Genomic DNA, 62092 nt, shown 5'->3' on the forward strand with positions numbered 1-62092 from the left:
CAGTAAGCTACAACACAAGCAATCAGTGAAGCTATCAAGCTCACGGGAAGTTGCTACGAAGTCAGCCATCCAAAGAGAAACTCTCCCCATTCCTTCTCGTCCCGTCTTCTAGTTTCGCCGGCCCAAATGATGTAAAAAAAAAAAAAAAGGGGGGGGGAGAGCGCCACCAAATATATCTAGTAAACTGCAATTTGAGTGGAAACTACATTAAGAAGAAGGTATACGATCACCGCGACCAACACGTGGACATAAATTAGCCCCGGGTTCTCCTATTAAAAAGACTTTTGAAAAGAAATAGTGAAAAGTTGTCACTGCGACGCCGCGGCTGAATTACTGTGCTCTCTGAGCAGCCGGAAAATAAATCGCGCGGGCACTTTGCCATCGACGCCTCAGCCGAGCAGTTTGACAGAGAGCCGATATAAATACAATCTGAACCCTTCGTTCAGGAAAAGACACCCACAGAATCTGCTCCTACTCTCTCCATTGCCACGTCGGACCCACAATAATAAGAAAGAGCAGCAACAACAACAAACACGCAGATAAACAAACGAACAAATGAACAGATGGACGGACAAACATGACCTTTCATTTCCACCGATTTGCCCCGTGAGAAGCTAATGAACATTTCTGCAAACATTTGCAAATAGTGGGAGTCTTTTTAATTACTCTCCACAAAAACAAAAAAAAGAAGCCATGCATGGCAGGGAGCTGAAACAAACATTTAATCAAGCTTGACCTTGTGTTCAATTAGGTGACTTCTCCGAGCACCGACGTCCGGACGTTCAGGTTTTTGGAGGAAATGTATCAGAACGGGCAACGAAGGGTCCAACGCCTGGTGATTTGACCAAGGTCGCCAGATATATCTAACACGAGTCCATGAGCCACAGAAGAAGGCGTTAATCCGGATCGTGTTTTAATGAGGTCAGGAGACTCCAAGAGGAACGCGCCAGCTTTTTTGCACTAAGAGTTTCAAGCCAAAGTCTGAGGCCTGCAGTACAACATGCCGCACAAAATCGAATTTGTTTTGTTTGTGAAGGCTGAGCTGATGTTGAATACGGGGCTATTAATAAATGCAGGCATGCTCGGTACAACTTGAGGTCTGCCGATCTAATAACACAAACACTGACTGGAGGAGGTTTCCCACAGTGTTTGGTCGTGGAGGCTCCCCGCCTCTGAGAAAATCAGAAACCTGGATGTTCGTGGCATTGAACATCATGAAATACCATGACGAACTGGAATGTCACAGATAGTCAAGAATGGCCCTGTCACTGGGAAAAATCTCCATGTTATCCTTTCATATTCTCAATTAAAACATTTTAACAGAACAGAACCACTGAAAAAGAGTCATTCAAAGAACGGAAGAATGACTGATTGTAGTCAAGAGGGTGCATTGTTGTATAAAATACAGCAGGATCCAAGATAACACAGCGGCATCCAGCGCGTTAACACAAACCATGTTTTAGTCAGAGATAAGGGCTGAATGATTGCGCCACACTGCTTCCAATTGTGCTCGTCATTATAGCACCTATCGCATAATGGCTCCGACAGTCCCTCAGCTTTATCCGATCTCGCCTTTGATTTCATTTGTTGTGCTTTTTGATGATGTTTCCCTGCCTGTTACACCCTGTGACCCACTGCCCCGGTGAGTCCGCTAAGTGTCCCCCCCCCCCCCCCCAAATGCTCCGTCCTGAGCGGTGGCACACTGCATGGAGGGGACCACGCTGTGCTTGCTGCTGCTGGCGTCGGCGTGAGGCAGAGAGGATTATTCCTGACGACAGGGGCATTAAATGTGTAGCGGGCCGGTTGGAGGTCTTAGCTGATGCTCTCTTGTCTGCTTTGGTTCAGCACCAGTTCAGAAGCAGCGCCCCTCTAAGCTGAGTGGGAGCTCACGGTACTCAGAGCGTTGTGCCGTTCATTAAAAGGCGGAGGGTGTCACACCAGCTTAGGCCCAGTGTCCTCCCTCAACCACGGCTTCACGCCGTCCTCCTCTCTGCCTCTGAGTTTTAAGACTAGGTGACCCAAAAAAATTGGCGAATATATCTCTGTTTGTCGATGCTTTATAATGTCACAGATTTCAGCCACTTATTAAGTATGTCTGCAAGGAGGCTAACACCGAGGGATCTAATCCAACGTGAAGCGGCAGAGAAAATATTGCTCACTCGTGTCCTCAAGACTCCAGCAGCAAGTCATAAACGCTGTCATTCATATTCTATGCCCATGCGAGCTGCTACAGAAGTGCGTAGTTAAGGGGCAAACTCAAACTAAAAAGGTCCAATAAAATGTCTTCCCTTTCTTTGACTGGTAGTTTCCCAATGTATGATAAACGTCCATTGAATTCTATAATAACACAACAGCCTGAATCAGAGCTGTGAAGTGAACCAAAGAGCAAGAAGTGCATTTTGAACACGGCGCTGGTAGAAATTGCAACCATCTAAAGTCCGGCAGCCTTCATGCCAGCGCAACCAAACATCAGGCTGACACCGTTTGATCTTGAAAGGGATATAAGCCCAAAGCCGTTTCCTGTTTGAGATGTCCTTCTTTAAAAAGATTCTAATCTCCAGCGAAATGTCTCGCAAAATAGAGGTCATCGTGCCAGAGCACGGAGCAGACAACAGCGGACCTGAGAGGATTTCTGTGAGGATTTGTTCCAGGCGTCTCACCTGAGAGACGTGGGGACATCAATGGCCGAAAGAGCAGCGGCACAAACAAGGTGGATATAGACTTCCTGGAAGTTTTATTATTTTGCAACTGACCAACTATAAAGTGGCGCTTGTCTCTTTTAATCATCAGATGAGAACTCACTGAAATGTCAGATCATTTGCAATTTGTTTTCATTACAATCATGACCTCCTTTTGTCTTTCTTTCAATAAAAACCTTGTTTTTTTCCTGTAGATTCTCAAGCACTGCCAGGTACTTCTTCCCCCACTGATAATTTGGAGGCTGGTAGCATATCCGTAGCTTGCACGCTGCTCATGATTCAATGACGAGAGTACCGTTCAACCCTCTAAACTCCCGCCCCCTCCCTTGAATTTTGATTCGATTGGTTTATCTAATTTTCCAGTAAATGCTTGAAATGTATTCCTGCACACCTTCTTCTCATGAAACCACACAGGGGAATCATGCGAATGAGATAGAAAATGAATAGCTCTACATTAGCTTCACTTCACCTCACCAGTAACACCACAGCCCCCCCCCCCACACACACACACACACACACTCTCCATCCAGATTAAAGTTTCCAAGCAGAAAGTTGTGTCCGCAATCATTTCCACCAAAAGTAAAAATGAAATGAAGCGTGCGTGCCTCTTCTTGAATGAAACTGAAACACAATTATCCCAGATTTGAACAAGGTGCAACTAATGTAAAATGCACAAAAAACAAGGTGGGCGGCAGGGGAAAGGAACAATAGACACTTCAACATTATTCCTTCATGCCGTACGTGCAAATTGAAAAAGTGGTTTTGCAGTCATGTCAGGAATACAAATAATCTCTTCTTGGAGTTCCAGTGGTTATTTAAATGTGCAAAAATAATGGATGGACACAATACCGAGAGGTAGTTGTGAGAGTTCAGGGAATAGTTTGGATTGTTTGGAGTGAGGTTGTAAGAGGTACTTATCCAGTCAGCGTATTACCGACAGTAGATGGCGGTCATCACGCCCGCGTGTGGAGACGCATGCAGGAGCATGGAGACGGTAATGTACTGCTGTGGACGAGGGCAGCACAGAAAAACACATTTTGGCGTCCTAGAAAAAAGGCCCACCGAGAAAGTCACACAAGCAGCGGTAGACCAGCAACTCTAAAATGACTGTTTTTGTCAAAGGAGTATGGTGGCTTTTAAGAGAGCGTAGATAAATGCTTCCTCTCCAAAACAGTGCAAGTTTTAGTCGTAGAGAAGTTGCCCCAGTTAACATAATCGATGTGGGTTTTTTTTCGGTTTGTTACAAAGCTACAGAGAACAGTTACCACAGAAAAATACAGATGAAGAGGACCTGATCCCTACGTAGATATAAACGCACAATGATTCTCATGTTCAAAACTAAAGAGAACATACTTATTAAATTGATATTACATTGCTGCCAATAGATCCCCCTAAATGCCAAACACTGTTCATTTAAATGCAGACAATTACTGGATAATAACCACCTCAACTATTATGCAAATAAAAATGGATGTCTGCTGGAGAGTCCATGTTTTATGACCTGAAAGCCCACTGCACCCACAACAATAGAGTTCAAATACAAAGCAGCCAAACTGAGCATTAGCATTAGCGGCTCTAACCTACCAGACTACTGAGGTTCCTTGGACGTATAAAGTGGAAAATTAGTGCATTAAGCATGCAGAGCTAGTGCCAGGAATATGCACAGAATTGATGAGGTGTCACTTTCACTAAGAGTCACACAATTGCACTGACAAGGAGCCTCTCTGATCCCTCCCTTCCTGCCTGACTGTCAGCTACCAGTGAGGCACAAACACTCTGATTTGCACCAAAAAAAAGAAAGAGAAAAGAAATGCCCTTGATTTTAGGAAAGGTTACCTTGCTCTCTTCAACCCTGGAAAACCCTACTGGCATGCATACCAACACACACACACACACACACACACACACACACACACACACACACACACACACTGGAACCGTCTTTTTTTTTCAGCCCACCGAGCATCAACAGCCGAGTCTGCAGCCCAGTAACACAACAACACGGTGTGATTCCTGAAATGCGTCTGTTCTGATTAAATCCGGTAATAAATGGCAAGGCATGCTAACAACCGTAGCCGACAGCATTTATCCCCCCCAGCAAATGCTTAGACTTACATTTTGAGATCAATTTCAAAAGCTGCGTTAATTAATTTAGACTGCTAGCAGCACAATGCAGGTCAGACGAGGGCAAACAAGTTACAACATCAGCCAATTAGAAACACACGAGCGTTATACATTTTTTAGGGCTTGTGAGCGAAGATATGACAGATGGAGACTTGGACGGAGACTGCAAGTGATATGTGTATTTGTTGCCGCAGTAATCACCACTGTAATTGTGTGTAGTTCTACACATCCACATCTTTACCACAGACAAATGGATTCCTTCATCCATTTTTTTTAAATATACTGACTACACAAAGTCCGTGTAAGATGATATTTAACTGTACGTCAATGACAGATTGTCCTTTTTAATATCCTGTTCCTTCAGAAACGAGCCTCCCTGGGGCCTTATCATCTGGTGGTTTTTCAGTCAATTAACTTTCATCACCGCAGATGACTATATTTATTTGGTCACAATGTGTTCATCAAAAGCATGGTTGGTTGATTTTTGCATATTGGTTTTAAGATTCGTCAAAGTGTGTATTTAGGGCTAATTACAACCAGTTATTCATAAAAAAGGACAACCAGGTTGCATGTCTATCAATAGAAGCAACAACAGGGACAAACTCATCAACCTGTCCCCGGAGAAGAAGGTTGGCCAATGAGTTGTGAGGCAAATGAAGCAACATACAGTCAGTCCCTGTGAGGGAAATACAGTACGACTTCAATATATGTTGGTCCACGCACGCAGTAGAATAATGTTACTGTGTGTGTGTGTGTGTGTGTGTGTGTGTGTGCGTGTGTGTGTGTGTGTGTGTGTGTGTGTGTGTGTGAGTGTGTGTGGATCATGAAGATTGTTTTGGGCTGTATCCCAATTTTTTTGTGTTTAGAAACTTACGACACAAAAAACCCGATGACATGATGTATGTTTACCACACACCACAAGAGTAGCTATTCCCGCTCCACGCTCCGATATATTTGACATATTTCTGAACATGTTTAACACCACAAAAGTCAAACAAGGCTAAATTTGTTTAAAGTAAAAAAATAATTCAAAACGTCCTTCGGACCTTTGGGAAGAGAGAAAGGAAAACCATAGCAAAGAGCATCTTTAACATCTTCTCACAAAAGCATTTTCAGATTTGATTTGTAAAGCGATGCGTTATCACCCTCACTGTTTATGTTCACGTCGATAGTCCTTCATAATACTCGCTAAATACGGCAGCAGTGACGTTCTTTGAATAAAACTCAACATGCAATTGACTTTAACCTTCGATTTATGCCAAACAGGGTCTCGAGCGCTGGCAAATCCATAGTAAACACAAACTGACAGATCAGATAGACATTTCGCAAGATAGAGGGAGAGAATGTTTTGTGTTTCATTTTGTGGATAATTCTTATATTCGAGCAAAGAGCATGCTGTATCACCATTGAAAGGTCAGGCTATCCATGCAAAACCCAGTGGCAATGAATTCTCTATGTTGGGGTAAAAACTGTGATGCAGCTGAATTATGAAAATTTTAAAAAATCATTTCACTTAAATTATTGCAAAGGGGAAGTCAATCAAAAATAGATAGAAAATATGAGAATAATAGTGTAAAACCTTTCATACGGTTAAAAACAATCATGTTGAGTCGTCCAGTTGCTTTAATCTGAAGGTTGACTTTTATCATATTTAAATATGTAACCCATGAAAGCAGTTAAAAGAGAGATTTTTTTTTACCATGCTGTTTGGTGGATGGGGGCACTAACTGGAAAAGGTGCTGTGTTGTTCAGAAGAGAGTTTGCATGTGTGAGAAAGGCCTGAAAGAACACGGCGTCTTGTCGAGAGGCGCCGCTGTAAAGGGCTGGATGGAGCACAGCGCGTACGATAAGGAGCAGCGGCCTTACCTCATTTGTGTTCCACCGGTGTCTCTCCTTTGGCAGCGAGGTGCATTTCGGTAGACATTCAAGCAGCTTCTTGGGCAGGTATATTTTCAAATGTCCATGTTCATCTGGACCAAGAGGGAGACAAAACAGAATGTTTAACACGGGCCTCAAACCTGAGTGACTCGCTCATCCCCCCCTCCTCATCAGCGCAGCAAAACGCTGACTGTAAAACAACTATATCCCCAAACAGGATTAGGAAATGAATTCAAGAGGAGAGCATTGCATACATTTTCATTCCGTGCTCGGCTAAATTATTTTACTGTGAAATGCATTCTATCAGGGGAGGTCACCAGAAATCTTTCACTGTCAACTTGTAAAGGCGGTGTCTATTCATTATTTAGACACAATAAACACCCTTGAGTGATTTTAAAGTGTATGGGGATTTACTATGGGAAGCCGTGTGCTGCACGCCACAACGTGGCGTATTATTCAGGGGAATTATTACAATTACCGGGCCCAACGCTAACATCATAATGTATGTCGTTCAAACTATAATTTACATTCCACTGCCGGTTCACAACCATTATAAAACAGTAAGGTTTACACACGCCCTCATGCATGGATGCATTCAAATGTTCATCTCATTCCGTTGTTTTTCTCCTGCTATAATATGCAGATGGCTTAAATGTAAACATATTATATTGTTTGGGTGGACAAAAACGTATTGGATTTATAATATCATGAAAAACCTTATTGTAGTCGTGGGGTGTTTTTTTTTTTTTATCAGAACATGAGATATAGGCTTATGTGGAAGTAATTTACATACAAAAGTAAGATATTCTAAGCAAGGATCTTATCATTGATAATGACTTTAAATGCAAAAAAAGAAAAAAGAAAGAACCTTTTGAAAGGTTAGGTGTACGGTTGATTTCAAAGGGTGGATATAGAGACTTTTACAAGAGGAAATATTTCACCACGTGCATCATCTAAAGCACAGCAAGTCAACAATATGAGCTTTTCTTGTCTCTAGTTGCCACTAAAGTTGATATCAAGTTATTCCTGCCTCCTATTCACATTCACACAGACTGTGAGCATCTACTCTTTGGTACACCACACTTCTAATGCGTTCACAATCTGTAACGCTGCAAATCTTTGATGTAGACTTAAATGCGAGTAATGTTCAAGCATGTGCAAATTAATATATTATTCAGTTTTTAATGCGTGTGGATCGAATGTAAATACATTCTTTCAAACGTAACGCAAAATACTGTTTGCATTGCAATTTGGCTTGAAAATGCACTACGGCTAGAAAACAACGTTCCCTCGTATTTATAGAAGTGTGGGTGAGGATACTAGCGAATGGGTGAAGTAAGGGGAGAGAGAAGCCTGGATGTGAGTGCTGACTGTGGATCCCTGAGGTAGCTGCTATCAGTCGATGACTGGGGGAAATAAAAAAGTTCGAACCGAAGCAAAACCCCACGTTGAAGCCCATAGAAATAATCCAGCAGTGCACTGTGATTAAGAGGATATAACGAGTGTACGTAGCTCACTGTACATCCCAGCAAGAACAGTGTGCTACTGCCCAGAAACCCCCATGTGGACCATTCAATGGGAGTGATCACAGTGGGGGCTCAGAGATGGCGCTGGCTTGGAGCCTCCGAGTGTAAAGCGCAAGGTTGGAACCTCATCGCTCCCAAAGGAACGCAGCGAGTAGATGTGTGGTGTTTGCAATTGTACCTATAATTCTGCATGTGCACTCTTGTTTTGTAAGAGCTGCGCAGGTATCTGTAATCACTTGCTTCGCCCAATTAAGAATCACATACAGCAGCTGCTCCTCGGGCACCACCAGAGCCGCTTCACCGTCAGAACTGGGAAACGCGCTGCAACTGAGTGATCAGAGACGCACCGAAGTAAATGTTCCGTGTAGACGTCTTATCGCACAGCATCGACTTCAAATAAGCGAGAAGATGTATAGTCTCGCCTTAATGCGGTGCTGCAAGCGCGTTATCTTTCACTAAAAGGCTCAAGATGTGCAAGGGCCCACTCACAAATAGACACTCTCACTGGATCCACACTCGGACACGGCGTGGGTCATTGCAACGTCTTGGCCGTCTCCCATCCGACCAAATGTGCTCTGAAGATTTAGCTTCTTTTTTTCGCAAGCGGCAGACAGCAGTAGCAGCAGATACATATGGCACTGGTCTGTCTGTCTCTGCTCAGATTATTCAGGATTCAACGCTGCTCTCTGGCACACCCTCCGGTGACACCATTGAGACAGCTGAATTGGAATATGTCTCAAGTAGCCTGTGAAGGGAGATAGAAATCTACCGTAGGACGTGTCTGCTTCATCTGCCAGCGAGGATCTTGACAAATGCAATAAAATCTCTCACTTGATTTGAACAAATTCCAGGATCCTATAATTACGCCGGTCATTGCGTGACAATGTTTTTGCTAAAGATGTTATTGGCTGTACAACACTTCCTGCCACGGACCCGTTAAGTAAGCAGAACACATCTCGGTTCAGTATGCTGTGCACACGGGGAGGTGACACAACTGCAACATGCATCTTACTTTGAAATGCCAGCCTCGTTTGTTTACATTTTGGCAAATATGCCGAATTGGCGATCGACAGTTCCTGTCTGCGAATGTGCTGATGGATGTACAAACTCCTCGCACTGGATTGCTTATATTTAAAAAAGAAATTCCAATCATTTCTAAGCAAATTTCTGGACGTTTAGACGATGGCTATTGACAACCTCGGGAAGTGTAATGCTGCATCTAAACCTACACGCCTGTGTATCGTATCAGTGTGTTAAGGTTTGACGCTAACCTCAAGAATCAGAGACTTGAAACAACGTTACGGTTATAACCTGCCCTCTTACTGCAGCTTCATGTGCTTCATGTTCCGTTGCTTCCAGAACACCGACGTGCACCTGACCACTACACCTACGCAGCCTCACGCACATCTGGCTCCGCCCCCTTTGTGGACCACATAGCTACAGTCTCAGGACGGTGATCCTCATCCCACAGAGAAGGAAACCAAGTTGTTTTGTTTGGCTTTTTTAAATGGCCAATCTGGGGAACGTTCTTGACAGTCACGTGACCTCAACACCAATCCAACTAAGCATATGTTTCACTCGCTGAAGACAGGACTGAAGGCAAACAAGTAAAAAAAAAAGGCCCCAAAACAAGCAAGACACGAGTATGGCTGCAGCACGGGGCCTGGCAGAGCATCACCAGGGGACACGCCAAGTGTCTGTTGATGTCTTCGGATCATGAATTTCAGGCTGTGACTCGAGCGCCGAAGGATTTGCAACCAAGCATTTCGCTTAATCGCAATATCTTGCGTTTTTTAACATTACACCGATATGCAATGTAATTTATAACATCGAAAAGGTAAGCAAACTACGCTGGGAGGCCTCCCTGGTGTTTTACAGCATCACCGATGAAATGGACAAAGCACTTAGTGTTGCATTTATTTGAGGTGTTTTTTTTCTGCTGTGACATAATCATCATTTATTCAAGACAGGCTGGTGTGGATGTTAATTTTCTCTGCTAAATTGAGACTAAAGTATGCAGAGAGGGGGGGAAAAAGCAAAGTTGGGGGGGGGGCTTTCAACAGCCTACAGGACATTAACATTAGATTACACCAATAATTGCACCACTGTGAGCCTTTTATCGATTGCAGGTATATGGATGACTGTATTTCTTTGAAGAACAGGCAAACTGCTGTCATTTCTCCAACCGTGCACTTTGCTTTGTGCTGTTATATAAACCATGTGTGTTTCTCACATGTTCAGTTGGCCTTCTCTAATCTGGGAGTCAATGTCTAACTTGAGAAGGGCCTTGTTTTTCCTCACGAGGCTTTCAAAGAAACAAAAAGGTGAACTCAACGCCTTTCTTTTTCGCCAGCGCTACACTCTCGTAACTCTAAACGCTTATGTTCTTTCAGCTGCTATTTATCCACACTAATAGTATTTCAGGTGCTGAACGTCTACTGTTCCCTCCACCGGGCATCTCCACAGATGTGAAGGGGAGGAACCGTGAGTGTTCCAACAACAGTACTGCTTACTAATTAAAGATCTGTCCACTGTGGCATGAAACGCCACATATACTGTGGTTTCGTGCATCGGCTGAAAACAACCGGCGAAGGGGGAATAGCTTGGATGCCAGATTTGGAATAGGTTTACAGCAGATAGTAGGCAAGCTCTTCCTAATCAAATTATCTGATTTGATCAGCGCATAAACAACAAATTACCCACAGGAATCTGGCTTTAAAAACCTAAATGCATCTCCTTCTTTTTTCTCAACCAGTAGGAGTTGATTGAAGCCTGAAAGGAACTCTTTCTGTGGACTCCGCTTTTAAGGTTTGATATTTATTCTGGAGTGGAAACAGCGACCGTAATGACTGCTTGTGCATTAGCCAAGATAGGGATACACATAAAACTACTATTTGGTTGTAAAACACTAAACTGTAAGACAGGCTGATACCAGAGATCGGTACGTGAGAGGATGTGCTGAGCGGAGCTGGCACACCGGAGCCAATTACATTCTGGATCTTGCCGAGCGAGCTCACATACAAAAAGGGGAACTGAACAGGGAGAGGAGGCTACAGGTCTGCAGCATCCATGTTGCCATTACTGGCCATTTGTGAACAGCCTGTGCCTCCTTCCTAATTCCTGTCGAATGGTTATAAATATATATATTTGGATTATCACTGATCCTGGGCCGCTAAGTAAACACTCGGGCCACATTTAAGGGTATCTGTCATGCTAGCTTGCTCCAGCCCCACCCCAGAGACGAGAGCGAGGGTCATGAGACTGGAAGGGCTGACAAAAACAAATCTTTAATCAATATCCGAGCCCCGGACGCAAAACCCCTCTCTCTTCCGTCTCTGTCTCCCAGCGCTCTGGGAGTGACAGTTTTTCTTTTTTAATCTGTGCCCACATTGTGGAGAAATTGCAAGCTAATGTTTTGGCTATCGATCATTCAACAAATCGCTGCTGGCGGCGCTGTATCCAAAGTAACAGTTTGAATGCAAACGTTGTCCACATCGGTTGGGTTTGCTGATGTGTTGTGTGGCTCTACACCTGTGACTCGAGGGCGGGGGAATCACAAGAAGAACGAGCGGTCCCGCGGATGAACATTTGGCTCTCATCTCTGTGCAGTAAGAAGTGCTGTGAAACTGAATTAGGCCCGTGGCAGTGTCTGTTATCATTAGGTTGGATGACAGCCATCCACTGGGCCCGACCAGAAATACCCCCAAAGAGTTTAGCTCCAAAAATGAGCCCAGTCAGCCAAAAAAAGCTTCGCTCAGACATATTTCATCAACTGAAATTTAAAGATATCAGAACCAAAAAAAAAGAAGCATACTGCACATAATTATACAAGTTATCATTGGGAGTGAATGATACTGTATTTAGATAGATTGCAGACCTTTCAATATATGAAAAGGAGGAAGTAATGCATCACAATCCACTTTAACATCTTGAAGCCTGTTTTGCACATTTCTCAAAATAATTTGAACTGAAGGGAACTCAGATCATTTGCCAACGCCGAGTCCTTTAGAAGATCAAATAAGCCACGTTGGTTCACCTGGTGATGCACCCTCGTCTGTTATCCCCCCCCCTCCCCCCCGTAACTAACAATGTTTGTTCCAAGAGCTTACTTTTGAAGACGCAACGGATATTTTGATGACTTAATCCGTACGTTACATTGACAGAATAACACTCACACAGTTATGCAGGCACGGCGAGAGGCACACCAACAGTATAACATCACTTATTATATAAATCATTGTACAGTACTTGCATCACCAGCAGAGGACTTTGACAGAAACAGTTCCTACAGCATGCAGGCACAGTGGAGTGCATGGACATGGCATGAAACATGAGCGTCTAAATTCATGCAATCCACATGTTAAGTGTGCGGGATGTGACGTGCATTGAGTATCAACCAGATCAATAGGAGGCAATTTGTCAAACCGGTCCGTGGACTTGAAGCTCAGACCGAAAGGCGAAAGGTGCAGTGACAGGTTGACGTGGTAACGGCAGTGACGCGACGATGGCAGAATGGAAGAAAGAAAAAAAGAAACGTCGACAATAAAAGAATGTGGTCAAATGTGAAGCAGAGATGAACTCAGGCAGCCGTGGTAGAGCGGTCAGCTGATGACAAGCTGTCAATTACAGGCGATCAATCGGGTTGTGAGGCGTGAAAGAAGGAGGAGGAGGAAAGGTAAGGGGGGGGGGTTACCTAGTGCAATGGCATTTACAGTAATGGGATGTTACCCCTGCAGCCTTCAGATGAAGACACTTTTCCCTGTGATTCAGCTAAGCCCCCAAAATGTGTCACTAATCGTCTGCAGCCAAACTTCATGACTCTCGGGCTCATTTAAAACATTAAAGCAAAACCGTGAATCATTAAGGAAATGATTAACCATTAATATGTAATTTACTTTTTAGTTTTAAACATATGGAAAACCACAAAAAGAGACGATTACCCTTTGTGCACCGTGGTGTATTGATGTACTGTCTTCCATTTTGTAAACGTTCTAGTTTACATTTCTAGTTTACACAAAATCCCTCTTTTTCGAGAGGTTTTGAAATGTCCGGAGACGTCTGCGAAAAACAATTTGCACAGACCTTGAATTTCTACATCATCCATTTTATACTGTATCCACCAGGAAGACCGGAGGTACTTAGAAACTAGTGAAGAGAGCACTTGATTAGACCAAAAGTCTGCAGTGGCAGATTCAGAGTTTTACTACGAGTCAGGAGAATTCAGGTTGGAGTCAGATTTCCCCGGCAGTAATAACAGTGATTGACCCCACAGTTGACAACCTGGTGGCTCTTGGTGGGAACATGGAGAGGACTTAAAAACAGCCACGTGTTGGTGTAGGACTGGGAAACCAATTATCTGCATCATTTGCCCTTCAGCCTTTTCGATAACGCTCTTACATACGGCGAGATCGCTAACCGCCCACGAGCAAAGTCTTCCTGAACTTAACTATGGCGTTGCTATGTTACAACAACAACAACACACACACAAGGTGTTTTTCTCAATGCCAGTAAGGGATTTGAATTACACTCGATCGAGCTAGACACCATTTCTTATGCATTTATACGACCACACAATATGCAACGATATGCAGGGCGGCAGAATTAATTGTTCGGAATTGCATCATTTAAATTCTCTAAGTGGCTAATACCCTGGGTGCACCGGGGCTCCGTGAGGTTATAACAGCACGGGGTAATAAAGCATAATAAGGGAAAGACTGTCAAAAAGTCAAACAGCTGAAGAAAAAAAAAAAAAGGAGCCGAGGCCTATTACTGGAAGTTCAACAAACATGCACACACGGTTAACTGCCTGCAACAAACTGAAAATGACTCTTTATGTGTTTCCAGCCCTCACCATGCTCACCCATCCATAAAAATCCCATCTCAAGGAGAGCAGAGGTGAGGTCTCCCTCCTCCCTCCCTCCCTCCCTCCCTCTATAGCTCCTGTTCTCCTTCCCTCCTGCTTACACATGCACACAAACAAAGCCCTTCTTTCTGTATCATAACTACTCGCGCAATTACTCAGACCATTACTCAGACCAATGGTCTACCTGGCGGGTTTCAGCTGCCGTGTACTCTTCTACTGAGTGTCCTGGCGAGGCGGGAAAAAGAAGAAGAAAAAAGCCCTGAGGCTGAACGCATTAAACAGGGTGTCTGACATGGGTACAGGATACTGCAATACCACGCAATAACATGAGGAGAAATAGCAAGACCTATTGTCAGTCACAGCTGACACACATGAGGGGGTATAACGCTAAAAGTCTCTCACCAATGCCCCCCTGTTACAGCCGGCATCCCTGTTTCATAGATCTGCGCGAGTAGTCCCCTGCTGTTAAATCTCTCAAAACATTCTTTTAAAAGAAAATAGCAAAAAAAAAGGATTTGGTGCAGAAGAGACAGATCTCGAGTGAGGAGTCTAACAAGGGGTTGGAGGGGGGGGGGGGGGGGGGGATTTCAGACTCTCTATTTAGAAAAGACAATACATGAGCCCACTTAATTACCCAGTCTGCAGTCTGGATCTAGTCTTCCAGCAGTGAGGAGACTGGTGTGTTCATTAACAATGACGGGGTTCCTTTCTGCTTTACAGAGGACAGCTCTTTATTCCAACGGGTGAATACAGAGTTTTCTCAAACAAAACAAGGATTGGAGGGGAAATAAACACGAGACTTTGGCCTATATTTGACCGATTTTGTCGGGGGGGTTTGGTTGTGACAGAAAACAGCACATGTACACACACACACTGTTAAGTGAAGCGATTCCCACAGAAGCTGCTTTTTAAGTCATAAATAACCTCGGCTGTGACGCCGGGTTGTCTTTGATCTACAGAGCACAAATAACGAGAGGGAGGCAAAGACCAACCCATTCGGTATCAACTATTTTTTGTAAATTTTGCAAAGATTTTGAAGTCATACTGTTAACGTGGGTGGAATCCCCCCCCCCCCCCCCCCCCCCATCAAATGCAGGTTCAAGTAAAAGCAGAGTAAAGGCGAGTACAGGGCCATAATTGATGGCTCAACGTGTAAGCTTTCTCTCTGAGGGTCCGCTCAGGTCCTGATCCCCCGGCCTCAACCTGAAACAATCACTCTTAGTTAACGACAACACTTCAGCTATTGACAGCGTGATCCCGTAAAGCAGACACTTCAATCAACAGAGCAGCCGGAGGAGGTGTTGTGTTGGGAGGGGAATAAAAGAAGGAAGGGGGGGTGGGGTGGGGGGTGTGCATGGGGGACGGATGAAATCAAGAAGTAAATAAATGAATCAATGAATGAATAATAGATTGGCCATGCCAGTGGCCTCTCGGAGCAGCGATGCAGTATTAATAACTGACTCTTACTGTTCGTCTCTGTGTCATCACTGATACTCTTAGGTGGACCGTGGCCAGCATAACACACTGCTGATCTGTACATTCGATCCGGATTACGAACTTTCTTCAGTCCTTCAGGAGGCAAAGAGAAAAGTAGAGGAAAAATGGAGGAAAAGAAGCATTCACCCAGCCTGGGATGAGTGAGCAAAACTCCCCCATGCAAGCAAAATATATCAACAGTATATTGAAACACATTTAAAACACACAAGAGCTGTCGGGCAAAATACGACACGAATACTATTAATAGTAATGATAATAATAAGGGTAATAAATCACAGTGAATTAGTCTATTGTCATGTAAAACATGCCTGAATACTTTTGTACTTTTATAAGAGGAATGGACAGTGAGGGCTACTGTAGCGCTGGTGTGATGCGGGTCAATAACACTCCCAATTGTATCGGTAGTAAAGCGGATGAATCAATACAATCCATCAGTGGAGGCAACCACAGGAGCGGACCCGGGTCCCATCCATCCTCACCTCACTGATTCAATTAAAAGGCTGGAGGAAAAGAAAAAAACCTAACGCCTGATTCAACACAAAACTGTGCGAGCACGTCGTCCGACATCGCGGGGAAGGTTGAATTCATCCTTTTTTTACACAAAAAAAAAACGCCGGAGAAATATTTATACCATCGCTTGCACAAGCACTTTTGTGAGTTAATGGCTGACTGCGTGCTTACTTGATGTTTTTCGTCCCTGAACTTTGAGTGAAATGATAACATCAGGAAAACTGCACCCGCTTGGAAATAAAAAGGGAAATATGACTTCAACACGGGCGTCATCCGCTGCTTTAGAAAGGAAACCGCCGGCGTTGTCCCAAAAGTTCCGACCGCAAGATTTACTCCGTTCATTTAACTCACCTGTGTGAGCTTTACGTGCCAGTAAATAAGCCCATCATTGGCTTTTTATGTGACTTTAAATGAATGGAAATAAGGCTACACTGTTGTGCTGGGTTTACAAAAAACTAAAACTGGCAGTACCAAGATAAAACTTTGGATGTTAAAAGCATCAAGACTGGACTTTAACACAGTGTTTCCTCTTCATGAGGAACACCACAACAGTGTTAGCTCTGTAGCTTGTGTTTGCAAAAGTGCTTGTTGATGATGATCTCCTCCGGTAGATCCCTAAAACCGTTGGCTGTAGTTTCATCCGGAGCAGTCTCAGCGCAAGACGTATCAAAGTTGACTTTTCGGTGCCCTCCAGGCCTCGTACTTAAAAGTTACGGACCCACAGTGCTTTTTTAAGAGTGTGAAGAGGGGGGGGGGGGGGGGGGGAGATACCCCCAAAGGCCCTGACAATCAGTTAGGCTGGAGAGAAACACCTCCAGGATGTAAACATTACATTACCGAGTGAGAGTGGGTCGTGGCCCCTGGGTTTAACGCGAGATGTAACCCTCAGTTGTTACGGGCCATCATAAGAGCCGGCAAACAACCGGCAGAGAGATCAGCGCCGGCCGCACACCGCAAGGACAGAAAGGTGAAGGAAGCACTGCTCAGCTCTCTGCTACCCAACACATGTCGTATAAAACACTGAGACAGTGACGCACATCTGGCGAGCTGGCGTTCTATGAGCAGCCCAAAAGAACTGGATGAAGGAGTTAAGATCCAGCATGACAGCTCTATGTGAGGAGCTTTAAAGGCCGCTTTTGACGTTGTATTTATGTGAAGGTATGAAGCACTCTCTCTCTCTCTCTCTCTCTCTCTCTCTCTCTCTCTATGCTCCTCCTCCTCCTTTTTTTCCCACTGACCGGCCTCACAGGAACACTGAAAATAACTTAACCTGCTCAGCAATGGGACTTTCAAGTCAGGGGTTTTGTTTTTTTCGTTTGTGTCGGAGAGAGAGGCCTCCACATTAACGACTTGAGCCCATTTGTTAAGTTCAGCTGTCTAGATGAATACATTAGGACTACACGCCACAGTGAAGTCATTACTATCATAACCAGATGTCTTTATTTTATTGTTTTGTCACAGCCACAGATGGATCCCTCGTCTAGTGAGGGTGCCTTTTGTAGCTCAATAGCACCCCCTGGTGGTGCTGTGCCTGCTGGTTGGCACACTGACATCCACACAGTCTTTTATCGCCTCCCCTCACATGGACAGCGGCAATTTGTTTACTCTCATTTGAAACATTAAAGTAATTCTACATCAAAAATAATTCATGTTTTTGAGTTTACTGACAGCGAACTCTGACTGGAGGTTTTTTTGAAGCCTGAAACAATGTTGTTGTGAACAGCTCAGAAACAGCTGCACCTATAATGCATTTTGTTTTTTTTCTTCTTCTCTTATTTAAATTATGCAGCCACTTTTACAGTCTTGGATGACTCTTTTGTTCCACCCAAACGGTGCAACACAAATCAGTAGATGTAAAAGAACAGCACACGTTTAGGCATTAAAGTAAGAACATACTGCGTTATTGATTATTATTATATTACATTCTGCAAATCAAAAGAACTTGAAAGTTAAAGAGTTCAAAGTTTGACATAACTGAGACCATTACAACAACAAAACAAAAACATAAACATTGAATTAGACATGCACATAAGCTCAAATATCTTTCATGAAATTCTATAAATGACATTTATAAGTTGCTTTATGTCTTCATCGTCTAACAATGCCTGCTCTTGGTGAGCACTCCAGGCTGGTCTCAGCAGTAAGGAAGCTCAGATGTGTTACATCTTAATCTAAATTTTCAAACGAGTTGCTTAATTACTCACCCAAAAAGTCCATGGGCCTCTCTGAATGAGAGCAGATCTCTCTCATGCATACGTTTTGCAATAAAAAAAACAGCCCACTTAAGAGGAAATGAATAAGTCTAGTGCATTTAATTTTAAGTTAGTGAGCCGTATGAAGTGTGGGGGGGGGGGTAAAAGTCATAATTTTGTCCGATGTGTAAAGCAGTGTAATGAGCAGGCTGCTGGAGACCCTGCTCTCCATCCTCCCTGCTCTCCCTCTCGTGTGATGGCATTTCATTTCAAGTGCGATAGGGCATCGCGAGCGGAGCAGGCACTACAACGTTCTGATGGCCGCGTATCAAAGCACGAATATAGGCCAAGTAGTGGGCTATAAATGGCATTTGAAGAAGAAGAAAAAAACACCATAATATCCACAATAAATTTTAAAAAAAAATGCATCACTTCTTACTCTATTCGCTGAATGCCAGAGGAAAATGCTCGCGCTTCAAGCGGGAACTGAACGGGGAAAATGTATATAAAAAAATATATATAAAAACAAGACTAATACATGTTTTAAAAAACAGATGTTTAAATAAACCTGCAGATAGCGGCTGCAGAAAGACACCCGTGTCGACACATAAACTTACACAACCGAGCCGCGTTTTTGTTTTTTTTAAAGCTGGGTAATAAGGGAAGAAGTTAGTCGATGCCAATGACATGTTGTCATTAACTTAGCCTTGTTGTTCACAACTTGAATTTGCTCGTCATTCGAGCACGAATCCCTCCGCACAATGAACGGTAAACCGCGTTACTTTTACCACAGTGTGTCCCCGTGGCGGCGCTTTAAATGTGCGGGCTACGGTGGGAATAGTATAGCTGGCTAGAATGCAAGCTAATACTAGCTGGCTAGGTGATGTCTCCACGTTTTAGCTGCCGATTCGGAGGAAAATAGCGGAGCCGTTTTCTACCCGAAAAATCCTCCGCTTGTCCTCGCGCGTGTGCCATCTCCGCGCGGAGTTGCAGCTGTTCTTTAAAAAAAAATTCACACGGTGGTCATACTAGTAAATTAATCCCATTATATTTCTCTTACCTTCCGGCTTGTTTTCGGCAGCCATTTCCCCTTCACGCGCAACATCCTCCTCCTCCTCACGACCGTGGGTACCACGCGCGTGCACGGCGAGGACAGCACGAGGAGGGACTGGAGGAGCAGGCGGCGAGTCGGTCCGACCGATGAGAACTTACTATTGGCTGTGAGGCGGTGACTGACAGAGAGGCTCCGGGATGGAGAACACATCTCCCCTCACCTTGACACCACCAGCCGGGTTTTTGTTTTTTTCTGTTGTTGTGTTTTTTTGGGGGGTTTTTGCAGGTCTGGCATGACGCTTTTGTTAGAAACTGGTGACGCGTTATTGTTAAAAAAAAAAGAAAGATTAATGCTCAGTGGGTGAAGCTACGTGTTGTGTCCTTAATTTAAATTAATTAGCGAATATTAAATGTTTGACTTTGAGCCCGCTGAAGTTGTTTTACACAGAATAAACAATGCGTTCCCCGAGAGAGAAGAAACTCGGTTAGTGTGCTGATATTAAGCTAAATTACTGTTTAATGGCCTTCATTAAGTTGTTTTTCTTAACATATCTTCAGAGATATAGTCTGCTGATCTAAAATGATAATTGAGGTTTTACCTGTTTCATGCAACTGATAACAGGGAAAATAAATTGTGTCATTTTTAGATAACCCTCCATAACAGCGTTCATTTGTGCTTGTCTTGTTTTAATACGGCTCATTTTGCTGTGTTTAATCCACTACGCAGACTGCCAAATGTGAGCTGCAGGGAGTCCCGTGTACATATAGTCTATTAAAAACCAACAATAAAACACCGCAGACATATAAAACAGTATGGCCTGCAGAGTCTATCAATCAAGTATCCAGACATCAGTTTACATTTAAAAGGCTAGTTTGTTCCCTTTAGACATAACTGATCAGACAGCGGCACCAAATGCTATAGAAGCTGCGGGATCACTATAAGAGATGGATCCAGCTATTAGGAGCTGCTGGTCCATCTAAACATCTGGCAGGTATACTGGGGGGGTCAAGACCACTGCTAACACGGTGACTTTAAGTCCGTTCACTGTATGCTGTCAAGGATCTCAACTTGCATAATTGTGGTGCAGATGGGCCATCATAGGCTTGACAATAGCATGGCTACGTTAAATGACTCCAGGCAATCTAATCACAGATCATTGTGCTTAATAGACAGTGCTTTTTGGCACTCGCGTCATCTACACAGCACGTAAGGACAGCCTTCATCCTACATTAACAGGATGGTGGCCGCCGGTGTTGAAATGCAATGTATAGTTTGAGGGGGTGGTGCTGAAAGGACAGCTCCTCTGCTGCCTGCTGCTCGTGCGCCTCATGCAGTCAACGGTTTGTTGTTATTGCAAAGAGAGTAATAATGAACTAATGAAAGGCATAATGCAGTGAAGTAATTTTCTCACCCCTTGCCTGAATTGTTCCCCGGTGGATATATACTTTTAGAGCAAGGCATATGCACCTGTCTGCAATATTAATTGTACTGAATTGGAAATGTAACACTATATTCAAATGAGTGCATTTCAGAATTAACAAGTGACCTAGCTACACATCATTTACAAAATAATAAAATAAATTGATTAAAAGGAATTTAACAATCTTTGACTGTAGATACCACTATATTTGTTTTACTTTAGAGACAGATAACATCTCTTTTATAGGGGATGGTGCCCTTATAAAATCTACAATAACGATGAATAACTGTACATTTTAAACTTGGTCATGAAAAGCCCGTTCAAGGCAGCATGAACAAGCCAATGAAGCCGTGAACGTGAAAACAGCCTTTCTTGTCATTCATCCCCACCACACGGGGGCGACAGAGAGCGCGGATAAGTCTTTGAGCTCCGTAAATGACGCGAAGAAGAGATGACCGGTTGTAAACATGGCGTCTGCCTTGGACGATGATGAGATTCTTCATGATGATTACTATTCCCTGCTTAATGTCAGGAGAGAGGTACAATGTGCAGTTGTGATCAGAGTAGATGTTTGTGCAGGTGCATGTGGCTGTGTGTCCACGAACGTCCTACGGTTGATGTCCAACGGTTACCCGTGCAATCACATGTAACGTTAGCTAGGTAGCTAGCCTGTGACCCTCGACATTGATTCCTGTGCTGTGACTCCTCGGCTGGAAACTTTACAAGAACAGGTTGTCGGTTTACGACTTTAAAAACAGCTGTCAGTGGATGAAGTAAGATAGGTAACCGTGTGTTACTGTGGTAATCTGGCTGCTAATGCTAACCCACTGACAGTTTGTTTCAGTTTAATAATGATCTTTTGGACTGGATAGTGCTAACTAAGTTAGCTAATGCTATAACTTTACTTCACGGCTTCATCATGTATCATTTACAGTTGATCAGACTACAATATGAATATGCAGTTAAACCCAAAATGATTCACAGTCCCTGTGTCAGGGATTTAGAAAAAATAATTTTAACAGTAGAGAGATTACATGCATGTGTATACATACTCTTAACTATGATGATTGGGTCAATACCTTTTTCTACTACAGTCTATTTCACAACAATGTCATTGTTACCTGAATGTAAGCAGCTAGTTTCTGCTCAGACTGTTCCTTCGTCCAACTTCATGAAGATCAAATACGTGCTGGATGATCAGATAATGAAGTCGGGAGTTTGTACGCTGTTGATCAAGTTCCCCCCAAGTTTTCTCCTTCACATTCCCTTCCTTTTAAATGTCTTGCTTCAGGCAACACAGGAGGAGCTGAAGGTGGCGTACAGGCGGTTGTGCATGCTGTATCACCCAGACAAACACCGGGACCCTGAACTGAAGAGTCAAGCAGAGCATCTTTTTAACCTCGTACATGAAGCTTATCAAGGTGAGTAAAGCTTTGATTACGCCATTTAGTCGACTCCCTTTTCAGCTGCACATGAAGCTGATGTTGACTTCTATGTGTTACGGCCTACCTAGACAAACTATGTTGACGGTTATTGGTGGGTATCTATGTCTTTCTAGTGCTTCGGGAGCCGCAGGCACGAGCTATCTATGACATCTATGGCAAGAGGGGACTCGATGTTGATGGATGGGAGGTAAGTTGAATGACTGTAGTGGCCAAAAACAAGCCACAACATGGAACATTTGTACATAAGCGTCATATTTTGACTTTGCAATCTCGTGGCATGAAGCCTGCATTCTTACCACAAGACCATCCTGTCCTATATGGCATCACCTAATTTTAACCTGCGTGATGTAGTTCCTGTTTTCCTTCATCTTTGCTTTGCTTCACAGTACAAAATGTGACACAAAATGTCCTGTGAATCAGCCAATCCAGCGGTTGCTTTGCTCTCAAATCACATCTTTGCACTCCAGGTGGTGGAGAGAAAAAGAACCCCTGCAGAGATTCGGGAAGAGTATGAGCGTCTTCAGAAAGAGCGAGAGGAGAGAAGGCTTCAGCAAAGGACCAACCCAAAGGTATGTCCAGGGGAAAGTAACACGCCTCACATTGAACCGAATGTTACTTAAGAGTCATTTGGCGTGTTGTGCATATTATTTACATCATTAATCAACACATTCTTTGTCGAACATGTTTTTTGCAGGGAACTATTAGTGTGGGTGTTGATGCCACGGACCTGTTTGACCAGTATGAGGAGGACTATGAGGATACGGTCGGAGGGCGAGTCCCACATGTGGAAATCAACAAGATGCACATATCGCAATCCATAGAGGTAATGGGTCGCTCCGGATTCTACTTTAGCTTTTAAGTTGCATTCCTACGATATGTTTTGGATTGAACGAGCTGTAGCCACGATTACATTTGCTCTACTTTTAGCTAATACTCATCAAAAGACTTGTTCTATGTGTTCTACCGCAGGCTCCTCTTACCACAAAAGACACGGCCGTTTTGTCCGGCTCCCTGTCAACCCACAATGGAAACGGAGGCGGCACGATTAACGTGGCCTTTAGAAGAGTCACCTCAGCCAGTGGGTGGGGAGAGGTATGCTGCGTTCTCTCTGTCTGCCTTTGTGCTACAACATGCAGTGACATTTTAAGATGTGAATGGGCATCTGTTGTGTGTGTGTGTGTGTGTGTGTGTACACAGGTAGAGCTCGGTGCTGGAGACACCCATGGACCTCTCTTAGGAATGAAAATTTTCCGGAACTTGACGTCTCGATTGTATGTGTTGAAATGCAAGACTACTCGATTTTCCCCTCAACGTGAACAAATCAGTAATTTTTGTATTCATTTGTTGCCTCAGCTTCGTCACCGCTCAGTGCGCTCTCCAGTTTTCCTCCCGAGGCGTGCGCCCTGGGGTTACCACCATGCTGGCCCGCCACCTAGACAAGAACACCATGGGCTATCTACAGTGGCGCTGGGGCACCCAGTCCTCCATGAACACCAGCGTCGTCAGGGACACCAAGAGCAGCCATTTCACCTTCGCAATGCAGGTTAGCAGCCAGCAGTCATATTGAACTCTGATGTTCGCCAAGACACCATCAACGCTTCCTTGTCCGGATTGTGCCAAAATGTTTTACATTTTTTCGCTCCGCAGCTTGGCATTCCTCACACTTTTCTGATGGTGAGCTACCAGTACAAGTTCCAGGATGATGACCAGACGAAGATTAAGGGCTCAGTAAAGTATGTCGTCAAAGTGCTGTTTATTAATGTTGTCGTAAATCCATATTGAGAACACTGTTGTGGCGCATACTTAGATTTTCTTTTGTGTCAATCTGTTTGTACAGTAACTCCAATTTCTGTCCATTTATACATAGTTGGTAGTTTTTGTGCCAGAACTGACAGCTCCAGTACACTTTGAGTAAACTGACTGCAGAAGGAGAGGGCGAGTGACTTTTGTCTCGATGTTACAGATCCGGTTTCTTTGGGACTGTGGTGGAGTACGGTGCTGAGAGGAAGATCAGTCGACACAGTGTCCTGGGGGCCACAGTCAGCGTGGGAGTGCCCCAAGGTGTCTCCCTCAAGATCAAGTGAGTGAAACCTCTTTGCTCCCGTTTCCAGTTTGATGCGGGTTCCTGCGGGTTCTCCTCCATAGCGCTGTTGCCATGGCACCCATAGGGAATCGCGGCGCGACATCACGCCAGCCGGTCCAATGAATATTTGACACGTTGTGTTTGTGCTGGGGCTGCATCTTTGAGGATGTAAACAAAGGATTGAGGCCCATTAAGATGCTAGTTTGTCCTGGGATATGAGCTTGAGATAAATTAAGATAATCCTTTATTAATCCCACAGCGTGAGCATAAAGAGCACGTCTCTTGTTATTTCTTGACACAACATTCTAACGTCTTAGGAGCAATCGGCACACGATTCCCACTATGCTGTCTAACCTAAAGAACTCTATACCTGCAGACTAAACCGAGCCAGTCAGACGTATTTCTTCCCGATTCACCTGACTGACCAACTCCTGCCAAGTGCTGTATTTTATGCCACAGTTGGACCACTGGTTTGCTATCTCGCCATCCAGCAGCTCATTATTCGGCCCTACGTGCGGGCCCAGAAGGAACAGTAAGAACCCCCTTCACTTTAACTCCTTTCATGCAAGAAATGTTATTGGAAATAGCGCTTTTTTTTTTAATGAGCTCATTTCATTTCTCCATTTATCTTTCAACTCACCAGAGACTTGGAGAAGCAGCAGGAGAGCTCGGCCTCAAATATAGCCAAGAAGAAACAGGAGGCAGAGGCTGCTGTGAGTATTTTACATGCGACTGCGGTACCAATCCTACACGGTGGTTCGGCAGTCAGATCAGAGATGCAGGTCTTGTCCTGAAATATTACACGTCCCACACCAGTCAGATGAAGAGGCTGGGATGGGATTAGATAGGAGGCAAAGTCTGAGTGAAAACCATTAGTATAATCCATATGATTTGAAATCTCATTGTTTGTGTCTGTCTCCTTCCGTTCCTTTTCTTGTTTCCTCTCTAAAGGTCTTGCTCATGCAGGAGTCTGTGCGCAGGATTATTGAAACCGAGGAGTCTAGACTGGGTAAGATTTGTAATACGCATGAGCTTATCCCAGGAATAATGTTTTTAAGCAGGTCGGGAAACTATTTGATTATCTCACATTTGGAACAGTTTGATGCCTGGTCAAATGTTGCCAACTTCAAAGTGTAAACTTCTGGAATGCGGTGCCTGTTTTCATGATGTGAAACGCGACTCGTTTGTTTTTATCAACAATCTCGCTGCTGGTAAATGTTCTGATGCAGTTCACACATGAAAAACATCTTAAATCTAAAGCAGAATACATGCTGTTAGTGATCATCTTGAGCACTTCACTGACATCTGAAAGGGCTCTGCGCCTGCAACAGGCCAGACTAGTGTGTGGACCTCTTCATTGTAGTATGAAAATAGAGATACAATTGCAAATAAAGGAAATCAGTGGATTTAATTTCAAAGCCCCTGCTGCTTTTGTGATGAGTGATAATTGTCATTTTTTGTCATGTTTGCCTTTGTTAAGTGCACGGACACAAAGCCCTCTGCAGTCATTCTCACCTTGGGGAGTGTTGCAAGTGATAATTGGCTTGTGACACCTGTCACTGTAGCGGTTGCTTTAATTTTAGTATCATCAGAGGTCCTTTAGTCTTTGCACTTGTAAAGTAATGTTAATAGCAGGATGTGTGTGTGTGTGTGTGTGTGTGTGTGTGTGTGTGTGTGTGTGTGTGTGTGTGTGTGTGTGTGTGTGTGTGTGTGTGTGTGTGTGTGTGTGTGTGTGTGTGTGTGTGTGTGATGAGACACACACACTTTATTATTCAACGGACCACTCTCTATGAAATGGTTATGGTATTGTTTATGTCGCCTGCAATTAAAATGAATTGTGCTGTCTTGTCGTTCTGTACTTAAAACAAAAACAAGTCTCCAAAATGACGTCGGGTCTTTTCTTAAATATGTGGCTAGAATGTCTTAACGAGCAAGACTGAGATGGTTATTCCGTGCAAGGTGACCAACCTTTTTGAAACACACCAATACATCACGTCTCCAGTTGATTCACACCGTCTTTGATGCTGCTTCATTAAACCAGGCCTCATCATCCTCAACGCCTGGTACGGCAAGTTTGTGACGGACAACAGTAGAAAACACGAGAGGGCAAAGGTCATCGATGTGACTGTGCCGCTGCAGTGTCTGGTGAAAGACTCTAAGCTCATCCTCACTGAGGCCACAAAGGTAAGAATTTAACCAAACCCGACACTATAAAGTAGATTTTACAGGTGTAATGCTACTGCATCCCATTGATACAGCACCAGGGTATTGTCCTGGTACGCAAAACATGTAAATATACGGTACACATACTGGTTATAAATGTACTGATACAGCGTTACAAACTGCTGCATGATGATTCAGTCTGCTGCTGCTGCAGTCACATGACCTTATGTTGTCTTTCCAGTCAGGACTCCCTGGTTTCTATGACCCCTGTGTGGGGGAGGAGAAGAGCCTGAAGGTGCTGTATCAGTTCCGCGGAGTCATGCATCAAGTCCTGTCAGGAGACTCCGAACCACTCAGGATACCAAAGCAATGTAAGTCCCATGTACAATGCAGCACAAGGGCACTCCCTCGTGTTGGGATCGTGTCACAGTTTAGCCCCCATGAAGGCGAGACAACACGGGCAAAACATGGGCGTGTGTCAATTTTGAGAGTTTGGTCCACGTCTTCTTTCAGACGAGTGGAAAGAAAACGACAGTCTATTTACATTTGTAGATTTCTTCTAAAGATGTTGCCTAGAAATGCACATCCAAAATCCAGGTAGCAACATGGAAATTAACCTAATTTGTATCCTTTAAATTATCAATTTCAGAAAACGTGTAATACACAAACTCATCACAAATAAATATGCAGTTATTTAATGTAATTATTCAACTGGGGAAGTTTCATGATGATATATGCGAGTTATTTTGTTATCCTATTCCCCTGTAGTGTCTTCCAAAATGTATAGAATTTTACAACACGTTTCTTTAAAGGCTGTTTTTTCTCAAATCTCCACTTGAGTAGCACTTAGGTACACCAAACGTTTGCATATTCAACCACAAACGTCAGAGAACTTGTATTATAAAATAATAATTGCCTTAATGTAAATAATCAACTGGGGGAAGTTCCTATGATGATATGTATTAGTTCAAAGTTTTAATCGATTCACCTGGGGCGCCTCTGCTTAATGTAATATTTAGCGACTTCAGTGCAGGATCAATGATTTGGTCGATCATCTGGAACTGTCTAACCCGCCCCTGTTTCACATCTCACTGACAGCAGGGGGAGCTGACTTGAAGTGTGTGTGTGTGTGTGTGTGTGTGTGTGTGTGTGTGTGTGTGTGTGTGTGTGTGTGTGTGTGTGTGTGTGTGTGTGTGTGTGTGTGTGTGTGTGTGTGTGTGTGTGTGTGTGTGTGTGTGTGTGTGTGTGTGTGTGTGTGTGTGTGTGTGTGTGTGTGTGTGTGTGTGTGTGTGTGTGTGTGTGTGTCATACAACGTTTCTCAGAATATTGTATCTCCGCTCAGAGACGCTCCTAAAGATCCACTGAGCTATTCTGCCAGCAGCGTTATTGCTGACTTGTCTGTGATTGTTTCCACAGCTCACAGGATTGACGCAGACACATAGGAGCTCCTCCGCTGACCAAAAAGACTCATCTCTCAGCTGGTTGACAGAAGACGGATAAAACAAAAAACCTGTTTTAGATACGACGTGGATTTGGAAGTCCTTGTTACTCAGAAATCATGCATTTCCCCCCTTTTTTTTCCCCTCTTTACATTCATTTAAATATGCAGCGCGGAGTGAAGGCATCACAGACTGGATTGATCATAGTTCAGGATCCATGGACAGGGGGTTTTGCGGCCTGCTTGAAAATTCGAAAGAGACACCACAATCGATAGCTGCCATCTCATGTCCCGGGTCTTTTCGCCTCCTTGGTATCAATTTGTTTTTGGTATGTGGCTTGTAACTTGTGATTGAGGTCTATGTACTGTATTGTACACAAACTGCAGTGCCTACGTGATTGAATACATGAATGCACCTTTTGTTTATTTGCCATGTTATTAAAATCAGTCTCTCGTTGCGCAACCATTTTTGTTCGTTCTTTTGTTTTCGCATAGCTTCGTAAGATGATTTGTTTTTGAGTGTTTTGGTTTAACTGACTGATTTGTCCATTTCATCAGGAAAAGAGGACGACTGAAATGTGTGAATTTGAAGGATAATATGAATGTGGAAGGTGAAACATCACAGCTTTAAAAGTGGTTCAGCGTGGGAAAGCTGCATATGGAAAGTGTTGTGACTATGTCGAGTTTAGAAAGAGAGTCCATCACTTAAACTGAGTCAACATGTCCGTTACACTGTCGGCCTCCCTGTGAGCCTTTCCTTGATCTGGGTGAAATGTTAATGAATCTTCCCTCCCTTCACTGGTTTGTGTGGAAAGGGGAGGATTAACTGGAACCCCTATAAGACCAAAGAGTGCTTAACTCCCTGTGAATAATGCAACCCTGCCTTCTCAGGAATAATAATGAGTGGATCATGCAAAGAGGGCTGAGAGATGCTGACCAAATGCTTCCTGAAACCCAAAACGTGTCTACAGTGATGATTCCCTTGAAGTTTGACAAGTTCTTCATCGGACCAATCTATTTGTATCCGTATTTTCTCCAGGATAACTGAATGATAAGGTTTGACCAGAATTGAAAGGATTTTAAGGCTTGAGATGGTCACAGTGATGAAAAGTGTTCATGATGACAGTATTGTAACAGTGGATGAAAGATTCCATCAAGAAATATCTTTTTAGAAGTAAGATTTCTCTTGAGGATTTATTTTAAAATTCCACCCGTATGCGTATGTTTTCTTTGCCTGCTGTATTTTTAATGTGGTTAAATCCCACAGGCTGGATCCATATATGTGAAATAGCCTAATTGATTTTTTTATCTCTTCAGTTCAACAACATTTTACAATACTATAGCATTTTTAAAAAGCACGATATCTGACAATGTTAATACAGTTAATGTTCATTTTACAAAATAGTACAATACCGACTAATGCAGCTGGTGTTGATTACAGACACGCATCGCCCTGAACACACGACTCATGCCTGTCACAAACAGAACTTTGTGATAACTTTATTATCCTGAAGCAAAAGTGATGTTTCTCCAACTAGATGAACAACAGGCTCTTTAGATGCAACAGTCCTTTTAGTTTAGTAAATACAAGTGAAAGAATGTGAAGCTTTTTATTTGCCACACAAAACCAATATGTTAAATGGAATGCTAGAAGACTGATTAATAGGACTAATAATCAGAAATAAGAAGTAGCTTAACGAAATATAATATGTTGGTGGTTTGTGCATTTTTTTAAATCTAAAAGTAAAAAATCAGATCAGAACCGTTTATTTGCCAAAGTATGTTGCACATACAAGGAATTTGGCATGGTGCATATCATTAAACAATCAACACAGTAACAATCAAATTTACAATAAAATATTGGAAATTTGATTAAAAAAATGAATTGCACCTTATTTTGGGAAATTGCACCAATTCTTATTTTGCTTATGTAATCTGCAGTCATTTTACATGTTGAAGGAACGTTTCTTTTCTCATTGTAAGCTGTGAATACTGTATGTGCATCAGTTTCTTTTTGAAATGTCATTTTCATAAAACTCCCAATGCCGCACCATAACAAGACAATCCTGAAGACTCTTGAGCTGATTGGTTGAACACATTACGTATTGAACTTATCTGAGTTTGTTCTTTTCAGTTCTTCTCTGTTTATTATTCACAAGTTAATCAATTTCGCTCTTTGTCCGATCATTACGCTTGTATGTAAAGTTTTCCCAACAGTCAAACTCATTTGGACATTCAATCATCAGGAACAAAGTACACTGGAGACCCTCAATTGTTAATGGTGATATGCTGAACATACTATTATAGTGACAGCATGACAGATGTCAACAATAAATATGATCAGCAGCTGTTCATTTAAAAAAATAGGAAATCAATATTTGACCCGCTTTCAGCTGCTGATATGTCACTTTTGCAGACAGCATTTTAAATATCCGCTTGTTTTGGATGACGTAATCCACGTACTTCATGTCCGCCTGGGCTTCTCGCCTCCCAGGCCGGGCGCCCCGCAGAGTAAAACGAGCGCATCCTTGATGAACTGACAGGGGTAAGAATGTGTGACGGGAAGCAAAAGTGATGTTTCTCCAACTAGATGAACAACCCTTTAGATGCAACAGTCCTGTGTCTAACGTGCCCTGAACGTGTACATACTTAGCAATAATAACTTTTATTTTTGTTTGATTTTATCTCAAATTAAGTTACAGATAATTGTAGATCCAAAAAAGTCTGAATATGATTGTGCTAGCTCTGGTCTGGCCCTGTCCTATGCATGAAGAGAAAAGCTATGAATGAAGCTGTGTGTGCGCCACTCTTCAATCTAATGCAACTTGTGCACATGACTGCAGTAAAAGATAGTGTGTCTGGAGGGTACAACAACCTCTGGACACGTTATCTTATAGCACTCAGTGAAATAGATAAAAGTTGTTTTAAGCTTTTTATTTGTCACACAAAAACCAATATTCGTAATGGCATGCAAGGCAGATGCTAAAATACTATGTTTAATCGGCGTAATAATCAGAAATAAGATGTACAAATGTACACATGTCACACATGCAAATATACAATAAAGTTTTGTACATTCTCGAGTGCAAAGCAACGGATTCACAAAGGGCAGTGTGCTTGATTTACAGCAGTCAGATGACAGCATGGTATGAGGAAAGAAGATTATATTTATGTATTTTTGTTGAAGCTGTGGAGTATTTTCACTGTGCCGTACTTCCTCCTCAGTGAAGGATCTGAATGCTCTTTCCACCACTGCCTATCGTGTGCAACAGGATTTGTGGCATTCCTAAAGACATCCGTTTGGCCCCGCCCAATTGTGACGGATAAACAAATCAAATCCCGCTGGGTGGGCGGGAGTAACGGTTCGATGTTAGCGGGTTAGCTCCGCTGACGTCTTTAGTCTTACGTCCAGCTCGAGTGTCCAGGCGCGAATAACGAGCGCTACGTTCGTCATCTGTCGGGAATTAAAGTATGACACAGAAGACGCAGTAAAACCGAAAGTGACAGATATATGTTAAGTTCAGAGTTACAGGAAACACTGGAGCAGCTTTTACCTCACTTTGCCTCGAACTGCACTTCCGTGTTGTGCGTTATCGGATATAAATGTACGTCATACTGTAGCTATCCGTTATAGTGAGCTGTATCTTCGCTACTAGGGCGATAGTATTTCGGTATATTTGGCTGTATTGTCAAAAAACAAAACGTCCGGAGCCTGGGTGTGTCCCGGGAATGAAGAGGAAAGCTAAAACTATGGGTGCAACTCACAGCTCTGGTTTAGCTTCGAGCCAAATGTCTTCAGCTGCAAGACTGTCCGTCTCGCTCTCACAAGGAGAGGTAAGTGTTTACATTCTCCCTCAACACCAAGTTACCTGCAGGCAGAGCTTCACGTGGCTGCAGCCAGTGTTTTTAACTTAAACTTGTTGCAATCTGCAATCTGCAAGTTTCCTTTAAAGTGGTGAAACTTTGAATTCAGACCGTGCAGACATACACATAAGCTGCACTGTCATATGCATGTGAAGCACTGAATTGAAGAGGCATAATGGACTTATTCATGTTGGTTCAAAGTCAGAGCTTGAAAAGTAAACGGACTCTCCAGAGTTTGAGTTTATCTGTGTCCTCTCTATTCTTTCCAGCTGTTCTCCGTTCCTCTGGAGATCGTGGAGGAGATCTTCCTGAATCTACCTCCCCATCAGGTGGTTTGTGTGTGTCGGCTGGTGTGCCATCAGTGGGGAGAAGTGGCAGACAGCGAGTCTCTGTGGAGAGAGAGATGTCGAAGAGAGGGATACCGCCTCCGCGATGCTTCCAGAATCCCCAAAGACTGGAGGTTGTTTTACTTCTTGTGCAAGAAGAGAAGAAATCTTCTCAAGAATCCAAAAGGAGATGGTAAGACGGCGCAGAACTCATTTGACTCTGCTTCTGTTCTTTTTTCCTGCTCAATAACAAATTAGCTCTTCGGAAATAATTGCTCTCACAACCCTCTTTGTTTTCATAGAGCAAATGAAGAACTGGCAGATACTGGAGAATGGTGGCGATAAATGGAAAGTGGAGGGAGTCATGGTGCCACATCCGAATGAGACCGTCCAGCAAAACTTCATGACCTCTTACATGTCAGTATTCACCAGCGGTGGTCCAGAAAGCGACTGGCAGTTATGCGCTGTGCTACATTTCGATTGGCTAGCAGCTCAAATCCTCTCTGTTGTCTGCAGGATGTGCAAGAAGTCGCAGCTGATTGATTTGGCGGTGGAAGGTTACAACCCATTGTTTATGGATCACTTCCAGCCAGACATCAAAGTATCTGATTGGTGAGAAGAACACGCATGAAGAACTCTCGCAGCTCTAAATCCTGATGATCGGTCAGGACCCCCATTAAATCAGCTCTTCAAGTCTTCCTCTTTGTTCGATAGAAAAATAACACAGATAAATAAGTTTAACATTCTGATTTGTGTCGACAACAGAACCTCCATTTATCTATAAATGAAGGAGGCAATAGTTTGCCATGTGTGTGACAATATACACATCTTTCATGTTTGTACTGTGTATTGAGACAGTATGTGATTTAAAGTTCCGAGTCTCACAGTGCAACACAGAACATACGTTTGCCTGCGAGTCGTTTTTGCCAAACGAGGATGAACAAAAGATGCTTTAACTGTAACTATTAAAAATAATTTAAAGCAATAAACAAAACCTATCAAAAACATACAGGAATGTGTTTCCACTGAGGCTGCGGACCCCTGATCTATGTGCGCATGCTTTCGTTGTATTAGGTATGCCCCACGATGGGATTGTGGCAGTGAATATCAGATCTGCGTAGAGTTGCTGAATCAAAGAAAGAAGCCTGTCCACACGTTTGCTCCTGAGACGGTTTACTTCGAGCAGTGGAACGATCATCAATGGACTCAGGTGAGTACAAAGCGTGAGGCATTAATTGACGAGATGAAGTTGAGGTACTCGAGGAGACAATTCCAGACTTACCGAGATGTATTTTTCAGATGACCCATGTATTCCAGAACTACGGACCAGGAGTGAGGTTCATCCGCTTCACCCACGGAGGCAAGGACACCCAGTTCTGGGCGGGGTGGTATGGAGTTCGTATCACCGACAGCTGCGTGGAGATAAGCCCAGCAATGGACACATAGATCTTAGTCATTCAGCGACTGCCTACTTCCTGTCTCTGCATCAAGAAATTCTAAATTGCACCTTATTTTGGGAAATTGCACCAATTGTTATTTTGCTAATGTAATTTTACATGTTGAAGGAACATCTTGTAAGAAGCTATAATACTGTATGTGCATTAGTTTCTTTCAGAAATGTAATTTTCATAAAACTCCCAATGCCGCACCGCAACAAGACACACATGTAGATTCATAGTCGCATAGCACGCTTTTATGATATGTGGTTCATGAGTTAAAGCAGTTCTGTACAGCACAACTGAAACATTTTTGTCGAATTGAACGTGTTCAAAATAAATACTATTCTAGATCATGCAAATCTGAGTTTATAATAAAATCACTCAAATAAATATTGAAATACCTTCCGTGGCATCGGGTTTCAAATTTTGAGGTTAAAAAATGATCCAATTTTCCCAAAGCGCCTCACACACACCTTTGCATGGAGGTTAGTCGTTTCACTACCAACACGTCGTTATGGTCCATGACAACAGCCGCGTCACAATCAGTTTCAGGTGCACTAAACGGTGAATCCCCCTCCATATTCAACATTCTTAACTTTCAATGAAAACTAACACTTGAGTCAGAATTCAATCATTTTGTGTTCAGTGTTTTTGTACAACTGGTCGTAGAAGTCGTGAGGACAAGAAGATGGCGTATAGAGGAAGAAGGCAGCTTTGCTGAGCAGCCTCTTGGACTGAACCATCCGGCTCCGTCTCAGGACGACAACACCATGAAGTCTTATGAAGGCAGCTCTGGGTGCTGTGACGTCATTATTTAAACATCCACGACAAGGCCGTAACGAAGGCAAAATAAAAAGGTGATCTCTCAGATCAGAAGGGATTCTGTATGAATATGAACACTGCAGCACTAAAACAAACCAGCCTTAATGGACATTCTATTCATCTTTGCACTAACCTGTAAATGCGTAAGTTATGATGCTGAAAAGTTGTTGGGAAACTATATTATGTGGAAAATGTATACAATGTCACAACCTTTAATCATGTAACCAGACATTAGTATTTGAAGTTAGGTTTATTCATAATACTGGTTTATCGTGGCGCTTCATCACAAGCAAGATACAATACAACTTTGACGTCAGATTGAATAAAAACCAAAGAGTAACTCGTTCTCTCAAACATTTTCCTGGTTATTTTGTGTTCAGCGTCGCCTCATTTCCCAAATCTTTATTTGTGAAGATAAACACATTGTATTCAGTCAATAAGTTAGGAGTTATTATCACTGTACGTACAAATCAAATTCAAGCCCGTCACAATACAGGCACTGTTCTAGTAAAAGACAAATGCAAACAGTGCGACTTCAGTCACTCAAAACTCTTCACAGGGTTTCAAACTATGTATAGCATTTTTGAAAATTGTGTTCACTTTACAAAAGTTCATTAGTCTGGAATCCTCCAACGTTCATCAACTGCAACTTCTGATACGCATTCAACACATTAACTCACTGTCACACAAAGTAAATGTCTGGGAAACTGTTGTGCACCAACTCCTTGCATATAGTTTGATGAATTGACAACTTTTTTTTTTTCCATTCCCACGTCTTTATCAGCTTCTGCAGATCTCTGCTTTGGCGAGTGTCAATTTATAAAGTTATATTTTTGGCAAACTAGAACTACGATGGAGTTTATTCTGGAAGTGTCATATGTCAAATATTTCTCAGATCCACCCAGAGGCTCTGTTGGCTGACATTGACCATGAAATTATGTATATATAAAAAGAAAAAGAGTAAACTACGGAAACTTTTATTAACACTTTAAGAAATGAATTTGTCTGACAATGCCGTGTCAGCCACATGCAGTCTTGTGCGACAGGGTTGAACATATAGTACACATGATAAACTTCAAGGGAATTACTTAAAGAGTAAGGAATAGATGGAGCACACACTAATACATGACTGGAGCCGCTCACTAACCCAACACTCTGCTTGTTTGAGTTTTACAGGGCCCACAATAAAACTATTAAAATACCATTTCATAGTGTTTTCTTTAGGAATCACACTTCTGCAAAATTAACTCTAATCACAATGCGGTCAAACTGAAACAGCATTTAATTATGTCACCAACAGCTTGTTGATGTGTACAAGTATTCAGTGTTCCCATCATGTAAAACCATTTCAACGGCATCAAATCATCACAAGTCACTCCATCTCAAAACCACGTTCAACACATTGAATATGTATTTAGGTTAGGCTAAGTCAGTCAGAAGGCAAATATGTCACAATATCTTAACTCATGTTGGAATGTGCAACACACTTCAGTACTGTTAACCTAGATTTGGAAACTGGTGTGGAGAAGGCTGCGACGGAACTTAGAGCAGAATGCATTTACGCCTTTTCTTAGGTTCAGGAGGCTCCAGGGCAGCCAGTATTGCCTCATCAAACACATTCTTTAATCCTTTCTGTGGAGATAAAATATTAATATTCAAAACAGGGGCTGTGCTCCAAATACATATTAGCATCTTCAGGGAACTAATTGCAAAAGAAGGCTGGGGTAGAAATGGGAGCAGGGCAATCAAACGTTTCCTTTATTCAAATAACATTATACAAGACTCCTTAATGATCAAGTTGTCCGAGTAAAGACAAAATAAAGCTCATGGGGGAATTTATGACGCTGCAGTAGAAAAAAAAGAAAAAAGGTTACTACTGTCTAAGACGGATTGTGGCAGAAATGCTTTGGAGGTAAAACTGATGCTGAATAACAAACAAATGCATTCATGTCCAGTTTCACAGACAACAGACAGAAGAACTAAAGATTGGCACTCTTGTTATATCAGGCAGCATAATTGTGATTAGGCCAAATTGAAAAGAAAGCACGCATGAACAGAAGGGGGGGGAGGGGGGAGTTAATGGGCACAAAGTTTGTTTTTTTTAAGTTTAAAAGAGCGTTGTGGTTGTTTTAGTGACAGACATCTCTTTACAATGAGTAAGCAGCAGACAATCGAGAGGCAAAGCTAGATGCAAGGAGCCATCAGAACAAACAGCATTTTCTCTTTCTCTGAGTTTCAGGGGGCTCTAAAGCGGCTAGGATAGCCTCGTCAAATACGTTCTTCAGTCCCCGCTACAGGAGGAGGAAAAGAAAGGAGAAAGACAGGCACACAACACAGAGTTAGATGAAGGTTGTTGTTGTTTTAGCCAAATGCTGTTAGCAAAAGACAAAGGCAACGTGTGTGCACTCCGGCTAGGAAACGGACAGTCAGGCACATGCTTGCCACGCTGGCTTCAAGCGCTGTTTACTGGAAGCTCTTACCTGTGTTAGGGCTGAGCACTCGACATATTTGACTGCCTTAAGGTCCCGAGCCAACTTTTCTGCCGTCTCAGGGGTGATCGGCTTCTGTTTGTTCTTAGCGAGCTTCTCCACTGTGGAGGGGTCATCGCGCAGGTCGATCTGAGTGCCTACCAACAGGAACGGGGTCTTGGGACAGTGGTGAGTTATTTCAGGAACCCACTGGAGGGAAATAAGAAATAAAAACACACCGGGAAACTCATCACCAAAAAGGCAGACACCCTCATTTACAAGTGATGCTACATGTAGGACGTTATGCATGAAAATGCTACGAGCTAAACTCTAGATGTGTAGATTAACACAGACATAGATTAGAGTTTAATTGTATGCAGTGCAAGCGGTTTGATTTCAGATATTTGGAAAGAGGATGTTATTAGATTTGTGGGTGAGCAACCTCACTGCACTTGATAAACACTTTGTACTCGCCTTTTCTTTAACATTCTCAAACGAGGAAGGTGAAACACTTGAGAAACAGACTAAGAAGACATCTGTCTGTGGGTAGCTTAGTGGTCGTAACCTGTCATAATCCTCCTGTCCTGTAAAGAGACAACACTACAAATTAGCTTATCATGTGTCAAACAAACAGTTGTGCTTAACTCCATTAGGAATGTAATTAAAAAGGAGTAAAACATAATCTTACCTGCTGTATCAAATAAGCCAAGGGTGTACGGTTCACCCCCAATCATTACAGTTACTGCATAGTTGTCAAAAACCTGTGATACAAGAGTGAATGGCACGTTTATGTTTCGTTCAAGGGTAGCTTTTACTTTACTTTCTGAACCTGTCAGCATGCATCTGACTCTGAAACACACCAAACTCACTTACTGTGGGTACATATTCAGAGGGGAATTTGTTCGTAGTGTATGAGATCAGTAGGCAGGTTTTTCCCACCGCTCCATCACCCACCACCACACATTTGATAGTCTGCATCTCTGTGCTTTTTCTTGATTCTGCTGGGAATGCAGTTAGCTGTTGGGAGATGTGATAACTCGTTAGGACATTTAATGTGTTTTGATTGTTGTAACATTGGCTCTGAACTCATTACGTTTATCTCGGTGTCTGCCCTAACGACAGCTTTGATTAAACAAGGGGGTCTAAGGGAAAAATACTTCGCAAGCTAGCATTAGCTAACGCTGGATAAATGTCACACCCCATCACCAGAACTGTCTGGAGGCTAACGTTAGCTATTGACAACGTTAACTCACTTGCATCAACACTTTATTACCGAGCTAACCAGTATTTGTAAATTAGGCAATATAACAGTCACACAATATCACACTACCCAGCTTATTAAACGCGTAGTGACGGTGAAAATGTATTTGTTATCGATTAGCAAGCTAAGCTAACGCAGTGCTAGCAATCACTAGACAATGTTAGCTAGCTTAGCTAACGTTAGCTTGAAAAGTAACGCTAGTTCACTCGCTGTATCTCATTCCCAGCTAACAAGACGAAGCATGAAAACATATATCCGAACTCCTATCTAACGTCAGTCAGATAATTGTTTTCGTTACGTACCAATGTCCCTCCGCTAGCTGACGTTAGCTGTCTATTTCGCCGGGCGTTGGCACCAGCGATCAGCGGCAACTTGCTACACTCGGGGAGAAGCTAAGTGAAGTCCAGACATCATCTGTCAAGGTAGAGAGAATAATACCGGATATCACCTTCAAAATAAAACATTTAGCATGCGTACCTAAATATTAGACTCCGTATTATTTTAGAAAGACAGGAACTACACTAGCTACAACATATTTTTAATCAAATATTCAGTTTTCATATATTGTAGACACAGTAGTGGAATGTAACTAACTTATGTTTATTAATTAAAAGAAAACTGCTGTCCATTTTGAGGTAACTTAGTTGTAGGCTACCTTACTTGAGTATTTCCATTTTATGCGACATATTGGATGCCAATACAGCACTTCACTACATATATTTATATTTGAGTCAAGTCAATTGTATTTATATAACCCAATATCCCAAATCACAAATTTAAATCAAGGGGATTTACAAACCGTTGGCTACGACATTCAACTCCCTCTGTTCTTACTTAGGACTTTTAGTTGTGTGCTTTTATTTTATTCATGTTTTGGATATATATTATATATTAGTGTTAGTCCTTCCCATTCCAGTTCTAATGTCTGAATAACGTTAAGACATACAACTGAATTGCTCTTTTAGAAGGTGTACATGTTTATGCTAATTATTATTATATAAGGGGCATAAAGTGTAAAAAAAATATAATTTTGAAATTATTTCGGAACAAATGTAAGACAGCTAGGCCTAACCGTTTATTCATACAAGCCTGCACTAGTTTTCGTTGTGCTTTTATTTCGAAAGCTAACTTTCTCTGGTTATGGTGGCTGTCTTGACACGAGTTCGTGCCAGTGGTTCCTGCAGCAGAAGTGGTGACATCACCTCCTAAATCCTTCACACCTTGCATCCTCTTCTAAATTTGAGCTCCACGTCTTCCACACTAAATCTACCCGCTGCAATTAAAGTAATTTGAGTACCAAACATGTTTTTTTATACATGCACTATATTGTGTGTATTTAGCTGAGCTGTTAAATACAGAAAAATATGAAAACATGTACAACACAATTTCCCTGAAATGAATACTGCATTACTGCAATGATATTTTGTTGTTTTTATTGTTGTTGTTTTTATTGTTTTTATTGTTTATTGTAAGTTGACACAATCCTGTGATATGTTTTAAGGGCACAGTTTACTATAGGCCTCTTTGTGGAAGACAGTTTTGCATGTCACAGTAGAAAAAGCACAGGTGCAACTCATAGAATGACCGATGGCTGAATTCCTTTATTGCATGCTGGCTCACTGTCACACTGATTGCTTTACTGGGGCACATGAATAGAACAGAGTCATTGTTAATGTTATTAGTAACAACTGTGCTTTATATGACAAGTCTGCTGTGAAAAATACCTCAGTGGCATTTTTCTAATGTTTTGTCCCCCCCTCATTTACATGCACGATGGTGACAGAACAACAAAAACAACATATAACGCAATCTAATAACGCACTGCCAGAGACTAAATACTTCAGTACCTCTTTGACAGGCATAAACTGAACATTGCCTCGCAAAAAACAAGGATTATTGCATTCGGTTTGTCTAATAAAACTGTGAATATATGCGGCTCTATGTGCTGTTCTCTGAAAGCACAGACCAGCAGACACAATTATCCAATACCTTGCTGCTACAACCGGCAGGGTAATGAAATCTGCTTGACAAGGTTGACAAATCACCAGTGCTTCTTTGAGCGAATAAGTAACCTTTTCTGGGGGATTTTAATGTAATTTAGCTTTGATTTGTGACGGTCCCTCCTCCGTTCGTTGGTGGCTGCAGAGCTATTGGAGGGTAATCAGTGACATGGGACACACCTGGGCCCGGTAAACCCCTTTAAGCCAGAGCAGCAGCCAGCAGTTTGGGCAGATATCCGCACACCACACATCTCTGCATTGTGACTTTTGGTGTCTTTCCCTTGTTTTTACAGCGTAAGCATCCATGCAGCACATTTTACAGATCAAATCCTTTTCAGACTCCTCCCATGTATTTGTTACAAGTATAAATATAAATGACCTTGCCTTTATATTTGTGTATTTATTCTGCAACGTTTCAGATCTTTGGAGCACTACACCACTGACTGACCCTATAAAACCCAGAGAAACTGGTGGTTAAAGTATCAACCTCTATATGTCCATATAAGACCTGTAAATATGTTAAATGAAAGCCAAGAGCCTCACTTCTCCTGGGGCACCAATTTTAAGATGATTGGATATTCAAAAGTTGGAACCAAAGTTATCCAAGGCCCTGGCACCAAAATTAATTTTGGTTTTAATCATTTATACAAAGAAAAAAAGAAGCCGAAAGCTACTTTTTGACCTTGGTTTATTTCTCAGTTTAATTCACCCACTGATAGAATGTCCAGTGGAGGAATAGTTTTGTAGCCTGCAGTATAAATGATATCATATATCATCAATAACCTTCAACCACAGACGTTTGAAATTGAAGTTGCTGATGTCGTCGTATTTTTCTTGCAGCCGTCATCCTCCACTCAGCGATGTGTGTTGATACCAAACAACACAACATGAGAATAAAGAGGATCCAACGCAGCGTCGCCCACCAACTGGTTCAAACACAAACAAAATAAGGGTTTAAAATACTTATCGTCTCATACATTATATTGATTTGATTGATTATCAACTGCTCTTAATGTTTTTAATAGCATTTCACTGAATGACTATTTCAAAGTTCAGTCCATTGTCTCCGTATAGATTCTTCTCACCTTATTTCATCTTGTTCCGGAATAGTCGTGGTTGTTGTTGTTGTTGTTGTTGTCACTGTGGAAAAAAATACTTTGCATTAAACGTCAAGAAACTACTTTTACTGCCTGATCAATCCTGTGTCCGACAAACTATTTTTAACCATCATATGGACCCAATATTCCTTGACTGAATATATATGTTGGCCAGCCACATCTCCATGAGAACAATAAATTAAACAGTTTGCACATTTCAATCATGTTATAACATGTTTTTGTGTTTTTTGTAAATGATGTAGGTCCCAGACCTTCTGTCCCATTGAGGGACAGCAAGACTGCTGTAATAAGATTTTTTGTTTTTTATTGGAAAATATGATCTAGATACTGTTTCAAATGTTGTTACACCCTGCAAAGAGATATAATGGTCGTAATAATTCATATTTTAGTTTTCTTGGAGTGAAAAATGCACTTTCCTTTTTGTTGGTTCGTTGCAACAGACATTTTTTGTCCATAATGTGGAAGTCGAAATTGTCTTTGACTTCACAACACATGAAAAGAACACAATTTGAGGACAGACATTGGCAACAACAAAAAACACAATTTCAAGGAAAATAACTTTTCGATTTTAGTCAACTTTAGTCCGCCTACAAGTTCGAGTCAGTTTCTGAGTTTTTGTCTTTCTGGGTCAGTAAAACATTATGAAGCCACTAGTATACCTGTGTTGGAGACACGGAGCTTGACACCACTGAAGATGTTCCTTCCAGTTGTGGCGATGACACACCAGTACATATCATCATCACTCGCTGTGAGAGAAGTGACAGTGACAGTGAAGACTCCTGCCTCCTTATCATCTGCAATGGAGCTTGTGCCTTTTTGTTGCCCCCTGGGTGTTTTCACCACTATCTCACAAAACTCATATATCAATCCTTTGCACCAGTACTTTGTGTAGTCTCTGAACTGACTGTCGTACTGACAACAGACTGTCACAGATCCTCCGTATGCTCCTGTCACCACATCTGGAGCCGACAACTGGACTGAGTCCACAGCATGCTTTGTTAGCCAGAAGAGACAGAGAACTGGAGCTGGGAAATGCAAAAAAAAAAAAAACACAGGTGAATTGGTCTTTTCAAGTTTCTCGAGCATTACGCAGCGACCGTATTTAAAAAAAAGATGCCCTTACCGTTGAAGAGGCCAAGAGACACCCCTGAGGTCTTCATGGTGAAAATGCAAAGAACAATGGGAAGCAGAAGCAAAGTGTGCAACATTGGCCGGCTTCCTCTTATGTTTCCTATGTTGTACGGTTGTGCAATGATGTGATTCATGTGATTTCTGCAATGTTTATTTGAGTCGGCTTGTGTTTGCATGGTTATTGTTGTGCTGCGATCCCACCGCCCATCAATCTTTCTCTTGTGTATCTTGTTCATCTGTGTGGGATACTTTAAGGCGCATGGGAACCGAAAGGCCAGTTTGTTTACTTAAACAGTAGGTGGCACTAAAGACCATTCGAGGAGGTGTTATGTTTAGTACACTCTCTGTCGTCCTCTTTATTTTTCTTTTGTGTATTTTAGGAAGAAATAAGAGGAATAAAGACCACATGAACAAAATGAAAAGAATGTTCCCGTTTCTCACAAACATGCATTACAGCAGTCTTCCTGTTGCGAAACAGAAATCGCCGCTGAGCTGCACAGTCAGTCTCTCTGTCGGTGTATCTGTATCTATCTGTGAATCTGTGTGGCGGTATCATTTATTATGGGACAAACTAAATGATCTTTTGCCCCATTGCTTCACAAACATTGCGTTTGTCTCAGTATTTCCTCAGGCTTTAGTTCATCTAATTTAAATCTTTGCCATTTTTAGGCCACTCTACACATTTAATGGTTTAATAATGATGTAACTGATGCCATGTATTATCATAAAAGATTTCATATTTATTTCCACAGGCTTTGATATTTCATGTGCATATCACATCCACAGCGTTTGACTTTGTTGTTGTCTCGAGGTGCAGTCCCGTCCTATGTTTAGTTATGCTGCAGTTCATGTTATATTTTGATTTGTGTCACGTCATCTCTCTCAGTGACGGCTAACATTGCACTGTTATTTCTAATTAAGGACAACCAACGCAGACTTTAAATGGGTTCAGTCCAAATTGATACATATATACATGTAGATGTAACAAAAAAAGAGGAAAATATTTACATAACAAATCTTACTACATGTATATTATCATTGTGTACTCTGAACATGGGTTCACATTAAGGTAGCCTGACACGTCCTTTCCAAACAAGAGTAGACTGAACTTCATGCTGCATATTTTATTACATTTTATTAGTCTGTGAAATTGACAGTCTATATATTACACTACATGCACACTTATAAATGTATAGCAACAAAGAGAAATAGATTCTCTGAGTTTTGGAAAAGCTGGAATGATGTTAATGTGTTCTTAAAGGTCAAGCTGCATTGGAAAACAGAACTGTGAATGTGACGCATGCGCTGGTGCTGAGTAACTATGACGCCCACAGGCACAAATCTGTTTTTGAAAACTTCCCGTATAACTTGAGCTTATTAAACCTATTAAAAAACCGATATGCATAGGATAGTTTTATCTGAAATAAATAACACCCACCACTTATTCTTAAACTCATTTTAAGTTTGTGAGTTTTCAGGCTGCTATTTAAGGAGGTCGCAGTGACAGCATTCTTTTCTTTTCAACTGAGCAGATGTATAATTCAAGTACATTCATGATATGTGACAGATTAGCCTTTGATTTGCTCCTCGGGGAAAACATCTTAAGCGCTAAGCTTTCCTACGATGATGAAGTGACCTTGGTTAAAACTTAAATTGGATTGTTTTTCACTTTAAGTGAGAAAATCTGTCGGTAAATGAACCACTTTCAGTCCCCACAACATTTGTTTTTCGACGCCTTTTTTATTTTTGACACGCCATGATTGTTTTGGAAAAGCATATGGCATTACTTCTGTCTCTAAGCTTCGGCTCAGCCAAGGTGTTTTCCCGCTGCACCAGCATACCTTAAATATTACATAAACTGTTAAAGATAAAAAAAAGGCTGCATTATAATGGAATTGAAATTAGATACGTTCTCCATTTTCTATGTGAATGCTTTTGATTATAATGCAAATCCCTCTTCATGACATATCACGATCCTCTTTTCTGCGTGATTAGAGTTGTCAAACATATTTATCATCACATATCTGCAGTCTAAGTAGTTTTGCAAAGGCAATTTAGCCCTGGTGCTGAAGCGAGTTGACTTCTAATGCTTTATGTCACCGCTGAACGGAGACGGGACATTTACTGCGTGACATGAAAGGCATATTTGATAAGATATCATATATTCAAGCACTGTAGTCAAATTAATAAACATCTGTCTTTCCTCCTGTTTAGCTGTGCATGCATAGATAATCCCCTGAAAACATTTAAATGTTTTTCTCTCTGATATGAGATAAGAATATGTATTGTCAAGTCAGGCATAATTGGTGAAATTAATCATCTACATCCCAACCAAACATATGTGACAAATTCTTCAATGTTCCTTTGGTGTTTGTGGTGTTTACTCCTTAAGTGAGCACACTTGTTAATCTCCTCTGAAACTATCTTTTGTAAATAAACACCTTTTTGGCAGATGTCCCAATTTGGTGAAGTTTGAGCAAACTCGGAGTGTATAAAAGTGATTACACCTGTTCGATGACCTCCTTGTACAAGGTAGTCATGGGTAAAGTACTGTTTGTGACGGGTAAGTCAGTGCTGCACTATGTGCACATGGTCTCTTTGTAATTGCTGGTTCCAGGATTTGTGCAAACAGTGTATTGCAGCCATTTGGGGAGGGATTTTTTGAGTACTATTATGAAATGTCTTTTTACTCAAAGATAACATGTGACTTATACTCTTACAGCTCTGGCCCTGCTGCTGCACGCACATTTATTTCTGTTCCCACATTCGATTTTCCCAAATGGTTTTGAGCCCTACCAACCGTCAGACTTTCATCACCTCAGTCATTTCATTCCTGAGGAAGTATGAGTTTGATGGGCTTGACATTGACTGGGAGTATCCAGCCAACAGAGGAGGATCCCCTCAGTACAAGCAGTACGACTCTGTTTTCCTGGAGGTTGGTTAATTGCTCAGTTTCAGGTTTATTTTTTCACCCAATGCAATTTGAATAATTCCATACCTGATAGCAAATCGAACTGCTCAAGCTTGTCTCAAATGTTTTGGCACAGGATAAAGCCCTGTGGGGTTTCCACTGCGCCCCGTGCTGAATACAATATACATAAAAGCAAAAAACGGACAACCATTTTAAAAATCCCGGATTCTGAATTGTGGAGTTCAGTTAATACTAATATATTTCATATCTGTTGGCATTCAACAGGAGATGAGAGCCGCCTTTGCGAGTGAGGCCAAGCAGAGCAACAAGGCTCATCTTCTGATGTCTGCTGCTGCTGTGGCTGGAAAGAGCAACATTGATTCTGCTTATCAGATTCCCAAGCTTGGCCAGTAAGCACTTAAAGCAATATTTGTGGTGTGTCCAATCTGATCCACAGCAACATTAATGAGTCACGGTGGAACGGAACAACTCTAATTCTCAACCATGTTAATTTAAATCATCAATGTAACCGTGTTAAATGTCGCCTCTGTGTTGTCCACACCCAGGGCCCTGGACATGATCAACGTCATGACATACGACTTCCATGGCTCCTGGGACCCCATGACTGGCGAGTGCAGTCCCCTGTTTAAAGGCCCAGAGGACCAGGGTGGTTTCATCTATTTCAATGTGGTGAGTACTTGAACATTCTCACAATAAATTCACCAAAACTGGGCTTGTGTAAAGAAAGACTACACCTGCAGTCTGCGAGCTTTATCTGCAAATATACATTTTTCCAGTTCCAGAGCCACGTATATTTCCCTTTTCTATGTCCCAGGACTACGCCATGAACTGCTGGAAGAGCCAGGGAGCCCCCGCTGAGAAGCTGAGTGTTGGTTTCCCTACATATGGCAACACATTCACTCTTAGGAACTCTGCTAACTATGGTGTTGGAGCCTCCATTGCCCGTGCTGGAACTCCTGGAAAATACACACAAGAGGCTGGAGAGCTCGCTTACTTTGAGGTGCGTTTTCTTTTTATTGCATTAAAGTCGTAGAGAATAAGCTTGAATGTTGATGGCAGTTCAGTGTCAGTTAATATCCTTCTGTAATGCTTGATGACAGAGCAGGTTGGTTTGTCACAGTGTTAAACACTCGAGGCTGTCATTAATGCACTGCTTTGTGAAATTACAGATCTGTGGCTTTTTGAAAGATGGAGCTACTGAGGTTTGGAACCAGGCCCAGGATGTGCCATATGCCTATAAGGGAAACCAGTGGGTTGGCTATGACAACATGAAGAGCTTCCAGATCAAGGTAACAGAGCTGCACGGAATACTTGTTCTACTGTTTGACAGGCCAATCTGTTTGCTGCAGTTAATTAGCTCTGAGCTAAAAATGTTCCCCACTCTGCATAAACTGAAAGTTTTCCCTCTGTGTCACTGCAAAATGTGACAGGAGCAAATGTGTTGAAATACGACTGTTTGATCTCCTGTTTTCTGTATGTCGGGTCCTGCTGCAGTTATCACAAGTTCTGCTATGTTTTCGACCTCAAAATGCTTTTTTACAATGCCCCCCTCTGGCTGTCTGTAGGTTGACTGGGTGAAAAAGAGTAACTTTGGAGGCACCATGGTGTGGAACCTTGACATGGACGACTACATGGGCACTTTCTGTAACCAGGGAAAATACCCACTGATTAATGTTCTCAAAAAGGGCCTTAATCTGGAACAAGCATGTTAGAACTTTAATACTTGTATGATTGGTGATCAATGTATAACACAGGGGTGTCAAACTCATTTTCACTCTGGGGCCACATCAGCATCACGGTCGCCCTCAAAGGGCCGGTTGTAAATGTAAGACGGTGTAAATGTAACTACGGTACTCCTAACATAGTTAGTTTAGTTTCCCGGGATATCTGTGACTTCCACAACACGTACTTCCAGTTGTGTGATTTCTCCTCCGCCATTGTTTCCTGTTGCTGGTGCAAAATGCATTCTGGGATATTTGGCTGTCCCAAGTACAGACAAGTCACCTCCGATGCATCCCGGGTAAAATGGGCAGAGCGAGCCACATCCGGGCATTAGGGCCGTGCTTGGCTCGATGTGAACTTTGAATTGGAACAGTACTTGGGCTGAGACTGATGACGTTTCAGTACAGAGAAGTACGCATGTTGAGAAACTTGTTGGAAATCCTCTTTATGGGCTGTTGCATCTCCTGTCCACCTGTTGTGATAGTTTTAATGTCGGCACACAGACAACATGCCATCTCATCACTTTTCACATCTAACTTTAAATTTTTGTAAAAAATAAAAAAGATTTTTTTTTCTTTTTTTTTTTTTCTCTCTGGCGGATTCGCGGGCCACATAAAATGACGTGGCGGGCCGGATCCGGCCCGCGGGCCGTATGTTTGACACCCCTGGTATAACACGATGAGAAATATGTATTATATTAAATCATTGATTTGTTGTGTTCTTCAGCCTGCGCCCCTCCTGCCACTCCCCTTCCTCCAATTGCAGGAGTGAGCGGGACAGCCGGAGGCAGCTCTGGAGGAGGCTCCAGTGCCGGCTCCAGTGCCGGCTCCAGTGGCGGCAGCTCCTCTAGTGGGAACTCGGGCACCAGCGGCATGAACAGCGGGTTCTGTGCTGGAAAGAGCAGTGGTATGTACCCCCGAGCCAACAAACAAGAAACACTTCTACAACTGCAGCAACGGCAAGACCTACTTTGAGAAGTGTGCTCATGTTCTTGTTGCAACTGGACCGAGAGCTTAAGTTATAGATTGACTTCACTGTTCAAAGGCTTGATGACTCTTTTTTACATTTGTTCTTCATTCTCAGAGGCCAATTTCTTTAAGTACAAAGTCCTTCTCTCTGCATTGGATGTTTAACAGTGTAAAACCTGAGGCTGTCCTCTTGACTGGTTCATTCTGAAAGCAAAGAAAATAAACATTTCAATCATTGCATGTGTGTTGTATCCACAATGTTTTCTTTGTTGTTAGTTATAAAATGCGGCGTCAGAACTGTCTCTGTGTCGGTCAAACCCACACTATGGTCACCATATCAGTATAATTGTTTAATACACATATTATATGTATATATCCATGTACATATGCCAAAAGATATGCAAACACACAACAACATGAAAACAAAAGATTACAATTAAAACAACACACAGAAAACAATTGAAACTGAAAAAAGTATTTAAAAGTATGCTACAGATAATCACAATCCTTGTATTGAAGATTTCAAACCCTAATGAAATATAAAACACAACAATCCACAATTTGATAAACACTGTGTTAGATTGACAGAATAAAAATGAAAGCGTTTGAACTCTAACAGTAGCACACCATCTACTTGGCAAACATGTGTCATTTCCAGCACAATAACAGTTTTTTTTTGGTCGGCTTTGGTAAAACATCCTTGAAGATAAATTGTTGTAATACTTCATCTCCTACAGTAGCCCCTAAAGGACAAAACACAGCTGCTTCCCCTCTCAGCTGCTCTCTGGCTCAGCTTTCTGCTCCGGTTGGGCCGATCCATTCTGCTCTGTTGCCGGTTCCTCCACCATGGCTGACTTTTTCGTCGTTCCTGTTGGGATGCAGAGGGAGTACGAGCGGGGGATGATGAGTGTGAAATGAACGAAAACCAAACCAGAGACAGCATTGTGTGTGAGGGCGCTTGGCTGCTACTGCACCTGTGAGGTAATTTCTGTGCATTCGATGGAACAGCAGGAGACCAATGAAGAAGATAAAACCAAAGCAGGCGATTATCATTCCGCACAGCAGGAAGCTGTAGCTGCCTTTAGTCTGGATAATCTGGGGATGAGACAGAGACAGGAAACTGCTCAACACAAATCCAAAATCCCTGCTGGGCTTGTTTTTGCAATTATAAACCTATTTCTCAACTGCGCACACCATTTTTTCTACAATAATCGAGATACTCATCAGACTTACTGAGCCAACCAGAACCTGCATCACCATCTCTCCCATCCCTGCACTTGTCACCAGCACTGACGTTGCACATCCTGCAAAAAAAAAAGAAGGAATGCACGGTTTATTTCCTCTCCTTGCTTTGATTCCATATTTGTGTGGTAATTATTGTGCTGTAAACACATCATTATACCCTGATAGTCAAGGATGTCTTCAGTATAGGCGAGCATACAGGGGAATATGCTACTGAGGAAAAGCCCACATAAAAAGGTCCCGACAAAAAGAAAGGTGGTGCTGGTGTAGAAAATAAGCAGCATCAAGACAGTAACAATGGCACCCGCCTAAAAAGAAGAGCGAGAAATATCAGTTCGGTGTTTGACCTTTAAGTTTCGTTGTGCATGTCTTGTTTTCCAGGCCTCACCAGGTTGAACATGAGCAGTCTCACAGGCTGGAAACGGTACGAAAGCGGAATGGACAACAGACGGCCGGCAGTGATCGCTGCCCAAAAGATACTGGGCAGGTAACCAGCTGTCTTATTTGGCAATGACATAGGTGGTCTCACACCGTAAGTGTAGACAAAGCCGGCATATGCACCCTGGAAGGAAAAGGCAGATTCTGTCACCTGCTATGCTTTCCGAGTTTTATGTGGATTTCATATGCATTCCTAACATTTTACGTTGAACACAGTAAGTGAAGTGCACGTCACATTGTTTATCTGCACCCCTCACTCACCACAATGCCATCGGTCATGAAGAGCACCATCCCACCGAGGATATGAATCATAAAGAAGGATACTGGCAGCCCGCGCAGGTTATCATTCTGACAGCAGCTAAAGATATTCCCATGACCTGGAACAGAGCGCGAGGGTCACACAGATTGTACCACACAAAATGGCATTTATTGTGATTTTTTTTTTTACAGTCTAAGCCGACTGAAAATCCGCTAAAAAAAGAAAAATGTATGACACATCCTAAAATACGAGTCCTGTGTATAAAGCACTTCTTCCATGTCTTTACCTCCAGCTGCATGTTCCTTCTGCTCCACTTCTGAGCCCTCGGCCCCCTGCTGGTTCTCCATTGCTAGTTCATCTTTGTCCAGAAGACGAGGCGTGCCGGGGCAACATGGGATAAGTTGCTCCCGATACATCAGGAACAGGACTGCAAGGGGCACGGGCAGCTGAGGATGCATAATGAACATTTTTTTTGCCATTAACTAACCATTAACTAAAAATATCAGATTAAGAAAAAGGAGCGACTCTTCTCTTGCACATCTACTACTGTAAATCTGTCCAACGTCTCACATTGATAAGCGCCATGATCCAGAAAGCATAGTGCACAGTCGACTCCCCTCCCTCGTGGGGCAGGGAGCTCTCATTTATGTTGTGCGCCGCAATCGGACTGTTTCTCAGCAGGTTCCTGTGATGAAGCACGATCTCAGTCTCGTTCCCTGTGTGATTCCCACAGCCCGTCTCGGAGAGGAAAGGATCTGCAATCAGTGGGCTCACTAGGGCTCCGAACCCAATGAAGAAATGAAGAGCCTGTGAAAATGTAGAAGACAAAAGCCAGAAATGTGACTTACTGTGTCTTTATTGTACAATTGGCTCATAAAAATAAAATAAACCAACTAAAACCTACAAATGAAAAACTCTTTACATTTAAATCTATATTATTTCTGAATGTTCTATTAATTATTCACCAAATGCAAATGCTATCATGTCAGATTCCTACAGGTGAGGTACAGGTACTACGACTTATTCACCTGTAAGAAAACAGCCGAATCCCTCTGGTAGATGGTCACCAGTTGGATGTTAGCGATGGTGTCAATAATGCCCATCGCAAACCCAGACACGGCCATGGCGATGGCAAGCAGGAGAACATTATTGCACAGAGGGATGATGGCAAATATTACAGAGATGGTGAGAGCAGAGACAAATAAGGCAGCGAGCGCGCTGAACAACCTTTAAACAAGAGAAGAGACATCAAGGTTATAATGGCAGTGAATTGTTCCCAGATTATTCGTGCACACCGAACACCTGCAAAGCAGAGTCCGGGGGAGGGATACTCACGTCCTCTTGAAAATACCACCAATAGAGCTGCCAATCAACAAGCAGAACTGCTGGGCAAAGAATACCCAGGTAATCTGACTCAGTGTGGAGTTTGTTTGACATTGCAAGTCCAAAATTGTGGGTCCAAGGAAAGCAATGCAGAGTCCAAAGCTGAAGAAAACACTCCAATAGGTCAGTGTGTGATGGGCATTCCGTTTGAACAGAGTCACGATCCGCTCATCCACCAACATCTTGACCACAGCAAAGATAGATGTAGCTCAGTGAAACAGACTGACAGGGATTTTACTCACTATACCAAGTATCACACTCTCAATATGTGATGATGTGTGGATGGTTTTTGTAGGAAAATGAGTTTCTGGATTTCTTTTAACGCTTTTAGTGCCCTCCTCTTTGGATTGCTTAACTGAAAAGGATGTCCTTTTCAGTTAATGGGTGAAGTGGAGATTCTTCCAACAATAATATGACTTATGAATTGTGTCAATGATTAGCAATGAAGAAGAGTCTGTGTTGAAATGCCAGCAGAAAATGTGCATTCAAATATCAGGGCACTTCCAACCATATTACTGGAAAATGTATCATCAAGGAAGCAATGACACACAGGTTGTCTTTTCTTTGCTACCTCGACTATCTTGCGGTACTTATTGCTAAATATTACATAACGTGTTCATCTGTGACTGAGACATCATTTAATTATTTATTGTGATGAAACACACACCTCTTTCTTCTCAAGCAATCTTGTCGATGTTTCAATTATTTCCAAAGACCTTTGTTCAATATGCTGCTGAATATATCCAATATCCAGTCTATTACATGTACTCACAATGTTTCTAATTATTTATCCTCTCTTTATAGCCACTGTGGCGATGTGGCTCTATGGATGCCGATGACGACCTGTCGGTCAATGCAATTCTTTGATCCAGACTGACTAACAACTGTGGATTACCATGACATTTGGTACAGATATTCATGGTACCCAGAGGATGAATGAACGTACTAAACTAAGGCTTTGAACTTGGTAAACAACACACATGCCAAACATCAACGTGTTGGCATTGTCATGGGGATGTTGGCACACTGTCTTTATATATGGCATTTGGGGATGTATTGTAGACTGAGGTCTGAACTGAAGTGAATACAGGTTTGAGGTTTCAATAATAATTGTTATCAAATTTAATCGTGCATCTTCTTCTTGTTCTCGCATTTCTTTTCTTGCTGGCATGTGTGTGTGTGTGTGTCCGTCTAAAGTTCAGGAAGGCCACTCAGGATGGACAATATGTGCAACATGACACTACAATGTTTAGCTTGACCCCATTCGAGGACGGCTGTCAACCTACGAAGGAACTGGCAGATACTGTGCATGTCAAGGCTATCGCATAATTTAGATATTAGGAATTCTTGCACTTAATTGTTCCGTGTTCAATTTGATATGTATTTTATATGCGTTGTATTACTTGACCCTCAGTGGGATGAATAAAAGAATGGGCTTAATACCTAATCCCTTTAATGATTGCATGGGAGAAGCAAAGCTCTACCGGTTATGGCCAAACATGGGCTTCCGGCAAAGTTGAAACAAGGGAAACTAAAGAAATCACAAAACAGTCTTATTATTAAAACTGCAAATGTAGGCATCTTTAAACATTGTGTGGAATACTCTGACACCATTAAAAGCTCCCTGACTTATATGCAATATACATTTGCATGATGATGACACAAATCTTTATGTTTGATTTACTGGATCATTTTTTGCTCTCAGTAATCAATTATCTTGAATAAATGTTGCTTTCTTAATTTGCTACTTTGTAATTTGCCTCTACGTGCACAAGTATGATGCTTATCCATATTCTCTGTCTTCTTTAAGTTACTTGTGACACATTTTCCTGAGAGTGTATCTGTCTACACAGTGGAGCATGTGCCAGGATCCCACAGTCTACCAAACTCAACTGTGTCACTGATTTGCCAACATGCCCTGCACGGTGGAGATGCTGGTCGGGTACTAAAACCTGAGAAATATGTGTGTTTATACAAAAGGCATTCATTAACATCCGCTTCCTCTTCTGGAGATACAGCAACACAAGATGACTTCTCCAGGTAATTGTCAACTAACACAATCCTAGAGGCGTGCAAGGGGGGTGTTAAAAATCGACTGAAGTAGGACATCTGTTTTTGAATCAACATATCATTTACACAGGTTAGATTAAGAAGAGGAACTGTATGCGTTTGCGAATTAAAGAACACAAAATTCTCGAAAAGCGGTGTACTTGAGGAAGTGAGTGGGCGAATAAGTATACTCGGTGCTCCACATTTCATAAAAGTAAAACGTATCACTTGATTTATTTATTGTATTTTTGTTGAACACTTTTACACCCCCCTCCAGACAAACACCATGCTTGGAATGATAATTTGCGCTGCTACGCAAAAATAAATTCAGTAGCATTGCCAGAAATTCTTCATGTCCAGTCCTTCACTCTCTTTGAAGAACATGCAAATATTGTGAACCTTGAAAGTTGAACTGTTGGACACAAGATGTTTCCCATTTCACTGAAACGTGTCCGTGCACCAGAGGCTTCAGCTGTGCACATTGCACTTTTCATCAATGGTACTCAGAGACATGTTTCCCCTTCGGCAGATGAATGGTAAAACAGCCTTCTGGTGTCAAACTCTGCACATACATCAGCACGCACATTGACGCTCAAACACCGAAGTGAAATAACAAAGTAACGAGACACATTTTTTGGGAGAGCATTTTCTACACACAGTTTCAACACTAGATGGTGTAAAAGTATTGCATTCATCCACAATTTAAGGCAAAATAAATCCGGTTCGCCTCTATGGAACGGGATTGTTGCTCTCTCTGTCTCTTAAACACACCGAGCACAATACACAGGGCTTGCTGATGGCAGCCACATGAGGAGATAAGACATCACTGATGGGCTTTAAAGTGGACAAAAACGACGTTGCCTTGCACCTCTCTGTCTCATCTCTATACATTCAGCCAACTCTCGATGAGAGGCCTGAGACAGTTCCAGGACAATGTGAAAGGAATCATTATCTGATTTTTCTCTCTGCTCTTCCCCCAGCATATACTTATTTTTTTGTGTCAAATCTGTATTTTACCAGGTAACTGTCATTTTGATGAGAAAATCTCTTTTCCAAGAGAGCCCTGGCCAAGACGGCAGCAAAGTGTTTCAAGCAAGACATACAGATGTACTAGTTAATACACAGTCACATGCCCAGGAACACAGACAGGAGGAAACATAAACAGCTATGGAAGCAATTACAAACTCTTATTGAATTAGCCTCCAAACCCTTCACGAAGTATTTAGAAGTTCGAACTGGGATCAACTGCAGGTCTGTCTACAATCGGTGCCAGGCTGCAGGGGCGGACAGCATGAAGGTCTACTTCAGTGCCAGCCTTACGGACAAACAGTAAGATATACCCAGAAAGATAGAAGGTGAGCAGACCAAGGAAGGACTGAATATGTGCCAGTGAGTAAGTCTGTGCAAAGCCAATGAAAGCCACAACACTGTGTGAGCCTGCAGAGAAAAGCACATGCTGCCATATAATATAAAAGAATAATAAATGCCATGGATTACATGCAAATACCTCCAAAGCCCACTATATTTCTTCATAAGCCTGTGGATGTGTATATTTAATGACACGTGAGAGAGAAAAATAAACATTTCAAGGTCTTTGAGAAGGAGGAAGTCACAGTTACTTGTCAAGTTAGACAGGCATATGTGATTTCATGAGCATATGTATTAACACAAGTGAGGGGATTAGCTATACTTGACATGATACAGGCTCCTCTTGGAGCAGTAAGACATGTACTTGTCACATATCTGGGTTTCTCCAGTCAGTCCCCGGCAGCCCTGGATGGAAATGCCCTGCAGTGTTCCCCCGACACATCTCCTCAGGCCCAAAATAGAGCCACGGATATGTGCTATGCAAACAGACATGGCTGCGGGGCAAAACAGTTCTATTCTTCGAGGCTCTGGGCTGTCAAACTAGCTGCTCGGTGGTAGCAGTTACAACATAAAGCACTTGTGAGGGTTGGTACATGAGCAGATTAAAAAGTCATCAAATTATTCAGAGGACTTTAAGAGAGAGAGACAAAGAAAATGAAGTGTCACTTTCACGTGAAATCATTTCTATGAAACTGATAAGGGAGCATTCGCTGTAGGCCAACTCTTTGCTTTTTAGAAGTAGGAAGAAACCAATCCGAAGATGCTAAAACAGTGACGATGAAGGGATCTTATTTTTAATACAGACCAACATCTTCATCACGGACAGCCCCACCCCAAGTCTGCTGATATTTATATTTCATTTGCCAGTTATGTTTTGATGAGAAACAATCACTGTTCTTCAACTGCTGCAATTGCTTTTTGTATGGCTTACAAGTCGCATGGAGGTGGTCGAGGTGGGTACACTGAAGACCAGCGTTCGTACCATGAGGGTGGCATGTGATTCAGGTTTCATGGTTTTGTCTACATGTCAATAAAACGTAGACTTGTCCTGTCAAGAGTGCGCTGTTGAATATTTAACCAAGGCATATACCTTTAAAGGACAGGTTCACATTTATCAGTTTTTCTTCGTGTGATCATTCATCCTATTTTTAACGAAACGTGATAACCACCCAAACTCAGACCGCTGACGCATCACATTAGCTTCAGCTGCACTTTGAAATGTATTTTGTTTTGCACAGAACGAGGATTGGGCATTTAGTCTCCCATCATGAACATTGAAAGCGCACTAGAAAGGGATCTTGTACGGGAGGAATGATAACAGCAAGCAAAGCGTGTACCGGTGTTCGTACAGCTTGTTTCACAAAATACACAAAGAACAGTGAGCAGATACCTTCAGTATCAACGTTTTCACCAATTATTCTAATTACGTTGACAGGAAAGGCATTATATTTTCTAACAAATCGTATTTGCCGTTGCACATTAGTACATAAACACGACGACAGGGTTGGACAGCGGCAGAAATGAGAGATATTTCGATACAACTCCAGAGTTATCGTGCATCTTGAAAGAATACTGCTCTTGTACTCTGTGTGCACATTCGGTCTTTCTTTCAGAATGTCATTTGAGTTTTGTAGTGTATTGGACTGAGTGCAGAGCCTTATACTTATAAATAACCCCACCGTCACTTTGTGAAAGCACAACTGCAACCTCTTCAATGGTCCAATTCAGTTTCCAATCTACTTTCTCTCCTGATGTCACGCAGAAAAGAAAAGAAGAGTTGCATCCTCTGTGTTCGCAAATCATCTTATTATTATTCATTTGTTGTTTGAAACCGTGAAATGCAGAAAGCTGTTTAGAACTGTAACAACACGCCACTACAGAGTCTCCTGTAGCCTGAAACATGAAATGATACAAACCAAGAAGAAAGGTTGCAGAATTATTGAAAGTCGAAAAGCTCATTTTTTTTCCAATATATTGCTCATCTTCACAAGCCCGAACAGCAGCTCAAGGCCAACAACAGAGAGACAATCAGATGGGTATATTGATGGGGAGGTTGCCACTGCAGCAGATGTTCTCCTCCCTCATGATTTACCTATAATTCCAGGAATCATTGTAATCAAGTGTGAACAGCTGACTAAACAGTAAAATCAGAAGTAGCCTAAAAAAGGATTCGTTTGAAGAGCGGTTCTCCTGAAATGGACGCGACAGAGTTCTAGAGAACAGACGGCTCAGCCAACACAGGAATAGAAATCAACCAGCGTGCCCATTTACATGGATGAAATGCTTTGTCAGTATATCAGCACAGATAATAACTTGAGCCGTGATAGAGTGTACGACCTCAGTGGAATTAATGAAAGGCAAGTGATGAATTCAAAACCCCACAGAGGAAAACAGATTTTCTGTATTGAGGACTGAACTGGCTTTGTTGCCCCGGCGTTCTTTCTGTCAGTGAACAGCTCATTGCATGCAGCTGTCTGGTAATATGTTTGTACACACACATCCGGACACAGAGAAACAAACAATGGCGATGTATTCTATTCTATCATGAGACGTCTCTCGCTTCTTCCCTTCATCTCCCCGGCACCCTCTCTCCCCCGACACAGTTGCAGAGAGCGGAGCAATGATGCGTGTCCGAGTGAAACCTGGTGAATAGTAATGAACCCAGCCTGTGTGTCTATTTGAGCGAGAGCAAGCAAAAGGACAGAGAGAGGGTATGGAAGGGTTTGCGGGGAGGGCGGAGGAGGAGGAGGAAGAGGAGGGTAGACTGAGTGAAAACAGGGCTTCTCTTGCACCACCGATGCAGCACAAGCAGCGGTGAGAAGCACAGCGGTGACTGACAAGAGATGCGGTCGCATTAATCCTTTACACCCTCTACATGATCGCCTTCACTCTGTGTTGCATGCTCATCAGCCATTCTGGTCAGGACGATGCGATTAACACGTCACTCGTTCAAAAACTTCAACAAACTAGCTTTTTTTCCGTTTATTGTGCTTCTCATTCGCCCCATCTAACCCCCCCCCCACCCCCCCCCCCCCCTCTCCTTGCGTGGACAGGGTGAGGCGGGTGTATTAGTAGAGGAAATGGATTCGAGGGGGAGCTAGCTGTGGGTGAATGTGACTCAGAGAGGGGCAACTGCACCTGCTGTCTTCATCCCAGATTCACCAGGCAAAATAGCATTCTGCCTCTACCAGTGGACTGTTGAAAAACCAGCCCAAACAAAGACTAAGAGACCGTAAAGACACCAGCATCTTTAGATCAGTGTTGACTTGAGGTCACCCCTCGTTTGGTAGTCATTCTGGTCCTCTTGTTTTAAACCTCCCACCCAAACTGTCAGTACTGTATGTGCAGGGTGACAAAAATAAACTTTGTGTCATCGTTGGGAGAAAACATTTGCATTAATCCAGATGAAAATGCAAAAAAAGAAAAGAAAATGCAGCTTCTGTACACAACTGAGGGATAAGTGACCGGAATATTCAGCAACTGGCTGCAAAGATCAACTAGAGTGCCAGGACTGAAAGGAAAGGGAACAAACACAATGGGCCCCCCTACCTCAGCCTCTCTTTTATCCTTTTCCATCCAGGACCCATGGGCACTCTGCCAACTTGGAATCTTAAGAACTCATTCAGCGAAAGCCAAAGAAAGAGACCCAATCCAGGACCCATTCTCTCATGGTCTCTTGTTTTTCCTTACATTTCCCACGTGAAGAGGGATTTCTGGTTACTGTTTTCTCTGACATTGCATCTGAGGAGGAGGGGGGGAGGGGGGGGGGGTTCAAGAATTGCCATGCATGCAACGTTTCGTCAGATTCGTGGTTTGAGAGTATTGTGAGCGAGTGATCTCCCTTCTAAGTCTCCTTTCCCCTCTCTCTCTCTCTCTCTCTCTCTCTCTCTCTCTCTCAGTTTTCATTCTGCTTTTACTCCCCCTGTCTCCCCACTCTCGCTCCTGCTCACAGTGACTCCTCCTCCCCCCACTACCCATTGTCTCACCATACAGTACTCGGCTGAGGGGATGCCATACTCCTTCCAGCGAGGGACGCAGGAGAGGGAGAAGGAGGTAAGAGTCGGATTTATAGCATATGAATACGAGCAGCACTAAATGAACGTCACCGTTACTCTCAGAAGTGTAAAGTGGCAAACATGTATATTGTTTTCATCCACGAATGCCAGTGGTACTCAGAGGCTTTCATGTGTTGTATGCCGTGTTTAAATGTGTGTTGCTTGTCTTGTCTGCCAGTGGAAGGTGTGTTTGTAATGTATGAAAAGGGAGTACTGCATAGGATAAGAAATCAGGTGCCACCACTCTAACTTTCAAGATCAATGTGTAAATGTCAAATTGCGGAATATTAGTCACTTGCTGTATTGTTATAGCTTTGTAACAAAATACATTATCTAAAGCCAATAAAAACATCTGGATACTGATTATTCCCTGAATTGGCTCCTAGCAGAGAGATGTACGATGTTCAGGGATAAAAGCTAATCCTCCCTGTGGCTCGGATTCACCTTCTTGTCTGGACAGAGTCTGACACAGGGGCTTGACTAATTTATGCTGAGACATGCATGAGAACAGGCTCCCTGGAGCTCAGTGGCAGTGGTGTTTTTCCCAAAAACCTGGAAAAAGGCTAATCAAGTAAACACTTTCCCACATAATGTTCTCTGTCAGAGGTTATGTGAATATCCAGCATATGTGAGGCCAATGAGATCTCAATCTCAGTGTGTTAACCACTGGATGTTTGGTTAGGCTGACCAAGTGTGCTTAGCTTCATTGTGTTTCTCAATCTCTTTAGTAAAGAGTTTGGGGGAAAGTTCGGACATCTTGCAACTACGGGATTTCATAAAACAGCGAACTTAACTGCAGCGAAGCGATGAGAAAAGATGGGAAACTTTCTGACAAAGTGTTTTTCTAATCTTGCTGTGCAAAAGCAATTTGAAACAGGTGCATAAAAAGGCAACCAGAAGTGGTTCTCAGTACCAGTACAGGAAGCTTTGTGTGCTTGTTCAGAGAGAAAAAAGCAGCTGCCTCAATGGGGCTTTTGTTGTTTGAGTTGGAGACAGCAAAAGCACAAGAAACACTGACTGACAAATACCTGGCCCCTCTGTGCCTCAAATATCCCAGCGTTGCACTTGATACAATGTCAACAAATGCCTCCTCTGTCCTCTAGTAGCCCGGTTCCTCTCTGTCCACAAGAGTTTTTCATGTTTTCATAAAGGCTACTGTTTTCTGAGCAGACATCTGTGTGTGCAGATTTGGCCCTGCATTGCTCGAGTGCCGAGGTCTGGACACACAGACGGGTTGAAAATGGCCCAAAGCACTTCCAACAAGTTAATATAGCGGTAAACAGTCTGCTGTCTCAGTCCAACACGGAAAGATACGATTTCAGTTTAGGGAGTCGTGGGAATATGTATGGAATCAATTAAGTACGTTAGTCTTTCTGTGCATTCATTATGCTTGACTCTTTGATTAATTAAAGAGGCACAAGAGTTATACTGCATGGAAATGTTGAACATTATATCGGCTAAAACTGTTTTGGTCACCACATAACAAGACGATACAAACTGCTAGCCTTCCTGTGCCCAGTAGTTCAAAATGTGGAAGTGATGATCTTTCTTTGTGCTTGTGGAAGTCAGGCAGAGAGGATTGCTACAGAACACTTTACAAAAGCTGTTTTGAATTCAGAGACAGAATCCTTTTGATCACCATTGCACATTTCCCCTGTAGACTCTGGTTTAAAACGGCATTTTTAATCAAAGATTATTCTGCAGAACCCCCTGAGGAATTGAATGGCTTGCAGGGTATTGCTGTAGCATTCAAGCATCGGACAGGGGTCAATTTATTTGAGTCTGTGCTCTGAACAATACAATTCCTTCCATCTAAAGACTAACAAGACAGTTTCATTTTACTCTCCCGGGCCTCAGATGAATACTTACAGTTTCTTTGGTTAATTATTTATGCGAATGTGAGTTTTAAATCCTGAATACTTTCTGCAGCCTGGCCCTGTTTTTTTCCTCTATTCGCTTTCAAGCTTTCAGCTTTTCTCAAACTCCATCAGTCACTGATTTTGTATTTTTCTCTTCCAAATCAAACCACAACTGTGTCTTATGGCTTTCTATTCCTATGTGAGTTCCTTCTAACGTTTCATGTAGGGTTTAAAGCCATTGGATACACAGTGGACAGTCACCCGAGGAAGTGGGTTTAATAAAGACTTTGTTGACAGCTATTTGGCATCTACAATATTTTGTAATGATATCAACAAAAACTGTAGTCAACAGCATCTAAGTCACGCATCTCTCCTTACATCAAACTTTTGCAGTTGTGGGGCAAATACAGATATTGTGAGTTGGAGCAACATATTTTCCTGCAGTTGTTTCTGGACAGCTGCCTGGTTTTCATAAAAGTTGTGACTTAGCAGATGGTCAAGGAAATGAAAGCGTTTATTTCCTGCTGCTCTCAGCTGTTCTACAACTTCAATAAACAGCTTAGAGCTCTCATTACACACATCTGGGACGTTGCTTTGGATGTCTCAACAGGATATTCTACACAACCTGTTATGTAAAAGTGAAAGTTCAGGATTGTTTAATAGGCTGCTGACGATTAACACGTTTTCAAACCCAAACTTGTATGACATAAACCTACCGATACATGCATTCATCATATTTGCAAAGAATTCGATCATTGCTGCAGATTTTATTTCAGGTTATAAACTGAAAAATAAGTAATCTTTTCATTCATCTTGTTTACTTTGTTCATTTGTCAGAAAGAACGACGTATTGGTCGTTCAGTATTCATCATGGTTCTAATTAACTGAATGCGAGTTGAAATTCAAGCAAACATTATCTGTGCAGTAGCAGTGCTAAACTGCATATCAGTCACAATTCAAAAAACAAGTCACAAACATTTGTTCAAGAAATTACATTCATGAATTCCGAATCACTGTAATTTAGATTTTAATATTATTATTGCTCATTTTTGATAGAGGCTAAGAAGACACCGTGCAACAAGACGATACACTTTGAACTGTATGCTCACAGGTACTTTGTGTGCATCGCAGCCAGCTGAGCCGTCAAAGCTCTTTTATAAAACCCTTCAAATGTGGCCTCTCATGGTTCCTACCCCCTCCCTGTGGATCTTTCAAAAGGATTCCAGGAGCATTCAGGCTCATGACTGCAATAACTCTGAATATCTCCTGACTTTGAACTTGGAAGTATATCAGACATTTGGAATCAAGTCTTAATTCTCGGTGCAAAGCAAATATGAGCAAGTCAGGCCTCAAACCACTTTGATTTGAGACTTTTTGTATCAACCGTTAACAGTTTTGTATGCCTTTAAAACACAATCTATGACAATGTCTTGATGCTACAATCCTAACTTTCAATCTACTGTAAAATGTTGATATGTTCAATACTGTATCAGTAA

At 42.3% G+C, this 62092-nt stretch overlaps 4 protein-coding genes and 1 pseudogene across 6 annotated transcripts; 3 read left to right on the top strand and 2 right to left on the bottom strand.

Moving 5' to 3' along the window:
* Positions 1 to 21192: 21192 nt before the first annotated feature.
* dnajc11a (DnaJ (Hsp40) homolog, subfamily C, member 11a) lies at positions 21193 to 28358 on the top strand. The gene is made up of 16 exons (XM_079272898.1): positions 21193 to 21302; positions 22055 to 22184; positions 22322 to 22395; positions 22676 to 22777; positions 22903 to 23031; positions 23178 to 23300; positions 23406 to 23479; positions 23562 to 23751; positions 23856 to 23941; positions 24172 to 24288; positions 24668 to 24823; positions 24935 to 25004; positions 25243 to 25300; positions 26333 to 26475; positions 26696 to 26825; positions 27871 to 28358. Exons 1-16 carry the CDS (start codon positions 21231 to 21233, stop codon positions 27894 to 27896), a joined length of 1680 nt encoding a protein of 559 aa, XP_079129024.1. The 5' UTR covers positions 21193 to 21230; the 3' UTR covers positions 27897 to 28358.
* A 2913-nt stretch (positions 28359 to 31271) lies between these two features.
* LOC306780939 (F-box only protein 6-like) lies at positions 31272 to 34439 on the top strand. The gene is made up of 6 exons (XM_079273489.1): positions 31272 to 31726; positions 32026 to 32275; positions 32385 to 32499; positions 32599 to 32694; positions 33157 to 33292; positions 33382 to 34439. The coding sequence occupies exons 1-6, from the start codon at positions 31622 to 31624 to the stop codon at positions 33526 to 33528; spliced, it is 849 nt and encodes a 282-aa protein (XP_079129615.1). The 5' UTR covers positions 31272 to 31621; the 3' UTR covers positions 33529 to 34439.
* A 139-nt stretch (positions 34440 to 34578) lies between these two features.
* LOC306780940 (cell division control protein 42 homolog) lies at positions 34579 to 38453 on the bottom strand. Of its 2 annotated transcripts, none has more exons than XM_079273490.1 (6): positions 38375 to 38453; positions 37685 to 37828; positions 37500 to 37572; positions 37286 to 37395; positions 36824 to 37021; positions 34579 to 35975 (listed from the first exon to the last, which is right to left on the bottom strand). In XM_079273490.1, exons 2-6 carry the CDS (start codon positions 37787 to 37789, stop codon positions 35886 to 35888), a joined length of 576 nt encoding a protein of 191 aa, XP_079129616.1. In that variant the 5' UTR covers positions 37790 to 37828; positions 38375 to 38453; the 3' UTR covers positions 34579 to 35885. The 2 variants fall into 2 exon arrangements, with proteins under 2 accessions (XP_079129616.1, XP_079129617.1); XM_079273491.1 differs by having other exon boundaries at positions 34579 to 36634.
* Positions 38454 to 42131: 3678 nt separating this feature from the next.
* On the top strand, positions 42132 to 47992 carry LOC306780730 (acidic mammalian chitinase-like; annotated as a pseudogene). The gene is made up of 8 exons: positions 42132 to 42245; positions 45044 to 45256; positions 45518 to 45642; positions 45799 to 45922; positions 46068 to 46253; positions 46423 to 46542; positions 46819 to 46960; positions 47702 to 47992. The product of its transcript is annotated as an acidic mammalian chitinase-like (transcript).
* A 724-nt stretch (positions 47993 to 48716) lies between these two features.
* Positions 48717 to 51447, bottom strand: mfsd4ab (major facilitator superfamily domain containing 4Ab; the record flags this gene model as incomplete). The annotated part of the gene is made up of 10 exons (XM_079272938.1): positions 48717 to 48811; positions 48918 to 49038; positions 49177 to 49247; positions 49346 to 49493; positions 49574 to 49747; positions 49885 to 50000; positions 50169 to 50328; positions 50453 to 50689; positions 50911 to 51109; positions 51218 to 51447. 10 exons carry the CDS (start codon positions 51445 to 51447, stop codon positions 48717 to 48719), a joined length of 1551 nt encoding a protein of 516 aa, XP_079129064.1.
* Between the last annotated feature and the right edge of the window lie 10645 nt (positions 51448 to 62092).

This window comes from Melanostigma gelatinosum, assembly GCF_949748355.1.
Source record: "Melanostigma gelatinosum genome assembly, chromosome: 8".
In the NCBI taxonomy this organism is placed as follows: domain Eukaryota; kingdom Metazoa; phylum Chordata; class Actinopteri; order Perciformes; family Zoarcidae; genus Melanostigma; species Melanostigma gelatinosum.

Bases quoted from the DNA above. Each gene is read 5' to 3' on its own strand.
- dnajc11a (XM_079272898.1), top strand. From the start codon at position 21,231: ATGGCGTCTGCCTTGGACGATGATGAGATTCTTCATGATGATTACTAT. The intron at 22,396-22,675 runs GTAAGTTGAATG...TTTGCACTCCAG, and splicing joins TCGATGTTGATGGATGGGAG to GTGGTGGAGAGAAAAAGAAC. The intron at 23,032-23,177 runs GTAATGGGTCGC...GTTCTACCGCAG, and splicing joins ACATATCGCAATCCATAGAG to GCTCCTCTTACCACAAAAGA.
- LOC306780939 (XM_079273489.1), top strand. From the start codon at position 31,622: ATGAAGAGGAAAGCTAAAACTATGGGTGCAACTCACAGCTCTGGTTTA. The intron at 31,727-32,025 runs GTAAGTGTTTAC...TATTCTTTCCAG, and splicing joins TCTCGCTCTCACAAGGAGAG to CTGTTCTCCGTTCCTCTGGA. The intron at 33,293-33,381 runs GTGAGTACAAAG...TGTATTTTTCAG, and splicing joins ACGATCATCAATGGACTCAG to ATGACCCATGTATTCCAGAA.
- LOC306780940 (XM_079273490.1), bottom strand. From the start codon at position 37,789: ATGCAGACTATCAAATGTGTGGTGGTGGGTGATGGAGCGGTGGGAAAA. The intron at 37,573-37,684 runs GTAAGTGAGTTT...CTTGTATCACAG, and splicing joins CCTCTGAATATGTACCCACA to GTTTTTGACAACTATGCAGT. The intron at 37,396-37,499 runs GTAAGATTATGT...GTCTCTTTACAG, and splicing joins TGGCTTATTTGATACAGCAG to GACAGGAGGATTATGACAGG.